Raw genomic sequence first — 72,089 nt, forward strand, 5'->3', positions numbered from 1 at the left:
TTGCACAAGCGATGGTCTATATTAGTGATTCGAGAGGCAAAGGTAGTACCTGTATTGGTAGCCGACAGCAATAGCAGTTCGAGAGGCAAAGACGCCAAAATAGTGGAAGCTGGCCAGTTAATGACTTCTGAAATGGTGATGTAATTGTTAAAACTAGTGGCAGCGCTGTGGGTTTCTTCGTGTAAATGGTTCCAAAATGTATTAACGTGGGACTTACAGGGTTGTAGTGAAAGAGCAGTGCTGGACACTCAAGTTCACACAAGACTCGAATGTCCAAGGTGAGATATATTGTTAAATAACCAAACTACCTGTTTGTTCTCAGCTCCAGAAAATACTATTCGAAGGAGAGCTACCGTGAAGATCCCACATGCATTAACAACGTACATACTCCCTTCAAGGTCTGCTCACGTTGATAACTTCCTGTTGTGTCACTGAAAACGATGTAATAACAACATTAATTAGAGAATAGCCTTAATATGAAAATAAGTGAGAGAGTGACTTGTCCTCTCTCAAAGTCAATACTAAAAAAGTGTCTTGATGTATTATTCTAAATAAATTATTATTGTAAATAAATTAAATTATACTACATCTCGCGAAATCAGCACAAAAAATATTCACGAATAATACTGCTGAGTAACACAATAGATACTAATGTGTATGAGATACATCGTTCTCATATCTCAGTATATATGTAAATAATGGTGGTGGTGGTGGTTAGTGTTAAACGTCCCGTCGACAACGAGGTCATTAGAGACGGAGCGCAAGCTCGGGTTAGGGAAGGATTGGGAAGGAAATCGGCCGTGCCCTTTCAAAGGAACCATCTCGGCATTCGCCTGAAACGATTTAGGGAAATCACGGAAAACCTAAATCAGGATGGCCGGAGACGGGATTGGACCGTCGTCCTCCCGAATGCGAGTCCAGTGTGCTAACCACTGCACCACCTCGCTCGGTGTAAATAATGCTTATCAATACTTGTGTCTGTACACAACACGAAAACGAAAGTGTATCAGTCGTATATCCTCCAGTAGAGGACTTGAAGATAAGTGGTGTGCGTATAACAATGGTATTATTAGATCTCAGTTACATGAAACTGTACGAATTGTCATCTATTCGTTATTTAAGAGTCCAGAAATGTACTTGTAACTGTTTAACGACACATGCTACTAATCATGAACACAGAATATTCGGAAGAGATATTTGTACTGATTAAAATTTGGAAAAATATCAGGTGTATTAGCTAGTATTAGCTGTCTACCAGTATATGAACTTTCTGATGACGTACAAGTGGACATACAGTTTGTTAGAAATTCCTATTATAAACTTCTGGATTTGTAGGGAGGACTGGATAGACAATTTTCTGAAGTGGAACCAATGTCCTGAAACGTGTCTTTAGCGTGCTACAGCCATTTGAAAACATATTTACCATGTAGGTATGCAGCAAGGTAGTCATGGCGGGGGGTGATTACATAGGACTAGCTGATGTTATTTTACGTCTCCCCTATCTCTCTGATCTGATTCGAGCCTCTTTCACATATCTGTGAGTTTTAGAGCAGCATGGTTGTGTTCACATTCATAGAATGCACCTACATATCCTTCCGTATGGTGAAGCTCACAGTATTGGAAGAACTACTTGTCGCCTTTATCGAGATTGTTATCCACAATGTATGACCCCATCGCATACCTTTTTCATCACAATAACGCAACGGCTTCGAGACAGGGTACATTCACCGTCAGCAGGCGTGAATCTGGTGCTCCAAGACGCCGCACACCCAAAGTCGAAGAGGCCGTACCGCATCATGTTGAAGATTGCCCGTCAACGAGTACACGAGCAAATATCTTTGGTTATTAATGAGTGGAATAGTGAAACAAGTGATGTAGTGGGTCACGCCTCATAAATCACTTGTAAAAGTTGTTGCATTACCAACATGTTTTCAAACCTCTGTAGCACAGAAACGGTACGTTTCCAGACGTGGGTTCCTACTCAAAATATTACGTTCTGACTCCTCTCTACGAGTCCTAGAACTCTGTAATGGGAATTTCTGGACTCCCTGTATTCTATCCATTATTACCTGAGGTGACGACGGTTGTAGACGTAATAACGTTACTTATTTACGTCACAATGCACACTCCAGTACTTCCATCCCTGTGGGGTATACTGATTACAATTTTATCATTACACGAACCTGTTTTCAGTATTTTCTGAGCAGAAGGAAGCAAGGTGATGACTCGTGTGAGTCCATGTTTGGTATTTGGTGTGTCTACAGTTATTGCCAATTTTCAGGTGGACATCGCAACACAGTAAGCCCGAACACGTGCCGTGTTCAGCTTACAGCTATTTTTCGGACTTTGAGAACGATCGAGTCATTGTCATGATGGACACGGAAGGACCGCCAGTGACGCATCAGACTCAGGATTACAGCGGGGGGAAAGAGGAGGTACGGATATAAACAGAAGGTTAACGTAAGAAGATCGTAGATTCGTTTCACAAGCAGATGGATGGCACTAGCTGAAACCCGGGCAGGGGTTGCGGGCAGAAATGTCCTGTCACCACGAACTGTCGGGAACAGATAGCCAGTAGCCAGTTGCTAGATTAAGATCTACGGCTGCCACACGTAGGGTCCACTGACATACCACAGACAATAGAGTCTTACATTTTATGGGGCCACTCTGTGTTGATCAGCGGTAAGTCTCGCTTCTGTCTGTGGCGGTCAGATGAAAGGCAACGTGCCCGTAGAGGACCTACAGATAATCTCACAGGAAAGAGCGGTTTTAGGGTCTCATACATCTGCTGCTTATGTATGAAGCTATTTAATACAATACTAGGAAGGAATTGGTATATATGAAACGGAGACTCAATACGAATTGCGAAGCCGTACTGTCGTATCCTTCAAAAATGGTTCAAATGGCTCTGAGCACTATGGGACTTAACAGCTGTGGTCATCAGTCCGCTAGAACTTAGAACTACTTAAACCTAACTAACCTAAGGACATCACACACATCCATGCCCGAGGCAGGATTCGAACCTGCGACCGTAGCAGTCGCGCGGTTCCTGACTGCGCGCCTAGAACCGCGAGACCACCGCGGCCGGCGGTGTCGTATCCTTCATAGACATTATACTGCATGATATTCCAGCAGGACACTACAAAATCTCACACTGCAGTTCGCAGTTCATATGCCTTAATGAATGTACGGAACTCTGGTGGCTTACACGATCCTCTGACTTGCTATGTCTGGGATGCTATGGAAGTACCTTCGTATAAGCTTGCAACCAGGAACTAACTCCACTTGTGTTTCGGGCATAACACGGAATTCCTCAAGATGACATTCGCAGGCTGCCTGCTTGCATGCCATCGAACACAAGAGCGTATTCGTGTCCTTACAACTCAGCCCTCATACTGATGCTGCTGATTGGCATGAGTTCCGAAAGTAATGAAATTTTAATGATCCCATATCTCCACAAAGGTAGCAAACAGTCAGAGCGATGCTTGGTAATGAAACACTCTTCATATCCACCAATTAATTTATACAGAGAAAAACTATTTTCCGGTATGTCTGTGGTAAATAAAAGGGAATTAATGAGGTGTAAAATGAATAACTCTTCAAATAGCGACAGTAAAGCTCAAGGCAGTTGAGGTGATGAGAAATTTTTCTTATATAAACTTAGTCAAATGTCAGATTAACGTTACATCTAACATAAAATTAATTCTTAAACCAAAGGAAAATGGAAACGTGTGCCTTAGGATAATATCACGTGGTGTTAATTAGTGCTCGACATGAACCGTGGCAGGTCTTTCGAAGTCAGCCGAATATCCCTTACACAGATACAGTAAATATCACAAAAGTAGTTGTGAAGTTGCAGTGCCATTCAACAGGGCTACCTTGTCATTTAACGTTTAAAGACGCGAAGATACGGCTCTGTCCTCTTTAGGTTTTGTAATTTATCCTCGATTTTAATAACACTCCTCGACTTTAATAAGAAATTTAGGATTCCCTTTTTATAACCTCTCTGTTCTGAAAGGCAAAATTTACGGTACCAAGGGCGTGCAAAAGAAAAGCGACTCACTACATTAGTTGTTAGCTGTTGCTCCGTATGTTTAATGTCGTACATATGCCCGATAGTTGACATCACTACAGTAGCAGTTTTATTGAACTGACAGTTCAGCTTTCTTCCACAGATAGACTAGGAGTCTAGTGTCCACAGATTCATCATCATAAGCCCTGTTCTCCTTTTCATGTATGCAAGTCACAAGATGGAGCTTCACCATTAATCGAGCAACTATCATTCTTCCATGACTATACTATGGTCGTATTATTATCGACTTCAAAATTCCATAAATCTTAGATGGTGTGGCGTGACATTGCTATCTTCTGTGGGAGTAACTGAGGATTATGTGACCTCCTGAGTGGAACGAACTGCCCACTGAGCATATATGTTGGCCTGAAAGTAAACCAAAGAAAGAGGATGGGATGGTACATTCACGCTGATTAATTGAGATTAACTACAAATTTGGTGTCAAAATTGGATACCACGTAATAAATGAAGAACTTCTGCTACCTTAGAAGCAATATAACGCTTGACAAATAAATAAAGAAGGACACACAAATCGGACTGATAAAGGGAAAGAGAGCATTGCTCATCGAAAATAGGTGTACTTTCATGAAATATTGACCTTAATATCAGGAAGAAACTTCTGAGAAAGCTTATCTTGAGGGCAGGATGCTACAGAACTGAATGGTCACCTCTGGTGATGTGATAAAAAGAGGGAACAAAGAAACTGGAGTCGTGAGGGTGCCTAAAAATTGCTTAAAATGAAGTCTTTCCACGCAGAATCGCTGAGGAAAGAAGCGTGTTGAAAATAGTAAATAAAAGGCGGTACAGGTTGATGGGACACGTAATCAGACACCAGAGAATAATTCGCGTGGTACTACAGAGATCATTGGTGAACAAAAAATTGTAGAAGACGACAGAGATGTATGTACACCAGATAATCGAGGACGTTGGAACTGGGTTTTTACAACTCGTTTCCAGGGTACTGGTTTCAAAATGTAAAATTGCAAAAGTGGAGGAAAATACCTCACGCTGTCAGGCCCGTACAGTCAACAGTGAGAGCTCTAATGTCCAAAGAACTTGAAACGTCCCCTTAGAAAATTTAATGAATTACTGTGCTGATAAATCTCTTACATTATTTGATTTTCAAACAGCTGAACAGAACTGAACGTACTCACACATTTTGCTGTTTAACTATTCCGATCAACACTAAACTCACACACAATATTTTTAGCGCAACGCAATCTGACTTTGAAAAATCCCTACAAAAGAATGGCCCTGACTTACAATAACCTATACCTTTCATGAATCACTTACCTCACAAAAATCTTCGTTACTCGAGCTACTGCAATACAGCGAGCGCCACTACTGCCAGCTAAATAAAAGATTCTAACTACTGAAGGGACTAACTACTGGTACGCATAGTTAGCAAATGAACGATTTTGATAAAGAACAAGTAATGTATTTACCTTAATAGAGTTCAAAAGTCATAATATATACATCAGTTCATGCCATCCAGTCTTACAAATGTACTGTCTCTGATGGACACACGTCCAGATCATCCGCTCTCAAAACTCCGCCATCTCTCTCCCCACATGCACCATTGCTGGCGGCTAACCTCCAACTGCGCAACGCTACGCGCTGTTAACAGCCAATTGCCGCTACAAGAGAGAATTTTTGAACAATGCCAACCAGCCACAGACTGCACACAGCACAGTCAGTGATTTTCATACAGAGCGCCACGTGGCGTTACCAATATATAAACCTAAACAGCCCACTAACAAACTAAACCAATCGATGCCGTACACAAGCCTAGAACGTTTACAGCACACATAGTGAGTGAAGAGACCAAACCGAGAGCGAGATACCCCTAAAGAAGCAACTATCTCTGTCTGGCAGAAGGTTAGCAGGTCTGGCTACAATAGAGAATTTTTGAACAATGCCAACCAGCCACAGACTGCACACAGCACAGCCAGTGACTTTCATACAGAGCGCTACGTGGCGTTACCAATATATAAACCTAAACAGCCCACTAACAAACTAAACCAATCGATGCCGTACACAAGCCTAGAACGTTTACAGCACACATAGTGAGTGAAGAGACCAAACGGAGAGCGAGATACCCCTAAAGAAGCAACTATCTCTGTCTGGCAGAAGGTTAGCAGGTCTGGCTACAATAGAGAATTTTTGAACAATGCCAACCAGCCACAGACTGCACACAGCACAGCCAGTGATTTTCATACAGAGCGCTACGTGGCGTTACCAATATATAAACCTAAACAGCCCACTAACAAACTAAACCAATCGATGCCGTACACAAGCCTAGAACGTTTACAGCACACATAGTGAGTGAAGAGACCAAACGGAGAGCGTGATACCCCAAAGAAGCAACTATCTCTGTCTGGCAGAAGGTTAGCAGGTCTGGCTACAATAGAGAATTTTTGAACAATGCCAACCAGCTACAGACTGCACACAGCACAGCCAGTGATTTTCATACAGAGCGCTACGTGGCGTTACCAATATATAAACCTAAACAGCCCACTAACAAACTAAACCAATCGATGCCGTACACAAGCCTAGAACGTTTACAGTACACATAGTGAGTGAAGAGACCAAACCGAGAGCGAGATACCCCTAAAGAAGCAACTGTCTCTGTCTGGCAGAAGGTTAGCAGGTCTGGCTACAATAGAGAATTTTTGAACAATGCCAACCAGCCACAGACTGCACACAGCACAGCCAGTGATTTTCATACAGAGCGCTACGTGGCGTTACCAATATATAAACCTAAACAGCCCACTAACAAACTAAACCAATCGATGCCGTACACAAGCCTAGAACGTTTACAGCACACATAGTGAGTGAAGACTAAAACTAAACCAATCGATGCCGTACACAAGCCTAGAACGTTTACAGCACACATAGTGAGTGAAGACCCGCCCATGAACCATGGACCTTGCCGTTGGTGGGGAGGCTTGCGTGCCTCAGCGATACAGATAGCCGTACCGTAGGTGCAACTACAACGGAGGGGTATCTGTTGAGAGGCCAGACAAACGTGTGGTTCCTGAAGAGGGGCAGCAGCCTTTTCAGTAGTTGCGAGGGCAACAGTCAGAATGATTGACTGATCTGGCCTTGTAACATTAACCAAAACGGCCTTGCTGTGCTGGTACTGCGAATGGCTGAAAGCAAGGGGAAACTACAGCCGTAATTTTTCCCGAGGGCATGCAGCTTTACTGTATGATTAAATGATGATGGCGTCCTCTTGGGTAAAATATTCCGGAGGTAAAATAGTCCCCCATTCGGATCTCCGGGCGGGGACTACTCAAGAGGATGTCGTTATCAGGAGAAAGAAAACTGGCGTTCTACGGATCGGAGCATGGAATGTCAGATCCCTTAATCGGGCAGGTAGGTTAGAAAATTTAAAAAGGGAAATGGATAGGTTGAAGTTAGATATAGTGGGAATTAGTGAAGTTCGGTGGCAGGAGGAACAAGACTTCTGGTCAGGTGACTACAGGGTTATATACACAAAATCAAATAGGGGTAATGCAGGAGTAGGTTTAATAATGAATAGGAAAATAGGAATGCGGGTAAGCTACTACAAACAGCATAGTGAACGCATTATTGTGGCCAAGATAGATACGAAGCCCACACCTACTACAGTAGTACAAGTTTATATGCCAACCAGCTCTGCAGATGACGAAGAAATTGAAGAAATGTATGATGAAATAAAAGAAATTATTCAGATTGTGAAGGGAGACGAAAATTTAATAGTCATGGGTGACTGGAATTCGAGTGTAGGAAAAGGGAGAGAAGGAAACATAGTAGGTGAATATGGATTGGGGGACAGAAATGAAAGAGGAAGCCGCCTGGTAGAATTTTGCACAGAGCACAACATAATCATAACTAACACTTGGTTTAAGAATCATGAAAGAAGGTTGTATACATGGAAGAACCCTGGAGACACTAAAAGGTATCAGATAGATTATATAATGGTAAGACAGAGATTTAGGAACCAGGTTTTAAATTGTAAGACATTTCCAGGGGCAGATGTGGACTCTGACCACAATCTATTGGTTATGACCTGTAGATTAAAACTGAAGAAACTGCAAAAAGGTGGGAATTTAAGGAGATGGGACCTGGATAAACTAAAAGAACCAGAGGTTGTACAGAGATTCAGGGAGAGCATAAGGGAGCAATTGACAGGAATGGGGGAAATAAATACAGTAGAAGAAGAATGGGTAGCTTTGAGGGATGAAGTAGTGAAGGCAGCAGTGGATCAAGTAGGTAAAAAGACGAGGGCTAGTAGAAATCCTTGGGTAACAGAAGAAATATTGAATTTAATTGATGAAAGGAGAAAATATAAAAATGCAGTAAGTGAAACAGGCAAAAAGGAATACAAACGTCTCAAAAATGAGATAGACAGGAATTGCAAAATGGCTAAGCAGGGATGGCTAGAGGACAAATGTAAGGATGTAGAGGCCTATCTCACTAGGGGTAAGATAGATACCGCCTACAGGAAAATTAAAGAGACCTTTGGAGATAAGAGAACGACTTGTATGAATATCAAGAGCTCAGATGGAAATCCAGTTCTAAGCAAAGAAAGGAAAGCAGAAAGGTGGAAGGAGTATATAGAGGGTCTATACAAGGGCGATGTACTTGAGGGCAATATTATGGAAATGGAAGAGGATGTAGATGAAGATGAAATGGGAGATATGATACTGCGTGAAGAGTTTGACAGAGCACTGAAAGACCTGAGTCGAAACAAAGCCCCCGGAGTAGACAATATTCCATTGGAACTACTGACGGCCGTGAGAGAGCCAGTCCTGACAAAACTCTACCATCTGGTGAGCAAGATGCATGAAACAGGCGAAATACCCACAGACTTCAAGAAGAATATAATAATTCCAATCCCAAAGAAAGCAGGTGTTGACAGATGTGAAAATTACCGAACTATCAGCTTAATAAGTCACAGCTGCAAAATACTAACACGAATTCTTTACAGACGAATGGAAAAACTAGTAGAAGCCAACCTCGGGGAAGATCAGTTTGGATTCCGTAGAAACACTGGAACACGTGAGGCAATACTGACCTTACGACTTATCTTAGAAGAAAGATTAAGGAAAGGCAAACCTACGTTTCTAGCATTTGTAGACTTAGAGAAAGCTTTTGACAATGTTGACTGGAATACTCTCTTTCAAATTCTAAAGGTGGCAGGGGTAAAATACAGGGAGCGAAAGGCTATTTACAATTTGTACAGAAACCAGATGGCAGTTATAAGAGTCGAGGGACATGAAAGGGAAGCAGTGGTTGGGAAGGGAGTAAGACAGGGTTGTAGCCTCTCCCCGATGTTGTTCAATCTGTATATTGAGCAAGCAGTAAAGGAAACAAAAGAAAAATTCGGAGTAGGTATTAAAATTCATGGAGTAGAAATAAAAACTTTGAGGTTCGCCGATGACATTGTAATTCTGTCAGAGACAGCAAAGGACTTGGAAGAGCAGTTGAATGAATGGACAGTGTCTTGAAAGGAGGATATAAGATGAACATCAACAAAAGCAAAACAAGGATAATGGAATGTAGTCTAATTAAGTCGGGTGATGCTGAGGGAATTAGATTAGGAAATGAGGCACTTAAAGTAGTAAAGGAGTTTTGCTATTTGCGGAGCAAAATAACTGATGATGGTCGAAGTAGAGAGGATATAAAATGTAGGCTGGCAATGGCAAGGAAAGCGTTTCTGAAGAAGAGAAATTTGTTAACATCCAGTATTGATTTAAGTGTCAGGAAGTCATTTCTGAAAGTATTCGTATGGAGTGTAGCCATGTATGGAAGTGAAACATGGACGATAAATAGTTTGGACAAGAAGAGAATAGAAGCTTTCGAAACGAGGTGCTACAGAAGAATGCTGAAGATTAGATGGGTAGATCACATAACTAATGAGGAAGTATTGAATAGGATTGGGGAGAAGAGAAGTTTGTGGCACAACTTGACCAGAAGAAGGTATCGGTTGGTAGGACATGTTCTGAGGCATCAAGGGATCACCAATTTAGTATTGGAGGGCAGCGTGGAGGGTAAAAATCGTAGAGGGAGACCAAGAGATGAATACACTAAGCAGATTTAGAAGGATGTAGGTTGCAGTAGGTACTGGGAGATGAAAAAGCTTGCACAGGATAGAGTAGCATGGAGAGCTGCATCAAACCAGTCTCAGGACTGAAGACCACAACAACAACAACAGTGAGTGAAGAGACCAAACCGAGAGCGAGATACCCCTAAAGAAGCAACTATCTCTGTCTGGCAGAAGGTTAGCAGGTCTGGCTACACTAGAGAATTTTTGAACAATGCCAACCAGCCACATACTGCACACAGCACAGCCAGTGATTTTCATACAGAGCGCTACGTGGCGTTACCAATATATAAACCTAAACAGCCCACTAACAAACTAAACCAATCGATGCCGTACACAAGCCTAGAACGTTTACAGCACACATAGTGAGTGAAGAGACCAAACCGAGAGCGAGATACCCCTAAAGAAGCAACTATCTCTGTCTGGCAGAAGGTTAGCGGGTCTGGCTACAATAGAGAATTTTTGAACAATGCCAACCAGCCACAGACTGCACACAGCACAGCCAGTGATTTTCATACAGAGCGCTACGTGGCGTTACCAATATAAAAACCTAAACAGCCCACTAACAAACTAAACCAATCGATACCGTACACAAGCCTAGAACGTTTACAGCACACATAGTGAGTCAAGAGACCAAACCGAAAGCGAGATACCCCTAAAGAAGCAACTATCTGTGTCTGGCAGAAGGTTAGCAGATCCGGCTTTTAATCTTGTGAACACACAGTTTAATAGAGCCGGCGATCGCCTTACCTAGTCACCTCAGACGCCAGAGGCTCTTTGCAATACACACGCCATGAGAGGTTACCGTGACCAGTCCGCTGGCTGTCAGCATCGTTGGTTCTGCGTTCTTCGTTGCCATGGCATTAGTGGCAGTCGCAGATACCTCATCCTTCACCTGTTCAACCGGAATCAGAAGGTGTATGTGCCTAGGTCTCTGTCTTAAAATTTTCGGGAGGGGAGAGAGAGACAGTGGAAGTCCAGCCAGTGGCTCCGTCTGGACGTCAGTATCCTCTGGTGTGGCTACAGAAGTCAAGGGAGATCCAAAATACAACAACCATTGTTCGCCGGTTTGTACGGGATGTTAAGGTGGGAGTGGCTCAAAGTCCATTGGTTGCACTATCAGCACTGTGTAAGGTGACCGCTGCCGCGACCTTAACTACGAGTAAGAATGACCGTACGGGGGTGGCGATTCGCATTGCCTGCCGCGCAGAAGGAAAATACTGGCGTTACCCGTAAAGTCGTAGGCCTCCTTAGATGACGACTGGCTAGGTTCACGTCGCTAGAATAATAAGTTCCTGTGCCTTGTACACTTATTGTCTCTGACTGCGACCTCAAAAAGTTGTGTTGGGCTTTCACAATGGTCGATGCCTAAATGTAAAGGCCAAAGCAACACACCCTTATGCGAACGTTGTGGGATATATGACTGCAGGGGCGGGAGGTAGGGCGCAAGAGATCCAACAATGAGTAGGACGGTCGTCCATGCAAGAGCTCCGATGGCTGATGCCCATCTAACGGCCGCATGTAGTATGTGGCTAAGACGTGAGAAGCAACATTTTATCCACTGGCGTATCTAACACTGCCTTCCTCATTTGTGTCAAATGTTCTGACCATCCGCTCTGCCTCTGAGTAGAACGCTACGTAGAAGGGAATGGCCCTCAGGTTCTGGATACCAATGTAGCGACAAAACGCCTGTAACTCCGGCGCTGTAAATGGGGTCGGGGAAAGGGGCCGGGGGTGGGAGCGGGGGGGAAGGAGGGGACCATTAAGACATTAGTGAGCACCCTGATGGTTGATTTCATTGTTGTGATGGACACTTGTGCCATATGCTGGAACTTGGACACAATGTCCACCAGTATCAAATATGGACATGAATCTTAAATTTCATACACTACAAATACTGGAAGACAATAATATTAAAATTGTCTTCTGAACGCTTCTCGTAGGTCAGGAATCGTCTCTTCATAATGTTGCAACCTTATGTATAGCTGTGCGTGAGAGATGCTATATGTTAAAGTACTGATGAGTGGGAAAAATTTAGTATGTACACAGGGTAAGGAAGGGAAAACAAGTAGTGGCAAAGACCAAAGATGGCAAAAACGCTTTCTATAAATGGAAAAAGATACCAACATTCAAGGAATATAACAATGAGACACTTAAAAGATTCATGGAAAGCTATGTTTTAGAGCACAGCCCTGTGTGGGTGTAAAACATATTCTGATGTTGAACTACGGAAAGCTATTCCGCAAGCCTTTTTCATTCTATATGAAGCTGATTAAGGAATGAGAAAGCGATAACGGTGTGGATTACAGGGGCAATGTTTGTTACAGTACATCGAAACCCAGCGCCCGGACATACTGTGCTCACTCTAGTCTCATTTCTTTCCATTTTAACTTGGTGCTGGAACATTCTGTATTCCGGATGACTTTCTTGAATGTGGCAAAGCACAGCGCCTCGGATTTGGTACAGTGCAGGCAGACTTCTGCAAAACGACAGCGGAGCTCTGTCGTGAGTGGTGGAGACTGCGGCCTCTTGTGCCTGTAGTCTCGGAAGCTGGGTCACCAGCACGCAGCCGGAAGACACAACGGCCCTCGTGCGTTATAAAACGTGGGCCTAACTACCTGTAGAACAGTGGCCGAGGCGTCCTGGAAACTGCGAGAGAGCGCCGCTTACCTGTGTTTCTATGCAACCTTTTGCAGATAACCATCGCTCGTTTTCCCAAAGAAACATGAAGGGCTCAAATAATGTGGATAACCTCGTGAGCAGCTCTGTACTATCAGAGGATCTCATATGCGAGGCTAGTGCTGGGCGTGAATACGTGTATATGGCGAATTAGTCAGTGACATCACGGATATGGTTCAGATGGCTCCAAGCAATATGGGACTTAACATCTGAGGCCATCAGTCCCGTAGACGTAGAGCTACTTAAACCTAACTAACCCAAGGACATCACACGCAGCCACGCCTGAGACAGGATTCGAACCAGCGACCGCAGCAGCAGCGCTGTTCCGGACTGAAGCGCCTAGAACCGCTCGGCCACAGCGGCCGACACGGACATGGAACAGAAGTGAGTGTTTCTTTTAGATGTGGGAAGGCTGTTTTACGAAATGATTGGACTGGTATCGTTGTTGTTGTCTTGGGAAGGAATCCACGCTATTGGACTGTAGGCTATCACATTTCAGCGTCGGCAAACATGTACGGCTTGCTGGCAAAATATTGCTGGATGCAGGGAGTTGCTAGTGAAATGAGAAGACGATGGCAAGAGCTCTCTATGGAAGGAGTTTGGAGAGCATGCTCGGGATGCTGAAGCCGCGGTCTGGAGAGCGCACTTAAGAGTTTGGACTTAGGTTTGGAGTTGCAGCGGCATCACCGTACTGTAGTAAAACTGGTTACGGTGAGATAAATGTACTAACCTGTCTTGGATAGCATGAAATGACCGATTCCCAATTGAACTCAAAACCCAAAAATCCACTACCATACGGCTACACGAAAATGTATAAACGTAAACATATACGAGGGGCGTTCAGAAAGTAAGCTCCGATCGGTCGCGAAATGGAAACGACTATGAAAATCCGATAAAGCTTTGCACAGATGTGTTGGGTAGTGTCTCTAGTATAAACCCAGTTAGCATCACGTCGCTCTTCTCATTTCTGAGCTCGCAGTGAGTGCGTAAAGATGTCTAGAAAATAGTGTCTGCCGCCAAGTACGAGGGCCTGGTGAGAAATTTCGCCTGAAGCTATGCAGCTAACATTACATAACTGTCGTGCTGTTTCTTCTTCAAGACAATTCTCAGCCGCATTCTGCAGGGGCAATGAAGATGCTCCTGCATCGTTTTCAAATGGAAATGTGAGATTACCCACAATACAGTCCGCAATTGTCTCCCCCTGAGTTTCATCTCTGGTCACATGAACCGCTGTCTTTGAAGACAACATTTTGACACAGACAACGAGGTGTAGGCCAGCGTGGAGAATTGGCGGAAAGCACTGGCGGCTGCCTTCTATGATGAGGCTATTGAAAAGTTGGTACAACGCTATGACAAAAGTCTAAGTCAGAACGGCGACTACGTAGAGAAGTAGCTGAAAGGTGTAGCTAATTGTTACAAGTAAAACATTTCTGATGTTCACTGTGGTTTCAATTTGGCAATCAATCGGAGCTTACTTTCTGAACAGGCCTCGTATAAACGCTTAATATAATTACGATTATAATTATGGACTTCTTAAGAAGATAAGCAATGATGAACAATTATTTGCATTTTATTTTTGTAATACACGTTTCAAAGATGATTTTGCACAAATAGATCGATATATGGCAGTATTTTCTTTGGTACATGTTGTTAGTAGTAAAACTCCACTCGTAATACGAGTTTGAAGTGCGAGAATGGAGTACAAGTTGTGTTACCATGGTGGTTGATATTGATTTGTATTGTGAAGTGAAATGGCTGAAAATGTATCTATTCGGCAACGAGTCCACCAGTGTTTATATTATTTTTTAAAAGAACAAAATGAATCTGAGCATTCTCTAGAACATTATACAAAGTTGCATTTCAGAATGAACTACGAACCTACAACTTACAACAAAGAAGAAGAATAAAAGATGAGAATTATGAAAACAGTTTATGCAAGTTCTACCGTTGCTTCCTCTACCTGCATTGAGTCACCTACTCACTGTGCCAAGTGTTCTGAAAACGTGAACAGGTGTCCAAATGATTAAGTTACTTCAAAACTAATAAATCGACTTTTGGCAACAGGAGAGTGGTGACAGTCAGAGTGGCAATGTCCTCTACAGCAGAGCCACCCGCGCGTCAGTGGTACCCAGAGCAGTTTAAGTAGCAGCATCAGCTACAGGGCGCTATCCGCAAGGCGCAGTCTTGGGCTGTAGCGCATGGTTTTCAGTTTTCGGCTGCCAAGACCCGCGTTATGCATTTCTGCCGGCGCCGAAGAGTCCATCCTGAACCGCGGCTTTATCTTGCCGACGACCTCCTTGCTGTGGTGGAGACCCACAGGTTTTTGGGTGTAGTTTTTGATGCCCGGCTGACTTGGCTGCCTCACATTCGGCAGCTTAAACAGGCGTGTTGTCGGCATCTAAATGCTCTGAGATGCTTGAGCCACACCCGCTGGGGCGCCGACCGATCTACCCTGTTACGGCTCTACCAGGCGTTAATCCAGTCTCGTCTGGATTATGGGAGCCTGACTTATGGCTCAGCATCCCCATCTGCGTTGCGGGTGCTGGACCCAATCCTCCATAGCGGGATACGCTTTGCCACTGGTGCTTTCCGGACCAGCCCAGTGGACAGCATACTTGTGGAGGCGGGTGTCCCTCCACTGCGATTCCGCCGCCAACGTTTGCTGGCTTCTTATGCTGCCCATGTTTTCAGCTTGCCCGGGCATCCTAACTATCGGCTACTATTCCCACAGTCGCACGTCCGTCTTCCAGAACGCAGGCCCAGGGCTGGTTATACGATCGCGGTCCGTGTCCGAGAGCTTCTCTCCGGGCTTGGGGCTTTACCTCTTCCGCCTCCTTTCCGCGCACCTCTGCATACACCCCCGTGGTGTGTGCCTCGCCCTCGCCTTCAGCTGGAATTGGCACAGGGCCCGAAGGACTCAGTCCCCCCGGAGGCTTTCCGCCGCCGCTTTCTTTCCATCCTCGCAACGTATCAGGGCTCTGGCATTGTTTACACTGACAGTTCGATGGTTGCTGGTCGTGTCGGTTATGCGCTAACTCTAGGGGACCATTGCGAACAACGTGCCTTGCCGGCTCGCTGCAGCGTTTACACTGCTGAGCTGGTCGCCATCTTTCGTGCTCTAGAGTATCTCCGTTCCTGCTCAGGTGAGTCCTTCGTTATCTGTAGCGATTCACTGAGGGGTTTACGATCTCTCGACCAGTGTTTTCCTCGTTCCCGTCTGGTGATGCCTATCCAGGAGTCCCTGCATACTCTTGCCTGTTGCGGCCGCTCTGTAGTCTTCGTGCGGACCCCAGGCCATGTTGGGATACCCGGCAATGAGAATGTTGACCGCCTGGCGAAAGAGGCCACCAGTACACCGTCTCTGGACATTGGCCTCCCGGAGACAGATTTGCGAGCGTTCCTATGCAGCAAAATTCTAGACCTTTGGGACACTGAATGGCGCGTCCTGCCTTCACGGAACAAACTTCGGGCCAATAATATGCTCTTTGCGGGACATCTACAACTGTTACTAACGTTTTTAATGTTGAATAAATCTACTCCAGTTGTACTCGACAAATTATTTATCTGGATAAAATCGTACACACGAACCGGGCTCCAGGATGTAAGCCCCAACTTCAGGCGCTACGAGAAAACAAGGAAAACTAAGAGGGAGTCTTTATAAAACATTAACTAACACAAAAGGTCGCATACAAATGTGAACGATTTCGTACGAAAAAGTCGTACCAGTCATGTAACAACTCCACAAGTTCATCAAGAAAAGGTTCTCTGAATCAACCAGTACCACTACGGGTAATCGGGGCCCAGCGGAAAAACGATAAATGTAACAACAAATGAGCACACACTGGCTGCGTAATCTAACCCATGACGCAACTGCACAGGACTAGACACGGAGCACGGGCTTAAGAAATAGCCGTAGAATACCGATTCGTGGAGATCAAAACTAGCTTAGCGTATAAGTGCCCTGTCCGCCACATTTCATGGAAATCAAGCAAGACTGGTCAACAGACTGCCACACGAACCGCATTGAGACTCCTGCGTTAGATGAATATGTGCCAAGCAAGATCGTAAGAGATGGAAAAGAGCCACCGTGGTACAACAACCGAGTTAGAAAACTGCTGCGGAAGCAAAGGGAACTTCATAGCAAACATAAACATAGCCAAAGCCTTGCAGACAAACAAAAATTACGCGAAGCGAAATGTAGTGTGAGGAGGGCTACGCGAGAGGCGTTCAATGAATTCGAAAGTAAAGTTCTATGTACTGACTTGGCAGAAAATCCTAAGAAATTTTGGTCTTATGTCACAGCGGTAGGTGAATCAAAACAAAATGTCCAGACAGTCTGTGACCAAAATGGTACTGAAACAGAGGATGACAGACTAAAGGCCGAAATACTAAATGTCTTTTTCCAAAGTTGTTTCACAGAGGAAGATTGCACTGTAGTTCCTTCCTAGATTGTCGCACAGATGACAAAATGGTAGATATCGAAATAGAGGACAGAGGGATAGAGAAACAATTAAAATCGCTCAAAAGAGGAAAGTCCTCTGGACCTGATGGGATACCAGTTCAATTTTACACAGGGTACGCGAAGGAACTTGCCACCCTTCTTGCAGTGGTGTACCGTAGGTCTCTAGAAGAGCGTAGCGTTCCAAAGGATTGGAAAAGGGCAAAGGTCATCCCCGTTTTCAAGAAGGGACGTCGAGCAGATGTGCAGAACTATAGACCTATATCTCTAACGTCGATTAGTTGTAGAATTTTAGAACACGTACACTCCTGGAAATTGAAATAAGAACACCGTGAATTCATTGTCCCAGGAAGGGGAAACTTTATTGACACATTCCTGGGGTCAGATACATCACATGATCACACTGACAGAACCACAGGCACATAGACACAGGCAACAGAGCATGCACAATGTCGGCACTAGTACAGTGTATATCCACCTTTCGCAGCAATGCAGGCTGCTATTCTCCCATGGAGACGATCGTAGAGATGCTGGATGTAGTCCTGTGGAACGGCTTGCCATGCCATTTCCACCTGGCGCCTCAGTTGGACCAGCGTTCGTGCTGGACGTGCAGACCGCGTGAGACGACGCTTCATCCAGTCCCAAACATGTTCAATGGGGGACAGATCCGGAGATCTTGCTGGCCAGGGTAGTTGACTTACACCTTCTAGAGCACGTTGGGTGGCACGGGATACATGCGGACGTGCATTGTCCTGTTGGAACAGCAAGTTCCCTTGCCGGTCTAGGAATGGTAGAACGATGGGTTCGATGACGGTTTGGATGTACTGTGCACTATTCAGTGTCCCCTCGACGATAACCAGTGTTGTACGGCCAGTGTAGGAGATCGCTCCCCACACCATGATGCCGGGTGTTGGCCCTGTGTGCCTCTGTCGTATGCAGTCCTGATTGTGGCGCTCACCTGCACGGCGCCAAACACGCATACGACCATCATTGGCACCAAGGCAGAAGCGACTCTCATCGCTGAAGACGACACATCTCCATTCGTCCCTCCATTCACGCCTGTCGCGACACCACTGGAGGCGGGCTGCACGATGTTGGGGCGTGAGCGGAAGACGGCCTAACGGTGTGCGGGACCGTAGCCCAGCTTCATGGAGACGGTTGCGAATGGTCCTCGCCGATACCCCAGGAGCAACAGTGTCCCTAATTTGCTGGGAAGTGGCGGTGCCGTCCCCTACGGCACTGCGTAGGATCCTACGGTCTTGGCGTGCATCCGTGCGTCACTGCGGTCCGGTCCCAGGTCAACGGGCACGTGCACCTTCCGCTGACCACTGGCGACAACATCGATGTACTGTGGAGACCTCACGCCCCACGTGTTGAGCAATTCGGCGGTACGTCCACCCGGTCTCCCGCATGCCCACTATACGCCCTCGCTCAAAGTCCGTCAACTGCACATACGGTTCACGTCCACGCTGTCGCGGCATGCTACCAGTGTTAAAGACTGCGATGGAGCTCCGTATGCCACGGCAAACTGGCTGACACTGACGGCGGCGGTGCACAAATGCTGCGCAGCTAGCGCCATTCGACGGCCAACACCGCGGTTCCTGGTGTGTCCGCTGTGCCGTGCGTGTGATCATTGCTTGTACAGCCCTCTCGCAGTGTCCGGAGCAAGTATGGTGGGTCTGACACACCGGTGTCAATGTGTTCTTTTTTCCATTTCCAGGAGTGTATTTTGTTCAAGTATAATGACTTTTCTGGAGACTAGAAATCTACTCTGTAGGAATCAGCATGGGTTTCGAAAAAGACGGTCATGTGAAACCCAGCTCGCGCTATTCGTCCACGAGACTCAGAGGGCCATAGATACAGGTTCACAGGTAGATGCCGTGTTTCTTGACTTCCGCAAGGCGTTCGATACAGTTCCCCACAGTCGTTTAATGAACAAAGTAAGAGCATATGAACTATCAGACCAATTGTGTGATTGGATTGAGGAGTTCCTAGATAACAGGACGCAGCATGTCATTCTCAATGGAGAGAAGTCTTCCGAAGTAAGAGTGATTTCAGGTGTGCCGCAGGGGAGTGTCATAGGACCGTTGCTATTCACAATATACATAAATGACCTTGTGGATGACATCGGAAGTTCACTGAGGCTTCTTGCGGATGATGCTGTGGTGTATCGAGAGGTTGTAACAATGGAAAATTGTACTGAAATGCAGGAGGATCTGCAGCGAATTGACGCATGGTGCAGGGAATGGCAATTGAATCTCAATGTAGACAAGTGTAATGTGCTGCGAATACACAGAAAGATAGATCCTTTATCATTTAGCTACAGAATAGCAGGTCAGCAACTGGAAGCAGTTAATACCTTAAATTATCTGGGATTTCGCATTAGGAGTGATTTAAAATGGAATGATCATATAATGTTGATCGTCGGTAAAGCAGATGCCAGACTGAGATTCATTGGAAGAATCCTAAGGAAATGCAATCCGAAAACAAAGGAAGTAGGTTACAGTACGCTTGTTCGCCCACTGCTTGAATACTGCTCAGCAGTGTGGGATCCGTATCAGATAGGGTTGATAGAAGATATAGAGAAGATCCAACGGAGAGCAGCGCGCTTCGTTACAGGATCATTTAGTAATCGCGAAAGCGTTACGGAGATGATAGATAAACTCCAGTGGAAGACTCTGCGGGAGAGACGCTCAGTAGCTCGGTACGGGCTTTTGTCAAAGTTTCGAGAACATACCTTCACCGAAGAGTCAAGCAGTATATTGCTCCCTCCTACGTATATCTCACGAAGAGACCATGAGGATAAAATCAGAGAGATTAGAGCCCACACAGAGGCATACCGACAATCCTTCTTTCCACGAACAATACGAGAATGGAATAGAAGGGAGAACCGATAGAGATACTCAAGGTTCCCTCCGCCACACACCGTCAGGTGGCTTGCGGAGTATGGATGTAGATGTAGACGTAATATGTCAGAGAGTGAACGCCATCTGGTCTATATTATGTTTCACTGGAGGAGGAATTTATGGCTCTCTGTCCATCAGGGATGATGAACTATATGGTTAGACACCTGTTTCATCATCATTGTCACTTGTTAAGTACGATCGTCATCATTTTACTCCCCGTGAACATTAATTGTCTGCACAATCGAGCGTATGCAACACCAAACATTCCGATGACTCGGCTTTCAGCACCGCTAGTTCTTCATCAGCTACATCTTTCTCACGCCGCCAAATTCCTTGGGTTCCTTTGCAACGAAATGGCAATTTCGACAGCTGTTGTTGTAGATACAATGCGATGTTTACTTTCTTTATCGATGTCAATGCTCTGCTTTGCATCAACACCAGTAGCACTGTTGTGAGTTACTTGTCGACTGAGAAATTCAACTATGCACCGTAGCTTCATTTTGTACTTACCACTGGATACCTTCAGTCCCGCCCCCTGTTACCATTCGCAGCCAATATTGTGGGACATCGAATGTCGTAGACGTCATTCACATTTTGTGAGCTTGCCCTCAAGGGATTCCTGGTTGCATCTTATACGTATGCCCGGCTCACAGTTAGTTTCTTGGAGCCTGATAGCTTTTTGCACGTAGGGGGTTTCACAGTTCAGTGAATTCTAATGCGTATGAGGGAACCTTCGATACTGATAGGTATCGATCAATCCGTTTACATAAAACCGCAGCTTTGTGTGAATCGATTTGCATTTATGTGCTACTTACATTCGATTTACATTGAATAATTTTGAAGTTAACTAACCAGAAACGTCTATATTTAAATTTTATGAACTCATTTACAACAATGTTTTCACCAAATTTTATTACACTTACGGAAAAATACGTGTAAAGTTAATTTAAATGCTTCTGTTACCAGCAATGTAGAAGGCTACATTATTTGCCTACGGCTCTAATCACTTATCTGTCTCCCTTAGCGAGAAGATAGGATATATAAGACAGGCATGTTTTTAAGTCGCAGGGACCAGTTGAAGTTTTGTAGCTGTTTTGCGTAGATGAAAATTATATTGCTGTGGAAGTACGACGATTATTGTGAACCAAACGTTTGAGTATTTAAAAATACAGAACCAAATTGAATTTCAGTAGTTTAAGGAAAACCATTGAGATATTTGAGCTATTACGATTTTGTAAAGTTTGAGATTTCTTTGTACAGGAAAAACTCAGAAGAACAATCGTTCACCGAAGATGACAACGAAAGCGAATTACAAGAACGTAGGTACTAGATTTATAATTTACCACTGTGGGCGTGATCTGCTTCAAGTTAAGCAAAATGACGATCATCAGTAAAAAACTGATGCATCTTTGGAGACGCGATCGTTTTTGAAAGTTATTATCACAATGTGCTGTGAGGAAAACAGAAGCGTAGCGGTTGAAAGTAAATATGTTGTAGGAAGCCTAGATTTGCTTCTAGAGGAGATCAAACGGGTAGTACAACACACACGAAATACACTGAAGCGCCAAAGAAACTGGTATAGGAATGCAAATTCAAACACAGAGATATGTAAACAGCAGAATACGGCGCTCCGATCTCCAACGCCTGTGGAAGACAAAAAGTGTCTGGAACAGTTGTTAGATCGGTTACTACTGCTACTGGTATTAAAGATTTAAGTGAGTTTGAACGTGGTGTTATAGTCGGAGCATGCTCCATGGGTCACAGCATCTCCGAGTAGCGATGGAGTGGGGATTTACTCTTAACGACCATTTAACGAGTGTACCGTGAATATCAGGAATTCGGTAAAAATTCAAATTCCCGACATCACGGCGGCCGGAAAGACGACTGAAGAAAATCGTTCAACGTGACACAAATGCAACACTTCTGCAAATTGCATCAGATTTCAATGCTGGGCCATCACCACGTGTCAGCGTACGAACCATTCAACGAAACATGAGCGATATGGGCTTTCGGAGCCGAAGGCCCGCTCATGTACCCTTGATGACCTCACGGCGCAAAGCTTTACGCCACGCCTGGTCCCATCAACACAGACATTGGACTGTTGATGAGTGGGAACATGTTGTCTGGTCGGATGAGTCTCGTTACTAATTGTATCGAGCGGATGGACGTGTACGGTTATGGAGACAACCTCGTGAATCCACGAACTCTGCATGTCAGTAGGGTACTGTTCAAGCTGATGGAGGCTCTGTAATAGTGTGGGGCGTGCGCAGTTGGAGTGATATGGGCCCCTGATACATCTAGATACGACTCTAACAGGTGAGACATACGTCAGCATCCTGTCTGATCACCTGTATCCATTCATGTCCATTGTGCATTCGACGGACTTGAGCAATTCCAGCAGGACAATGCGACAACCCACACTTCCAGAATTGCTACAGAGTGTCTCCAGGAACACTGTTCTGAGTTTAAACATTTCCGCTGGCCACCAAACATTATTGAACATATTTGGGATGCCTTCCAACGTGCTGTTCAGAAGAGATCTCCACCCCGTCCTACTCTTACGGATTTATGGAAGGCCTTGAAGGATTAATGGTGTCAGTTCCCTCCAGCACTACTTCAGTCATTAGTCGAGTCCGTGGCATGTCATGTTGCGGCACTTCTGCCTTCTCGCGGGGGCCCTACGCGGTATTAGGCAGGTGTACCAGGTTGCTTTGGCTCTTTAGTGTATTAGATCAATTTATTAAAATTTGAGCAGTCTAAAGTACTTCACTTTGAAACAATCCGTGTCCACAGGAATGCCACTACGTACTTGTTACTACCGCTCAACACTGTATCTGTCATTACTGGACACTACCACATTGTAACGTAACACTTGCGACACTCCTTTTTTTGTTACCCACCGCAGTAGCAGTGCCCTAAGCGGCTAGCAAGCTACAATATCGGATGAGTGAGAATAATAACGTTTACACTGATTCGCAACGCAGTTTTTACAATAGGGAGAGTATGTATTGCCATAAAAATAGACAATAACTAAAAAATGACACCACAATTGTCCTCCGTTACTATCACAATCGTCCTGGGATGTAGGAAATGGTGCATTAAAGAGCAGCTCACCTACGATTCTCTTGTAGTGTACAGATATTGATTGAATAATATCATTTTCATTTATTAACAATAAAGTGCTAGTAAACACCATAAAACCTGGCTTTTTGCAGAAATACGTCGTATGTCTATCCAAGAAAGCGGCATTTTATTTTCTACACTTTCAGCCAAATCAGTGAACGTGGATTGAAAAAATCTTATATGGAATGTAATACCAACGTTATTTAGCGTATCAAATGAACCACCACGCCTGTAGCTTAAGAGAAAACTACACAGACGTGATAATAAATCGTCAAAAGGAATAAAACTGCTTCCCAACACAGAAGAAACCAATGGTAGGACATCGTTGCTACATCTGAGCCACGGATGGTAAGAATCTTGAACACATTTGCTTCTGAAGAAAAAGTAATCACAATTCCAAAAATATTCGTTTATTAGAAAGGCAAGTGAAGTGTGAGAAAGGACGGATCGTTAGATTCCAAGATAATTTTTTAAGTGTCTTGAAAAGTGCCTATGATTTTAAGAATAGAAACATAAGTTTCTTATGAATAAGATATATGTTTACAATCTCTTTCAGCCGAGTAAGCAGCAATTGCACGTATTCGAAAGAATTTCTTCTTGAATAAGTTGTAGCTTATGTCATTGAATCAATGTGGTTCGACTGTTTTCACGTGTGTTTAACGACACTTCTTGTCTCATGATGACTTACTGACACATGGAACGCAAAAATATGACAACTATTTCGTTAGTGAAGTAGAAAATAATTAAAAAGTTACATTATAGTTACGATGCATGCGAATGTCTGCTTTCTCACCGCTAGGAGCGCTAGTGTCGCTCCAACGTTAACAACTATCGTTACTGTATGTCTTAGACTGTGATACAACAAAGCATGATAGTCGCATCTCAGTGTACAATTGATTATGAACTTTGACATACAGCTGTGACTGATAGTTCTGTTAGGTCGCAGCTGGATCTGAGATAAGGCGACGTTGCCATCGCAGGCGATGATTAACGAGTGTGGCTGTGCGGCGCTGCCTTCTGACGTAAGTAAGTGTCTGTCAGCGGCGGCGTGTGGAACCTGTTGAGGGCGGGTTTATGTCGGCGTATCTCATTCATTGTTGTGCCTGGCAGCGACTATCTTTAGCTTGTGGTGCCGTTGAGAAGGACCATCTGTAAGCTGGGAACTCGCTCTGCGGACGACGACACAGGGAGCCTTTGGAACACAGTGTTAATGCAGAATGTTGAAGACCATGTTGAGTGATCAAGTAAGGAACAAAGGGCAAGTAAGTTTAATTTACGTCTATGCTCACAAACTTTTAGTTAACAGATTACCGGTTTCGGTCTTTAATGACCATCATCACATCTGTTCCGTAAAAACAAAGTCCTAATGTGCTGCAGCTATAGTGTATCGTGTTAAATGCGGAATCAGCACCAACATCATCACATACATATAAATAACGTCACATGCACGAGTCATTTAGTCAGTAGTACTACATTTGACGATGCCACTAGGGCTGCAGTACATTAGGACTTCGTTTTTATGGAACAGATCTGATGATGGTCATTAAAGACCGAAACCGGTAATCTGTTAACTAAAAGTTTGTGATCATAAACGTATATTAAAGGAAACTTATTACATATACGGGTCACTGTTCTTTCGCGATGATATCGCAGCTTGCAAGGGGCATGTGATAAAGAATGCCCAATACGAAGAATATTATGACAGGAAGAGACAGAATGTTAGGGTGCATATGACGTGTTCGTGTTGGAAACAAGTTGATGGGATGGTAGAGGGGTTGAATCGTAGGGGCAGGCTTATAAAAGAGTTTGTAAGACACGTCATCGAAGATTTGGGATAAGGGAGGTAAAGCAAAATGAAGAGAATAGCTGGAAATTTACAGGAGTTGGGAACTGGATGAAACGACGACAACACCTTACGTCGTAAGATGATAACGATATTGACTTGAAAGTCTCTTCGGGTTTGCTGCCGGATCCTAAAATCAACTTGACTCGATAATTCGGCGATCCAACTGGTCGCCATCTTCAGGAAAATGCTGCTTCTGCTGATGAATCCCGCTGAGAACTGACGCCAGGTTGCAAATCGACGTGCTATATAGGCCACCGTTCTGTACACGGCGCATGCTCCGCCCATCACGGTTTCTGCCTCCCAAGACAGGGAGGTGACGCCGCCCTCAGTGAAACACTGCTGGCAACGATATATCGCAAACAAGGCCGCACCGAAGAACGTTCAGTTTTGATGCGAGATAATACAGGATTCCACGTCATTGCTAAGAGGAAATCCATTGTCTCTGTTGATTAAATTATCAGCCAACCTAATTTCAACCGCCTCTTTATAGACACTGTTCCAAAAACCGGAAATGTTGGGCAAGTACCACAGTGTCATCAAATTTCACACTGTGTCCCTCATTTAGGCAGTGTTCTGCTACTGCCGATTTTTCCGGCTGTTGTAGCCTCGTATGACGGCGATGTTCCACACGCCTGTCATGCACTGTGCGAATCGAACGGCCAATGTAAGCTTTCCCACACTGACACGGAATTTTGTACACACCGGGTTTCCTAAGCCCCAAATCATCTTTCACAGAGCCGAGCAGAGCTCTCACTTTAGAAGGTGGACGGAACACTGTCTTAATGTCAAAATTCCTTAAAAATCGTCCAGTCTTAAACGGTAAGCCTCCAGCATAAGGAAGAAAGGCCACAGATCTATGTTCCTCTTCATACACCTCCGGAGGTGGTCCGAACTCCGTAGCCCGACGAATCTGCTTCTCGGTGTATCCATTTTCCTTAAAAACAGCCACCAAATGCCCAAGTTCTTGGGTTAAGCTGTCTGCGTCAGAAATGTCGTATGCTCTCCGTACCAAAGTCCTAAGGACACCACTGTATGCTCACTATATTAACGACTCCGCTTTGAATCACCCGGCACGTTTTGCCAGAGTTCGTCGAGAGTGTGAAAGTGCTGTGGAGCGATATTCCGGAAGGACAGAAACAATCGAGCTGCGGCGGGAGGAAGAGCGGGCCGTGGCGCGCCGTCCACGCACCGCGTAGCGCTGCGTGAGTGATGGCCGGCGGTGAGTGATGTGTGACCGGCGGTCCGGCAGCGGCGATAACTCAGCGCGCACAGTGGTGTCCCCACTGCTGTGGCGGGGGCGGCGAGGGACATACAGCCCGGACACCGCTTGTGGCCGCTCTGGTAGGTTATGCGAACACCCAAAACTACACCCAAAGAAAAAAAAATCGCAACACCAAAAACTAATTGATGTACAGTAATGAAATTTGAAGAATAAATTTTTCTGGGTAACATATTTAAGTGATTCACATTGCAAGATCACTGATTACTGTAACTGCGAGATAAGTTATTGCAAGTGAGAAATGGTAGCACGTTAATAACCGATGTAACAGCTATAATTTTGAACGCAAGCATGCAAACGTTGTGGCGCAGCGGGAGCAGGACTAAATCAATTACTTATTACACTACTGGCCATTAAAATTGCTACACGACGAAGATGACGTACTGCAGACGCGAAAATTAACGGAGAGGAAGAAGATGCTGTGATATGCAAATGATCAGCTTTTAAGAGCATTCACACAAGGTTGGCGCAACCTACAACCTACAACGTGCTGACATTAGGAAAGTTTCCAACCGATTTCTCATACACAAACAGCAGTTGACCGGCGTTGCCGTGTGAAACGTTGTTGTGATGCCTCGTGTAAGTAGGACAAATGCGTACCATCACCTTTCAGCCTTTAATAAAAGTCGGATCGTAGCCTATCGCGATTGCGGTTTATCGTATCGCGACATTGCTGCTCGCGTTCGTAGAGATCCAATTACTGTTAGCAGAATATGGAATCGGTGGGTTCAGGAGGGTAATACGGAACGCCGTGCTGGATCCCTCGTATTACTAGCAGTCCAGATGACAGGCATCTTACCCGCATGGCTGTCACGCATCATACAGCCACGTCTCAATCCCTGAGTCAACAGATGGGGACGTTTCCAAGACAACAACCATCTGCACGAACAGTTCGCCGACGTTTGCAGCAGTAAGGAGTATCAGCTCGAAGACCACGGATGCGGTCACCCTTGACGCTGCATCACAGACAGGAGCGCCTGCGATGGTGTACTCAACGACGAACTTGGGTGCACCAATGGCAAAACGTCATTTCTTCGGATGAATCCAGGTTCTGTTTACAGCATCATGATGGTAGCATCCGTGTTTGGCTACATCGCGGTGGACGCACATTGGAAGCGTGTATTCGTCATCGCCATACTGGCGTATCACTCGGCGTGATGGTATGGGGTGCCATTGGTTACACGTCTCGGTCACCTCTTGATCGCATTGACGGCACTTTGAAAAGTGGACGTTGCATTTCAGATGTGTTACGACCCGTGGCTCTACCCTTCATTCGATCCCTGCGAAACTCTACATTTCAGCAGGATAATGCACGACCGCATGTTGCAGGTCCTGTACGGGCCTTTCTGGACACAGAAAATGCTCGACTGCTGCCCTGGCCAGCGCATTCGCCAGATTTCTCACCAATTGCAAACGTGTGGTCAATGGTGGCCGAGCAACTGGCTCGTCACAATACGCCAGTCGCTGCTCTAGATGAACTGTGGCATCGTGTTGAAGCTGCGTGGGCAGCTGTACCTGTGCACGTCATCCAAGCTCTGTTTGACTCAATGTCCAGGGGTATGGAGGCCGTTATTACGGCCAGTGGTGGTTGTTCTGGGTAGTGATTTTTCAGAATGTATGCACCAAAAGTGCGTGAAAATATAACCACATGTCAGATGTAGTATAATATATTTACCCAATGAATACCCGTTTATCATCTTCATTTCTTATTGGTGTAGCAATTTTAATGGCCAGTAGTGCATTAACGAAATATGAGGTTTCATTTAATTGCTGCCCCTCCCGGCTAAAGATAGTAATTGTGTTAAAGAAATTTCCATGTGGGATCGTGTAGCAATGTTGTCTGTCAAGCAGTGTAATGGCACTAAGTTAATGCACAAGAGTGATCTCATACAATTTACCGAACTGTTATTCAAGGTGGCAACACTTTTCCTTAAGCACAATGAACAGTTCTTAGGCATAATACCACGCACGCATAACACTAATGTATTCTATCCTGCCAAAAATATTTTGTAACAGTACTTACGACATAATCAGGGTCCATACATTAGCAGAAAACAATTTTATCACGTAAGGTGCTGTTTGCACTAATTTTAAAGATTATTCAGAACCTAAGTCGAATTTACTATTTATGAGTGGGTTCTGGGCCACCAATACACAATTAATATCGTGAAAATTGACCATCAATATTTATTTTTGTTTAAAATTTGATTTAAAATTGCCGCTGCAGTATTTCACTAAAGTGGTGGCTAACATAAGACAATCACTTATCGAATCTGAATCAGGCATTGTTTTACTATCAACAAATAATATATACCAAATCTTTTATCTACCTTTACTATAAGCATTGAAATTTAAAAGTATTCCTCAATGTTAATCACTTATTATTCAGCATTTAGCAATAACATGCGCTGTAAATCAATAGCGCTAATGGCTGCGCTCCTTTGTAACTGGTCAGAAAAACTTAACATTTATATCTACATCTACATCCATACTCCGAAAGCCACGTGACGGTGTGTGGCGGAGGGTACCTTGAGTACCTCTATCGGTTCTCCCTTCTATTCCAGTCTCGTATTGTTCGTGGAAAGAAAGATTGTCGGTATGCCTCTGTGTGGGCTCTAATCTATCTGATTTTATCCTCGTAGTCTTTTCGCGGGATATACATAGGAAGGAACAATATACTGCTTGACTCTTCGGTGAAGATATGTTCTCGAAATTTCAACAAAAGCCCGTTCCGAGCTACTGAGCGTCTCTCTTGCAGAGTCTTCCACTGGAGTTCATCTATCATCTCCGTAACGCTTTCGCGATTACTAAATGATGCTGCAACGAAGCGCGTAGCTCTCCGTTGGATCTTCTCTATCTCCTCTATCAACCCTATCTGGTACGGATCCCACACCGGTGAGCAGTATTCAGACAGGGGGCGAACAAGTGTACTGTTACCTACTTCCTTTGTTTACGGGCTGCATTTCCTGAGGATACTTCCAATGAATCTCAGACTGGCATCTGCTTTACCGACGATTAATTTTATATGGTCTTTCCATTTTAAATCACTCCCAATGCCTATTCCCAGACAATTTATGGAATTAACTGCTTCCAGTTGCTGACCTACTATATTGCAGCTGGATGATAAAGAATCTTTCTTTCTATGTATTCGCAGCACATTACACTTGTCTACATTGAGATTCAACTGCCATTCCCTGCACCATGCGTCAATTCGTTGCAGATCCTCCTGCATTTCAGTACAATTTTTCACTGTTACAACAATGTTGTTGTTATATGATGAGAATCACAATGAAATAAAACTCCACCAAGGTGTTTCCTATCAGTGACAAATAAACTCAATTTTTAAAATATTAAATTAGCACAAAACACAGTTTTTTACCGACCTCAGTGCTACAAGCCATCAATCACGTCCGATCATTACAACAATTCAGACATGAAAAAGGAATTATTCTAGACGAATCATAGATAACAAAAGATGGAGATTTCATTATCTTTTTACATAGGTATTGTCTGATACACAGTTTTTCACAGAATATTAAATTATGTCACTGACAGTAATTATTTTAGTAGCGATGGAGTCCTTTTTTATTAATATCACGAGAATGATCAGATTCCACACACAACGATGTCGTATTTTCTGAATAAATATATGTGTTATATTATATTGTACAGGTGCCGGATGTCAGTTTTTGGAATGGAATTCCGTGCCTGCTACACTTGGTCGGTCAATACAGAGATGGTTACTGCTGTTTGTGGATGACGCTGGAGTTGTTGTTCGATGATGCCCCATACGTGCTCCACTGGAGACATATCTGGCGATCTAGCACGTCAAAGCCAACATGTCGACGTTCTGTAGAGCATGAAGGCTTACAACAGCGGTTATGGGCGACTGTTATCTTGTTGGAAGACACATACACCGGAATGATACTCATGAATGGCAGCACAACAGGTCGTATCACCATACTGCCGTACAAATTTTCAGTCGGGGTGCAAGGGGTAGCCACGAGAATACTCCTGGTGTCATGCGAAATTGCACCCTAGACCAGGGGTCGGCAACCTTTTGAGTCGGAAGAGTCAGAAATTACAATTTATAAAATTTCAAAGTTTTTAAAGAGCCACAAAAATTTTTCTTACCACCAATAAATAGTACTTGCACAAACAAAGTTTTTTGACGAATAAACTAAACTATTCATTGACAAGAAAAATATATATTTATTCATATACTATAAGTAGTGTTTTTTCACAACAAATTAGATAATATATATGTGGTATTATTACATAATAACATATTATTCAAGTAAAATATTAAAACAATTAAACATTCACCTACAAAACTAACTTGTACTTCAATAACAAACAACTGAGCTAAGAAATTCAATAGGAGCGATTGCTTTGCATGGTTATTCAAGTAGAAAATTGGAACTTTACTAAACAATGTAGCATGTACTTAAAAATGAAAAAAAACGATAACATACATTCGAGCGAACAAATTCAATGGGAACGTTAGCTTTGCATGGGTTTAGAAAGTTTGGATAAATTTGACTCACAACTTGTTGTTTTAAGTTTCAAATACGACTCTAAATTTTCATTCGTTAGTTGGCTCCTTACTTTACTTTTAGTTATATTCATGCTAGAGAACACTGGCTCGCACGAATATGTCGATCCGAAGGTAGTCAGCACTCCACATGCCAACTTCTTCAGCTCACTGTAGCAATCTGGAAGACTATTCCATGCGTCGAATATAGGTGCCTCAACTCGCGGCATTTCTTTAAAGCTGTCCACTTTTGTTGCGTTACGTAGATACATTTCTGGACTTCCAACTCTTCCAGTTTGCTTTTCAACTCTGTGAATTTTCCACTCCACAAAGCTTTACTTTTTAAATCCATCAGTTGCATTTCTGGAGATCCACTATCAACTCCAAATGGCTGAATGTGGATTTCGTTACTATTTGTGTTGAGAGGATTTACTGTGAATACTGGAGTGGATTTGTTGGCTTTAAATTGTTGAAATTTGAAAGCAAATTCATCTTTAGTTTTTTTAATAGCTGTGCTGAAGTAGCTCGAGTCAACAGTTGCACTGGTTTTATCGCGACATCGCTTTAGAAATTGAAAGTGAAGTAATTTACTGCTCTGAATATCTTCTGCAAAAATAATTAATTTTTCTTCGAAACAAACCAATTCTTCTACCAAAACATTGGTTGGGTTTCCCTTGCCTTGCAGTTTTAGATTCAGCTCATTTAATTTCGCCGTCATATCCACCATAAACTAAAATTTTTGAAGCCATTCGCTGTTCTCTAATTCAGGGCGATTAGTGCCTTTTTCATTGAGGAATGAATTTACTTCATTCAAGCACAAAGCAAGACGTTTCAACACCTTACCCTTGGAAACCCATCGCAGTTTATTGTGAAGGAGGAGGTCGGAATAGTGAGTCTCCTTTTAGTTTTTAGAATTCTTTAAACTGACGATGGTAGAGTGCTTTTGACAAGATGCTGTTAACAATTTTTATTACCAAATTCATGACCTCAACTATTTCTGCCGGAAATGTTTGCGCACAAAGCGCTTCTTGGTGTATTATGCAGTGAAACGTAAGAATTTCGTGGTTCATTTATTCACAACCGATAAAAAAGAGTTACATGTTTGCACTAGCTACTGTCCTTCAGAGTAGTCACCAGCGTTGTGTAGAACCAGTTGCCAGCGATATGGAAGGCGTAGTACACCGTTAGCAAAGCCTGTACCGATGATGGTGCTAATGGAACGGTCTACTGCTTTTAAAATCTCTGAAACAGTTGTGAAGCGAACGCCACGAAGTGGTTCCTTCATCTTCGGAATCAGATCAAAGTCACAAGGACGTAAGTCGGGGGAGTATTGTGGATGGTACCGTACTTCCCAGTCGCGTCGACCGAACAGAGCAGCCACAGCTTGCGCTGTATGCGCCCTCGCACTGGCGTGCAAAATGATGGGTGGGTTGCGCAGGTAGTGTCACCACTTCTTTCGCAAAGCTGGTCGCAGGTGATGCTACAAAAACGAACAGTAATTCTGTGCATTGACGGTCTGCCGTGGAGGAACGTAATGCGTTATGATAACACCATCACAGTCGATAACATAGTGACACCGTTACGATAGTCCACTTGCTCACAAGTGACTGTGTTTCCCTAGACTGTGCGCACGCCGGTGACGTGGGACGGGAGTGTACATCTTCTTGGAGGTAAGGTAGGTATGTCAACAACGTGTGCTGTTAGCGACAGTAGTAGATTCCATTGCATAGTGTCTCCACAGCAGTGTTGACACTATTTAAGTTTCAACCTACGTATATGCGCAAAGCGCTATTCTAAGACTTTTGTCGCCTACGTATGCATATATCAGAAGACTAAAATTTAGGTTTTTAATTTTTTTTTTTGTTTGTCATCATTCTCCCATAAGTCCAACCCCTCGTCCAAGTCGTGGGAGATGGGCAATGGCACAAAGTAGGGGACTACCTATAGGGGCGTTGTACAGCGGGGACTTCGTGTGCCCCAGGACCGCTACGGTAGCTGGGAAGGCCCTATGGGAACCCTGAAACGTGACGGCTAACGGGGCTCTGGTGAAGCTGCGATAGGCCTAGCAAGCCAGTAGTGAATAAATCAACTGCTTTTAAAAAGGGAACATGCCTCGGATCACGGAACGGATTTAAAGGAAGCCGACCAAGCAATGGAAAAGGATTACGAGATGGTTTACGACTGGGCACCTTAAACGTAATGACTCTAACTGGGAAGTTAGAGGAAATTGTAGAAATGATGGAAAGGAGGAAATTGGACATCTTGGGACTTGCTGAGACTAGGTGGAGAGGAGTTGGTGAAAAACCACTAAGTAAAGGATGTAAACTGTACTGGATAGGGAATGAGAGGGGAAGAAATGGAGTGGCAATAGTGGTCAGAGAGGGTCTGCAGGAGGAGGTGGAAGGTATCAATGATCGAATGATAAAAGCCAGAGTACGAATGAAAGGAAAAAGCATTGAAATCATCCAAGCATATGCCCCACAGGTGGGGTGTACAAAAAAGGAGAAGGAGGAATTTGAAGATGAGATGCAAAAGCAACTAATCAGATTATAATAGGGGACCTCAATGCACATGTTGGCACAGACAGGAAAGGATTCGAGGAGATAATGGGACCAGAGGGCTGGGGGAACCGAAATAGAGAAGGAAAATTGTTGCTGGAATTCTGCAAGAGGAATGGGCTGGCGATCGCAAATTCCTGGTACAAGAAGAGAAGTAGCCACAAAATAACTTCGTACAGTGGAGACTGGTCCCAAACTTCAGTAGTAGACTATGTACTAGTAGATAGGCAGATGATGAGCAGCCTCACAGATGTTAAGGTCATTCCATCTGAGGCCCTAGACAGTGACCATCGGCTGTTGGTAGCCACCCTGAGAGAGAAAAAAGATAGGAGGGCAACAGATATACAGGAGAAAAGGTTGAAGACATGGATGCTGAAAGAGGATGAACGGAGGACCCAGTACCAGACACTGATCAGGAAGAAGCTGCCAAAGGAAGATCAGAGAACAGTGGAAGAAGAATGGGGAGATTTTAGGAGGGCCCTAGTTGAGGCAGCTGAGACTGTGTGCGGAAGAACTAGCACAAAGAGGAGAAGTAGGGAAACCCCATGGTGGAACAACATATGTAAAGAGGCAGTACTTCGAAAGAACAAAGCCTTCAGAGAATGGTTCCAGACCCGAACAGAGGAAGCTAGGGTAAAATATAAGGAAAGCAAGAAAGCGGCACAGACCATAGTAAGGGCAGAGAAGAAGAAGTGGATGGAAAAATGGACAAGAATGTTAGAAGAGGACAGTGAAGGGAACAAAAAAGTACTTTACACCATGGTAAGAAATAAGAGGAACGACAGAAACGAGTGCCTGAGGATCATGGATAATAATGGAAGAGTTGTGGAGGAAATGCATGAGCTCAAAAAGATTTGGAAGGAGTACTTTGAAGATCTGTTGAATGCCGCCAAGCGGGTAACTAACAGCGATGGAGAGCCTAAGGCAGCAGACGATTATAATAGTGGGGAAATTGATGATCTAACTTGGAATGAAGTGGAAGAAGCCATAAAGAGGATGAAAGGGGGCAAGGCACCAGGTTGGGACGAAGTAACAGTGGATATGATACGAGCAGCAGGAGAAGTAGGAACCCATGGCTATACAGAGAGCTGAGGGTGGTGTGGAAGGAGAACAGAATTCCTGAGGATTGGAAGAAAGGAATTATAGTCCCGATCTTCAAGAAAGGGGATAAAAGGAGATGTGAGAACTACAGAGGAATCACCCTGCTATGCCACTGTGGAAAAATCTATGAAAAGATCCTGGAGAAGAGAATAAGAAGCAGTATTGAAAGTAGACTACAAGAGGAGCAGTATGGTTTCAGACCGGGAAGATCAACAACGGACCTCATATTTGCGGTAAGGCAACTGCAGGAAAGGCACTATGAGTACGGGAAGGACTTAATAATGGCCTTTTTAGATATTGAGAAGGCGCATGACAGTATCTGTAGGGACAAGCTCTGGGATGTGCTGAACGCAAAAGGGATAGATGAAGAGATAACACGAAAAGTCAGAAAAATGTATGAGGGAAGTGAGAGTTGTGTGAAAGTGGGGAGGGAACGTACTGCATGGTTCAAGCTGGAAAATGGGCTGCGACAGGGAAGTGCACTTTCGCCTTTATTGTTTATTATTGTTATGGATGAAATCCTACAGCAAGTATCAGATGCAATTGGAGATCATAAAATGAAAGCAGTGCTTTTTGCCGATGACCTGATGTTATGGGGAAATTGCGAGAAGGAGGTGCAAGAGCAGTTAGATGTATGGGAGGCAACGGCAGCACAATATGGAATGCATTTTTCTGCAAAGAAAAGTGAAATAATTGTCACAACAAGGAAGAAGAATAGGCCAAATGTGGATATAACTTGTGGAGGGGAAAAACTACAAGTGGTAGAGAACTTTAAGTACCTGAGAAACATGATTGAAAGTAAGGGGGGAAATGCAATGGAAATAAATGAAAGGTGCAGAAAAGCAGGGCAGTTCTACAAATGCATTAGGGGGCTTATTTGGAGCAAGGAGGTGCCACAGAAATCCAAGGGAATTATATACCGAACCTACTTTGTCCCCATATTGGCATACGGAAGTGAGACATGGGTAATGCACAAAAGCGACAAAAGTAGAATACAGGCTAGTGAAATGAAGTTCCAGAGGAGCAGGTTGAGTGTAACAAGACGAGACAGATTGCGAAATGTGTATGTGAGGGAAAGACTAAAGGAGGAACCAGTACAGGACAGGATAGAAAAATCATGACTGCAGTGGTATGGACACATGAAGAGAATGGATGAGGGAAGAATTCCAAAGAGGATGTTTGATCTGCCACTGGAGGGGAAGAGGCCCAGAGGAAGACCAAGAGATAGATGGGTGAAGGGAGTGAAGGAATGTGTGCCGAGAAGAGAACTGGACGAAGGTGGAAGAGGGGGAATGGTGGAAAGACAGAACACGATGGAGAGGCTTGTGTTGCCGACAGACCCAGCCAGTGGCTGGAAACTGTCCAAGATGATGATGATTCTTCTGAAGACTGCCAAACTCCTCATCTCAGAGTACCACTCGTAACTTACGTCCTCATTTATTTGCGGAATGTATTCCAGTCTCTGTCATCCTCTACATATTGTGCCCTCTACAGCTCCCTCCAGTACCATGGAAATCATTCCTTGATATCTTAACAGATGTCCCGTCATCCTGTCCCTTCTCTTTGTCAGTGTTTTCCACATTTTCCTTTCCTCTCCGATTCTGCAGAGAACCTTCTCATCCCTTACCTCATCAGTCCACCTCATTTACAACATTCGCCTGTAGCACCACATCTCAAGCATTTCGATTCTCTTCTGTTCGGGTTTTCCCATAGTCCATGTTTCTCTACCATACAATACTGCGCTCGAATGTACATTCTCAGAAATTTCATCTTCAAATTAAGGCCTATGTTTGTGACTGGTAGACTTCTCTTGACCAGCAATCCCTTTTTTGTCAGTGATAGTATGCTTTTGATGTCCTCCTTCCTCCGTCCGTCATTCGTTATTTTGCTGCCTAGATAGAGGAATTCCTTAAATTCATCTACTTTGTGAACATTAATCCTGATGTCAAGTTGCTGCTGTTCTCATTCCTGCTACTTCTAATTACTTTCGTCCTTCTTCGATTTACTCTCAATCCGTATTCTGAACTCATTAGAGTGTTCATTACATTCAGCAGATCATGTAATTCTTCTTCGCTTTTACTAAGTATAGCAGTATCATTAGTGAATCCTATCATTAATAGCGGCGCGGAGTGGCCGCGCGGTCAAGGGCGCCATGTGAGGGATTGCGCGGCCCCTCCCGCCGAAGGTTCGAGTCCTCCCTCGTGCATAGGTGTGACTGTTGTTCTTAGCATAGGTTAGTTTAAGTTAGTTTAAGTAATGTTCAGGCCTAGGGACCGATGACCTCTGCAGTTTGGTTCCTTAAGAACTCACACACACTTCTTCATTGTTATCCTTTCACCTTGAATTATAATTCGACTCTTGAGCCTTTCTTTTGTTTCCATCAGCGCATCTTCGGTGAACAGACTGAGCATTAGGGGCGAAAGACCACACCCGTTTCAATGGGAGTACTTCGTTCTTGGTCGTCCACTCTCATTATTCCCCTTGGCTCTTGTACATATTGTTCATTGCCTGTCACTGCCTATAGCGTACCCCCATTTTTCTCAGAATTTCGAACATTTTGCACCATTTTACACGGTCTAACGCTTCTTCTAGTTCGACAAATCCTAAGAAAGTGTTTTGATTTTTCTTTAGTCACGCTTCCATAATCAACCGCAACGTCAGAACTGCCTACATGGCGCAATTTTAGTAATGGAACACAAGTCTGGACTAGAATTATTACAGGACAAAGCACCTTCGAAATTATCGATGCATCTGTATCAGTGTATTAATTAATTATAACACCATTGTTCAGATAAAACAAATTATCTGTTTCGAAGTATTTCGACCGTTGTACATCGGTTGTGATACATTAGTTACGTGAGAATCCTTTTCAAGTAACCTGCCAATGGGTAAGTTGAGCAGTGCTGCTTGGTATGATTATTTCACGGAAGCTAGACCTTGCAAAGCCTATTATGTCGCTGTACATAGGAGGTGGTTGCAATTTACAAGCCAAATATAGTATTTCTGGGGATATTTTTTAAAAGGGAAACCATATACATGAAGGAAGCTCATGAAGGAAATACAAATAAAAATAGTGAAGTGGAAAGTGACGAACAATGTCAAGAAATTTTACGTTGTAGCTGAGAGTCAATGTCACGTTCCGTCAGAACAAATTTTTACGACACCAAAAACTAGGTTATCGTAAGGCAAGGGTTCCCCTTGAAGCAATCGAGTAGGAGCAGACTAGATGGTCAGATGGTTTGCCTTACGAAAGGGTTAAAAATTCAACAGGATCAAAGCACAGAAAATGCGGAATGACAATATATAAGCTTCTGTTTAGAATAGAGTTTTTCTGATTTGACCATCATGTTTGCAACTGTACCGAAAGAAGAGATTTGATGTTTGATCCGTACTGTAATGTGCACTTTTCAACAGTTATTTGCAAATGATAACGGTAGTAAAACACCTAGCAGCTACCACTGACAATGATCTAAGCAGGAATGACCATATGAAGCTAGCTGTGAGAATAGCAAATGACAGACCGACATCCATTGGGAGGGTCCTAACGAAATGTAATTCGTGCATCGAACTATTTCTCTACAAAACACTCGCCATATTGATTACTATTGATCGTCGTTGTGGGCCCATTATTAGGCGAGATAGAGATGAGTTAAAGAAGACCATAATGTCTGGCGAATTCAGTATGTGAATTTAATCAGTGTGAGAGCGTAAGGATTCCCATCCTACTACAGTGAGATCTGACCGCGATATTGTGCTTCGTGGAGAAATTTGGTGTTAACCCTGCGAGACATAAAGTTTGAAGAAAACTGAGGCAGCGTATTTCTGGCTATGAGGCCTCGCGAAATATACAACACTTAGACTTAAACCACACATGACGCACTAAGAATAACGTCTAGGGTCACTATGTCAAAAGACGTCTAGGGTCACTATGTCAAAAGAACCTGTGTCTTAAGAGGCAGGTTGGGGAATACAATGTTTGTCAAGGGCTGGTGGAGGCATAATGAACAGCATACTGGTACGTGTTACGCTAGGTTTCTTCGTGTAGAACAATTTGATGGTGTCGTCACGCATTCCAGCGATTTTTCAATCTTAATGAAATTTCTGTATCAGCATGTATTTGGTCTGCAGGTGATAAAGATTCAATGACCGTTGTATTTAGTTGGAAAGATGACAATGAAAACTCAGTACCATAATAAAAACCGTGGACTATTACTTCTAGACAAATCAACAGTGTCAGACGCCAAAAAGACGATCATACGCACGAAAACTTTTGATTTGCTGATCTACATATTCACACTTATGGCATGCTCATAAATAAAATCTAAATCTACATTGTCAAAGCACCAGAGATATCAAAGGTAGTTTAAGTAATTCGAGCATGGCCACAGTGTCCAAATGAATGAAGTACTTGTGATTTGGTACGATTATCCCCCGATTTTCAAAAAATAATGGAAGTTGTCTTTCTTTGAGACTGTCGAAATGGAGGTGGATGTCATCTGTGGACTTCACCATCAGCCATTATTTATCTATGATCCGGTGCTTCATAGGGAACTACGTATAACGGTCAGAAATAATCGTTTATGAGAATAGTTTGAATTTTTATGGGGTTTGCGTTACCCTTCTCATAGACCGGTAATCAAGAACAATTCAGAGGAGGAATTAATAAGACACAGTCGTTTGGAAGGATACCATGGAGCAAATTTAATGACCAAACGTAACCATATTTGAACTATTCCTCCGTAGCTTCGTTACAGTGATTCTGCCCTTACCCCATAAAAGCACATCATTTGTCCTACTTTGATATGAAAATTGAACCGAAGCTGTTTCCTAAACCTTTGTTGTTTCTAATACATCTACATGTTGTAAATCAATCAGTTACTATGTAATATAGTTACACAAGCTAAGTGACTGGATATAACTCGTTATCTCATTTCTCAAAGAAGACAAATTCTTGTAGAATCAGTGCAAATTGTGCCACTGATGACATGTTGCAAAAGAAAGGACCTCATTCTTCTAATGAAATGTAAAGTTTGTGTCTATTTTGGATCACAAAAAGGGCAAGACATCACCATTACCGATGGATGACTTGAACACCACAGTGTTTTACTAAGTTTGGTCCTATTTGAATTCACGCCCTCATTAACAGAGGGGCCTGTTGTTTGACGTGGAATGCGAACCAATGCGAACCATGGTGCTATTAGACATATGTCATGATGGGAGCAGAGATGAAACGTTTTATAAGTGACAGATGAAAATTCGCAAGTCTGACCAGCGATCGAGTTACAGAACTTTGGTCTATAGTCTGTAAATTCCGATCCATATCAGTCATATGAACACAGCAAAGGTGTGATCTCTGCTTGTAAATTCAATCCGAAGTTGTATCGATGAAAAGAAACACACGTCAAATGCACTCTCTGCGATCTACATTGTATTTCAAAAAGAAGAAATAAAATCGCTAAGAAGACCAGTTCCTAGTCAGTAGCTTTTCTTATTCCGCTTTCTTTTTTGTTAATGTTCTATGGCTCGGAGATATTTTCCTGTTGAATTATTATCTTTACGAATGAAGAGAAGCAATTAAAACTCTAGGGAGACCTGTTTAAATGAAAAAGTGAAAAATGTCGCTAGAGGTGGACTTTGAAAAATAGTAGGAATGTTTTTCCTGGTTTATATAAGTGCAGGTTATGTGTCATCCGAGACACACTCGTTATTTGAGTACTTATGTTTCCGTTTCCATGTTTCCGACTTGATATTCAAACGTACATCAATAATGAGAATTTGTAATAAATTATAAATCAGTTAAAAATGAAATAAGCTTCTTTCCTGCCGCTAAACTGCAGCTAAAAATGCATAATGAGCTTTTAAAAACAGAGCTGAACGAGTGCTGAAGGGATATGCCAGTCATTTGGCGCCATTTTAGATATGCGTAGTAATCCGATTCAGCTGTGACGTTTATTTTGACATTCAGCTCATATTTGGGAATGAGCAGTTAAACGTCGGAAATCCTTTATGTGTAGCAGTGGATACTGCCTCGCGAAATCAGCATCAGCCAATGAAACTCTCTGATCGTGTATTAAACGAATAGTTTAACATGCATCGAAAGAAGTACAGTTCTTTTCAAAGCCAATGCTGTTACTACATTATGCTCCACTTAAACTTCACGCAACACTTCAAACGCGACAATAAACCAACATAATACTGGCTCGTTACTGACTTCGAAATTTTTCATAAATTTATGCATATACAGGGTATAAATTTAAAGTTGACAAACGAGAATAACTCGAAAAATAAGCTTCACACCAGAAATTGTGTGGAATCCGATGTTGCTTATTTTCGAGGATGACATCTACTGGTGCTACAATTAGCCCACCACCCCAGCCCCCTGCGGGTGGGGTGGGAGGCCTCTTTATAATTTCAAATGGGAACCCCCATTTTTATTACAGAATCAGATTCTACATAAAAAAACTACGAACATTTGGTGTTAAAAATTTCACTTTATTCTTGGTAGTTGGCGCTGTAATCCGGGAAAATCCATGTTCCCATGGAAAAAATTAATAGGTGAGTCAATATTTGTAAAACTCTAATTCCACCCTCTCATACCCCATCCTATGGGAGAGAGAGGGAAAATTTTAGTTTTGCGAATCAAAATTCACGAAGTAAATAAGTATTTTTTATTTATCCGTAACCATTTTCCATGAAAAATTGTATACATGTGTGTGTGCCTTATTCTATATATATATACAGGGCGTTTCAAAAAGAAAGAGCAGATTTCAAACATTTATTTCTCAAAAACTACAAATGATAGAAACACAATTCAAACGTTTCTTGTCAGAGAAAGGTTCAAAGTTTTTTAATGGTCCGCGCAGAAGTTCCATGCAAATCCGCAGTGGCGCTGGCGTTTGTTTGTAGGAAAATGGCGACGACACCACAGGAACGATCATTTTGTGTGCTGCAATTTGCAAAGTTAGAGTCCATTGTTGGTGTGCAACGTGCATTCCGCCGTCAATTCAACAAACAGCCGCCTCGTCATAAGCAAATTTATGAGTGGCATCACAGATTCGTAGAAGATGGTTGCATCTGCAAGCGAAAAAGCACGGGTCGTCCACGCACATCGGATGAAAATGTCGAGCGTGTCCGTGCAGCTTACGAAAGGAGCCCTAGAAAATCCACGACACGGGCAAGTCACGAACTAAACATGTCTAAAACAACGGTATGGCGCGTTCTGAGTAAGCGTCTGCACATGAAGCCGTACAAACTGCAGTTATTGCAAGCATTGCGTCCTGACGACCACAACAAAAGGTTCGAATTTTCAACTGCAATTCTACAGGACATGGAAGAGGACAATTTTGCCGAACGATTAATTTTTTCAGATGAATCAACGTTTCACATTTCTGGTAAAGTTAATCGGCATAACGTACGAATTTGGGCGAGTGAAACTCCGAGGGACGTTATTCAACATGAAAGAGACTCACCAAAGGTTAACGTCTTTTGTGCAATTTCGGTAAACAAAGTTTATGGACCTTTCTTTTTCATGGAGAAAACTATCACAGGAACCATTTACCTGGACATGTTAGAAAACTGGCTATTTCCTCAACTTCAGGAAGATTCAAATCACTTCATCTTCATGCAAGATGGCGCCCCACCACACTTCTCTGAACCTGTACGACGGTACCTAAATAACACCATTCCAGGACGGTGGATTGGAAGAGCAGGAGCACAAGATCAATGTCATCGTCTGTGGCCTCCCAGGTCACCAGACCTTACTCCCTGCGATTTTTATTTGTGGGGGTACATAAAGGACTGTGTTTATGTCCCACCTATGCCCGCTACTCTTCAAGAGGTACGACATCGAATTGTTGCGGCCGTGAATTCGGTAACTAAAGACCAGTTGCGTCGTGTGTGGCAAGAAATGAGATACCGGTTTGATATTTGTCGTGTAACAAATGGCGCTCATATTGAGGTACAGTTTTGATATTTGTTGTGTAACATTTGGTACTCATATTGAGTGAAGGACCGTTGGAATTGTGTTTCTATCATTTGTAGTTTTTGAGAAATAAATGTTTGAAATCTGCTCTTTCTTTTTGAAACGCCCTGTATATATATATATATATATATATATATATATATATATATATATATATATATATATATATACACACTCCTGGAAATGGAAAAAAGAACACATTGACACCGGTGTGTCAGACCCACCATACTTGCTCCGGACACTGCGAGAGGGCTGTACAAGCAATGATCACACGCACGGCACAGCGGACACAAACGGAACCGCGGTGTTGGCCGTCGAATGGCGCTAGCTGCGCAGCATTTGTGCACCGCCGCCGTCAGTGTTAGGCAGTTTGCCGTGGCATACGGAGCTCCATCGCAGTCTTTAACACTGGTAGCATGCCGCGACAGCGTGGACGTGAACCGTATGTGCAGTTGACGGACTTTGAGCGAGGGCGTATAGTGGGCATGTGGGAGGCCGGGTGGACGTACCGCCGAATTGTTCAACACATGGGGCGTGAGATCTCCACAGTACATCGATGTTGTCGCCAGTGGTCGGCGGAAGGTGCACGTGCCCGTCGACCTGGGACCGGACCGCAGCGACGCACGGATGCACGGCAAGACCGTAGGATCCTACGCAGTGCCGTAGGGGACGGCACCGCCACTTCCCAGCAAATTAGGGACACTGTTGCTCCTGGGGTATCGGCGAGGACCATTCGCAACCGTCTCCATGAAGCTGGGCTACGGTCCCGCACACCGTTAGGCCGTCTTCCGCTCACGCCCCAACATCGTGCAGCCCGCCTCCAGTGGTGTCGCGACAGGCGTGAATGGAGGGACGAATGGAGACGTGTCGTCTTCAGCGATGAGAGTCGCTTCTGCCTTGGTGCCAATGATGGTCGTATGCGTGTTTGGCGCCGTGCAGATGAGCGCCACAATCAGGACTGCATACGACTGAGGCACACAGGGCCAACACCCGGCATCATGGTGTGGGGAGCGATCTCCTACACTGGCCGTACACCACTGGTGATCGTCGAGGGGACACTGAATAGTGCACGGTACATCCAAACCGTCATCGAACCCATCGTTCTACCATTCTTAGACCGGCAAGGGAACTTGCTGTTCCAACAGGACAATGCACGTCCGCATGTATCCCGTGCCACCCAACGTGCTCTAGAGGGTGTAAGTCAACTACCCTGGCCAGCAAGATCTCCGTATCTGTCCCCCATTGAGCACGTTTGGGACTGGATGAAGCGTCGTCTCACGCGGTCTGCACGTCCAGCACGAACGCTGGTCCAACTGAGGCGCCAGGTGGAAATGGCATGGCAAGCCGTTCCACAGGACTACATCCAGCATCTCTACGATCGTCTCCATGGGAGAATAGCAGCCTGCATTGCTGCGAAAGGTGGATATACACTGTACTAGTGCCGACATTGTGCATGCTCTGTTGTCTGTGTCTATGTGCCTGTGGTTCTGTCAGTGTGATCATGTGTTGTATCTGACCCCAGGAATGTGTCAATAAAGTTTCCCCTTCCTGGGACAATGAATTCACGGTGTTCTTATTTCAATTTCCAGGAGTGTATATATATGACTTATACGTTATGATCTATTAAGAAATATATATATTTCTTAATAGATCATAAAGAATGAGACAATATAACATAGAGCCAAAGTAGAGGAAGCGAAAGATTATTTACAGCTTGTAAAGTAACTAGAAGGAAGTTATAAAAGTCGAAGGGCAAGAAAGGAAGGAGTAGTTAAGAAGGAAGTGAGACAGGGTTTTTATCCCAAATGTTATTCACTACGTACATTGAGCAAAATGTAAAGGAAACCAAAAAATAATTTCAAAGAGAAATCAAAGTTCAGAGAGAAAAAATAAAAATTTTGAGGTTCGCCGATGACGTCGTAATTTTGTCAGAAACTGCAAAGGACTGGGAAAAGCAATTCAATGGAATTAGTAGTATGTTGAAATAAGAATATAAAACGTACATCAACAAAAGGAAGTCGAGGCTAATGGAATGTGGTCGAATTAAATCAGGTGGTGCTGAGAGAATTAGATTAGGGAACGAGACACTAAAAGCAGTAGACAAGCGTAGCTGTCTGGACATAAAAATAACGTGATTATAGAAGTAGGGAGGATATAGACGCAGAATGGAATTTGTTAACATGTAATATAAATGTAAGAGCAAGGATATCCTTTAAGAAGGTATTTCTCTGGAGCGTAGCCTTGTACTGAAGTGAAACGTGACCCATAAGCAGTTCAAACAAAAAGAAAATTAAAACGTTTGAAATGTGCCGCTACAAAAGGGCAAAAGATTCCATGGGTAAAGGGCGTAACTAATGAGGATGTAACACCGAAAATGCGGATAAAATACCTTCTGCACCATCCAAAATTTTCGCCGTTTAATATCCGTTGATAACTTGCACTATACTTCTGATTCTGAAGCTGTAAGCTGTACTGCAGAAACTTATTTGATACGTAACCGAAGTATTAGTGCATTTATTTGTGAATGTATATAACTGATTGTAATTATAATGCAACTGTTGTAAATTGCTGGGTAATAGCCAAAGGATCTGAATTGAAATGTATTGATAGCAACCACGAAACGGCAGTAGTTGTGCCATTGTTTATCTTTGCGTATGGAGAGTCTCTGTCACGTTGGGAGCAGAGAGGAGGTAGAGCAGCTTGAGTCACGGAAGGGTGTGGACGTGTTTGTTGGGCGCTCCGGCCGACGCGGTGTGCGGTTATGCTTGCACCAGTGCAGGCATGCCTGATTCGTTAACATTCTAGTATTGAGAGCACGGCAGAAGTGGACTGGTGGAGGAAGCTGCAGTTCCAACCGTTGCCTGTCCCATAATTATCCGTGGCTCTGGAAACAAATCGGGGACTCTTCTCATCGTACAGCAGCAGCAGCGACAACGGCACCTCAGCAATGTCGTCGGCTACATTCTTCGTCGTCCGCAGAGCTACAACACCGTAAGACAGTTAACTGACAAACATAGTAGTGTAGAGGCTTTCCCCAGCAACATTTCTCTCACAAAGTATCAATAACTTGAACAATAACTTGAAGCAGTTAAAATTCGTAGGGCACCTGTGTTGTCATTGTCCTCAGACATCGTTACAAAGCAAGGTCCCTTTTATATCCGTACAATCACCGAGTGTCGTAATAATGTGAAAATTGATTAATTATTTACTGCCAGTTTCTTGTATATGGTACTGACTAGTTTCAGTCTACATTTGTTGCCTCACTAACTGTTCATTCTTGTACTGCATGATAGAGCCTACTTAACGTAAAGAAAAATTTAACTGACAAAACTAGTATGTAAAGATGCAGCACAAATGAAGAGTGCGCACTTTCACTTATCCTGTATTTAGCTTAGCGAGTGACTTCTGCTGTCTTCGTATGTATTTTATTGCTGTTATTTTAAAAGTAAACGTAATGATCATTTGCTTAAAGTAAATTCAGTCCAATCTTTCAATAATCAAAAGTAAATTGCTTGCCTTTTTCTAAATTTTGTGTTACATTACACTGAGGTTACGGAAAGTAACTTTTTTTACATAACAAAGTTCAAGTTAAGCCAGTCATTTATTTAACCAGTAATTTCATTTAACGTTACTTTCAAAAATTTAGTATTTCAGAATAAGTGACTGCAACTGTTGTGCTGTGGAAATGAGCGAAAACCTTCTGTTGCAACCCCATTGATTATTTGCTTAAATTTCTTTGCCATTACCTCTCTCAAGATTCTGGAGATTCGTTGCCCTAACGGACTGGCGACCGTTTAATTATCCATTTTCAGTTAATCAGTGTTTTCTTTGTGTTAGCAGTGATTTTTGTAGTAAATATTACGTGGTACCCTTTCTCGCCCATGTGTGATTCGTGAGCGGTTTCACTATATTCCACCCATTTCAAAGTTATCGTCTAAATTTAGCTTAAGTTTAGAATAGTTTCTTCCTTCAGAAGAGTCTGTTGTACACTTTCCCCTAACTAACCAGTGTTATTTTCTTTCAGTAACGATAGCCTTATCCACTGTAAAATTTCATTAGGGATATGCGATCACGGTCAGTTATACCGCAATCCCGTGGGCCTGTTAGGAAGGTGTAGGTTAGAAGGAGGAAAGAAATTTGCGCACAACTTGACTAAAAGAAGGAATTACCTAACAGGACACATTTTGAGCCATCAATGAATCACCAGTTTAGTCCTGGAGGGAAGTGGGGGTGGGGGGGATAATTATAAAGGGAGATCAAGAGATGAATACAGTAAGACGGATAAAATGGATGTGCGTTGCAGTAGTTATTCGTAGATGAAGAGTCTTGCACGAGATAGGGTAGCACGGAGAGCTGCATCAGACCAGTCTTAGAAATAAAGACAACAACAACAATATTTTAATATGAGGCGTATTGTAAATTTTGAAAGGAAGCGTTTTAATGGACAACAAGGAGACCATGCGTATATTAATTGACCAACATTTACTGTCCAACGTATCAGGGTAGATCGAATGAACAAATAGCAAGGACGGCTATTTGAATGCCTGTTTATCGTACAATGTGGGGGGGGGGGGAGATATAGAGTAGGTTTTCTACCAGGGAACCGATGGGAAAGACTAGAACATCTTCCGTTCAAAATATTTCTGCCTCTTTATTTTTACTGACACAAGATCGAGTGGAAAAAGGAAATATTGTTAGCCCTAACTATGAGCCGATACTGGACTCGTCATTATCAGTAAAACGTTTGATGGAGGAGGGACAGTAAAATTGTCAAAGTCTGGAAGAGGGTACGAACCTACGCACCAAAGAGGAAGCACCGGAGCCAACTGTCTATGAAGCCATCGGTACTCCACTCTACTGAACTGTAGCCGTCCTGCCTTCCACCTCCTGATGAGGCGGCAGCTGAATAAGGCTGGCGTCTGTAGCAGCTGATGAAATTCTTACCAATGTTCCACCAAAGCTCTTTTGAGTTCGTGTTCATTGCGGATAATTCTTTCCAAAGTAGTTTCAGCGGCTACAGCATATAGTAGTATATTTAATGTGTGAGTGTGAGCCTCTAGACAAAGTTGATATTTCTTATCCTTTGAATGATGCGATTTGCCACCGATTCAGTGAGATGTTAGGCTACCGCAGGTATTGCAGCTCTATCGTTTACGCCCTTTGCAGCTTCATCCCCTCCTTCAACAGCATTTGTAGTGGCAACTGACGGTCTACAGTCCACCACAGTCATGTCTGGTACAAATGAACTATAGCAGCATAGGAAGGAGAGCAATGTACATGGATTCGCAAGCACAACCGACCACTTGCATCATCACCACTACGTATGTAATCGTTGGCGGCCTCGCAAACGGATATACGGTCGGGAGAGCGGTGTGCTAACCACATGACCCTTGGTATTTGCATGCAGTGACGCCTGTGGGCTGAGGACGACAAGGCTGTCGGTCGGTACCGTTGGGAGTTCATGGCCTGTTCGGCCGGATTTTGGTTTTATGTAAGCGTTGGTCATGACGATTATTATATGGTTCAAATGGCTCTGAGCACTATGGGACTTAACATCTGTTGACATCAGTCCCCTAGAACTTAGAACTACTTAAACCTAACTAACCTAAGGACATCACACACATCCATGCCCGAGGCAGGATTCGAAACTGCGACCGTAGCGGTCGCGCGGTTCCAGACTGTAGCGCCTAGAACCGCTCGGCCACACCGGCCGGCGATTATTATATGCCTGTGATTGATTACCAGGGAATATTGTTCTGTTTACATACACGCACACACACACACACACACACACACACACACACACACACACACACACACACACTGACACATATCGAATGCACCACTGAAAGGACGCACATGGGGAAGAAGTACAGTGAGACAATACGTTGACGGGTGAGCATACCGTGTTCAAAGGTGTTAAGGCCCATGCAGGATAATGAGCTAACACAGCATAACATCTAAACCACCAAAACGATCATGTTAAACATTATGTAAACAGTCTTCACGAATTTGCCACTGGATGATGTGCAAATTTGCACAAAGTCATCCGGCGGCAAACACATGAGGATTATTTACAACATATCCGCCGGGAAAGCTTGAAGAGTCACATATTCAACACGAGTCTCGACGCACCTTCATATGACGAGGGCTGGGAACACGTAACGCACACAGCAATTGTCGACTAATTAATAACTGTTAATTACAAGTGGACGAAGTACAGAATGTAGAAGAGCTAAGAAGCAACTGTTTATTTGTTAATGCCTCAATAGACGACGTTTTTGAAATCGAAATAGTGAAGTCATACCACGAGATTTTAATAACACCTTGAGATCTGAAACGAGACATTTTCAGACGACATTCTCCAAGGCGCGTTAACGTTAAACGTTATTGAAGCACGCAGTCACTCTCAGATGTAATAATATTGTGGTCTACTAATAGCTCTCTGACTCCCTTGGCCATTACATTACCAAAAAAAAATGGTTCAAATGGCTCTGAGCACTATGGGACTCAACTGCTGAGGTCATTAGTCCCCTAGAACTTAGAACTAGTTAAACCTAACTAACCTAAGGACATCACAAACATCCATGCCCGCGGCAGGATTCGAACCTGCGACCGTAGCGGTCTTGCGGTTCCAGACTGCAGCGCCTTTAACCGCACGGCCACTTCGGCCTTACATTACCAAGTTTGCGTTGAATAGAGCTAGCTATGATATTGAAAATGAAGCGTTTAGCGTTTTCTGTTTGAAGTAGTTGAAACCCAGTACCAAGCACACAGCGTTTTCCTCTTCGAAAGTAAAACAATGCACCCCCTGCGTAAGCGGTGTGCGGATTTCACTTAGCAGTACTGGGCTTCAAACACTCCTGTTTAAATTTAGATTGTTCCCACAGAATAATCTTGCCGCCTAAACTCTCATCTATGTGAAACTGACCTAATGGTTGCTTTTATCTGCTACGGGAGATGTTTCAAGGGATTTTGGCTGCTCAGTAACATGGAACAAATGGGATATAGGTATTCTCAACAATCAAGGTTACTGTTAAGTTCTCGCTACATAATGCATTACCATGAAACACAATAGGAGAGAGTCACTAACTTCACGTGAGGAGACAAGGTACCGGCAGAAGTAAGGCCGTAAGGATGAATGATCCTTGGGTAGCTCAGTTGGTATCTAACTTGTGTGAACTGGTTCTGATCTATCTTCCTACCACAGTTGCACAAGGACGCTCTGTGAGTGTTTTAGGAATTTGGTGTTGAACCTACGGCCTGCAAGGTAAGAAGTTACCATCTCACACATGCACAATTCAGAAGACTGTTGCAGTACGGACAGTGATGTAATGAGACAATGATCTCAATGTCGGTTCCACTACACTCGCTGTAAAGGAAACGTTTTCGATAACAGAAATTAGGTATGGGTTCCGACGTAACAATATCTTGGCAAAAATGAAAATATTAGATTATCGTTATTAAGGTTTACTTTTACTCTAAGTATGACTTCGTGACACAGCAATGTTAGCAAAATTAAGTACAGGATGGTAAAATACTGATATTGGGGGTTCACAACTGTGGAGCTAAATTCCTAACATTTCTAAGGTTCTGTAATAGTAAGATGAAATACAGTTGGGGCCACAGAAATCAGTTAAGTTAAAAATGCGCAATGATAATAACCAAATTTGAACTGGGGCCATTAAAGATCCATAAAAAAAAGATCACATTTAAAACACTGTAATAACTTAAGTGTATAAAGCACTCTACGGTGGCTGATCAGTTCGTTAAATTGGATGTATTGCATGTCTGCTTCAATTCCTCGCTGTGTAGCAGTGCGGTCTCAGGCGTCTTGTCACCACGGTCCGCGCGGCTACCCCCGTCGGAGGTTCGAGTCCTCCTTCGGGCAGGGGTGTGTGTGTCGCCATTACCGTAGGATAGTTTAAGGTAGATTAAGTAGCGTGTAAGCTTAGGGACCCGTGACCTGAGTAGTTTGGTTCCATAAGACCTTACCACAAATTTACAATTTTTTGCTGCTTCATTTAAGTCAAACAATCGAAAATTTGTTTAACTGCAGATCATGGTTGAATGTGCAAAAATTAGGAGAGATGGAGACGACCGCAATTCTGACGGTTAATTGAATATTACTTGCTGGCGCGGTGTCAGTGCGTGCGTTAACCTCTGGTCAGTGGCGGCAGTGGTGGCTGTCAGCGAGAGCTGTGAACCTGAGAATCTGTTCTAACTCTCTCTCCAGTGTTACAGAACAGTCTGATACATTTCCTCCGTCTTTGGTAAAGCCGAGATTCCTAGTTATTCCGTAGCTAAGTTAGATTCCAATATTTAGAGGGAATAGTACGTGTGTTGTTGCCCTCAAATTGCTCGCAAGCGTTAACTGTTAGTGGAAAATTTGCAAATTTGTGGTAAGTTCCATTAGGACCAAACTGCTAAAGTCATCGATCCCTAGGCTTACACACTACTTAATCTAACTGAAACTAATTTAGGCTAAGTACAACACACACACACCTATGCCCGAGGGGGGGGGGGGGGGGGAGTGAAACCTCCGACGGGGGGAGCCGAGCGAACCGTTGCAAGGCGCCCTAGACAACTGTTAGTGCTCGATGGGATTATCTGTACTAGCCGACTTTGCAGTTTAAGTCCTTACGAGTTAAGACGAGCCTGTGAACAAGTGTTGACGTAATGACTCTCGCAACCGTGTCAGCACGTCACGACTAGCCTTGCTCAAACACTCAACGATTTTCTGCAAGAGAAGAAGCGAATTACTGTGTCTGCAATTTGACAATATCGAAGCTGGTGGCCACGTGTTTTCTTTCTGGCCAATCAGAGCGTTTGTACTTCTTATAACTTCACCCACTAACGTTTTTGTAGCTTGTCACAAGCACAGTTTCTTTCGATGGGCAGAGTTTAACTTCTGCTACGTAATACTGAGATAAACAACTTTCTCTTTCATGCAAGTTTTTAACACAGTTGGCTACAGTGAGTCACCAATGGTTTCAGTTGAGTTTCTCCCGACGTTTATCTTCCATCACCAGTCGTGTGCGTGTAGAAAGGCTTTCCTAAGGGTCGTTGTTAAAAGCAGGGACAAGAGGCGGCTTTTTTCGACAGCGTACGCAGTGGCTCCAGCGTCTCATTGTGTCCACTATACTGCACGTCCGGGTTCCCGGGTTCGATTCCCGGCGGGGTCAGGGATTTTCTCTGCCTCGTGATGAGTGGGTGTTGTGTGATGTCCTTAGGTTAGTTAGGTTTAAGTAGTTCTAAGTTCTAAGGGACTGATGACCGTAGATGTTAAGTCCCATAGTGCTCAGATCCATTTGAACCATTTTTTTACTGTACGTCCCGCTGTGAAGGTATGGGCCTACATGGGAATGGGATGGGCATTGCCATTGTTAAATTCTCCTTCCTTCAGAGCTACATCTCGTAGCTCAGGTCGGAGAAATTACTTCCATGCAATTACTAGTGTGAGTGTTAGTGGTTTATACTCACTAATTATTAGACCTGAGTACGAATAAAATTCGTACAATTGCACATAATCATGTACCTTACAGGTAGAGCAACTGCCCGCAAAAAACATTGGTCCCGAGCTCGAATCTGCGGCCAACACTCAGTTTTAATTCGCCAGGCAGTTTAGTCGTTACGTTTGTCATACACATCTGTCCAGGCCTAAACTCAACACAGATCCATCACATCGAAATACCTCAGCATACTTTTATAGTAAGTAATCTGTACACATCATCCTCACTTCAAATCATCGGCAGTCGCAGTAGACATGAAGCAAATATTTATTTATCGATAATACCAGTTAGTGTTTTTCACTAGTCAGTACATTTAACTATATAGTGGGGATCGATTCACGGAGTTGGGGAAACACTTAGCTAATAGGGAACTTCAGTCCACAACAGCCCGTCATGACATCACAACCACAACTACATACAACTACTGACAATATTCTTCACTCACTTGCCAGTCCCGACACTTTGTAATCGATTCTTTACCTACCCTCGACCTGTGCAAACGAAATATAATCTCTGAACCAGGGACCATTGATCCTGTTCAGCCTCTGAGGTCGTCTAATCTTTCAGTACATATTCTAGTAAAACACATCTATTGAGTGATATCGACAGGTGAGGTCCAAATGATTCCATATTATCTGATTTCCCACAGGTTTTTGACGACATTCCTCACAGGCGACTTCTGATCTAACTGCTTGCTTGCAGTTTATCACTGAGTTGTGCAACTGCTCTCGTGACTTCATGTCGGAAAGGTTACAGTCCGTAGTAATTGACGGGAAATCCTCGAAGGAAACTGAAGTATTATTGTCGATCCACAAGGAAGTGTTATAGGCTCTCTGCTGTTCCTTATCTATATAAACAATTCAGAAGACAACACGAGCAGCCCTCTTAGATTGTTTACGGCTGATGCTGACATTTACCATTTGGTAAAGCCATCTGATTAAAACCAACCGCAAAATGATTTAGACAAGAAATCTATATGGTGCATAAAGCGGCAATTGGCTCTGAAGTCATCCACACCAGTACTAAAAGGAATGAACTAAATTTCGGTTACACGACAAACCATACAAATCTAAAGTCCATAAATTCAACGAAATGGAGATTACAGTTACGAATTACTTGAATTTGAACGATCACATATATAATGTTGTAGACAATGCGAATCAAAGACTGCTGTTTATTGCCAGAACACTTAGAAAATACAACAGGTCTTGACTCATTACATTGCGGTTTTCCAAATTGTTCTGGAGTACTGCCGTGTGGTGTGTGATCCGCATCAAATGGGATGGACGGAGGTCATCGAAAAGGTTCAAAGAAGGGCAGCCCGTTTTTTTAATCGCGAAATAAGGGAAAGAGTGCCAGGAATACGATACGCGAATTGGGGTGGCAATAGTTAAACTGAAAAGGCTTTTTTTATTGCGGCTGGATCTTCTCGTGAAATTTCAATCGCTATCTTTCTCTTCCGAATGGGAAACTAATGTTTTGCGCCCACGAACATAACAAGAAATGATCATCATAATAAAACAAGAGAAATCACTGCTCACATGCAAAGATCTAAGTATTCGTTTCTTCCCCTCACTGTTTGAGAATTGAATGGTAGGCAAATAGCAAAAAGGAGGTTCGATTAGCACTCTACCGACCACTTCATTGTGAATTGTAGATTTATCACGTAGACGCATATGTAGCTGTGACTTTCTGAAAGACTTCCTCTATGTGACACCTCTTGTAACACCATTGGGCGAACAGCGTCGCCACATAGGATCAACGGTGACTGTAATAACAACCGACTTGTTGGCTGCGGTTTAGTGCGAATCTGATTGTCGTCTGGATTATGTCGTGAGTCAGTTAGTGGACACATTGAATGTATCTGGTAGGCAAAAGAAAACTTTTGTCCTAAAAGTAATTACGTAAAGGACACCAAGGTTGAATCTGCATGGAGGTAAGAGATATTCCCTTTTAAAATCGAATGCTTCCTAAGAGAATAAAATCTTTGTAGTGTGACGCTTAAGCGCTGGTCAGTGGAGGCTGGCCCACCATTTCCAGTTAAGATGCAGACGTGCTCGCGTCTTTACAGCATTTAATGCAATCCACATAGTATATCGTTGAGCTTAGTATGAAAAGTTGACACACGCAGTTGCGTATCGGGGCAGTGAAGTAGTTCTGTCGTCGAAGAGAGAGCCACTTGCTTATTCCAGACGAAAGGGCAATATCCAGGTGGATAAAACGATGTCGTGAATTCCAAAGACAGTAAGTCGCAGATGGAACACTGGTAAACATCAGAAAAAGTCTCGCAACTTAGCAACGACGCTCACAAGAGTAGTCCCTTGCCATTCCAGAACATTGCAAATCCTTCGCAAGTCTTTTTAGTGGAGCGTGAAACACAAGTTAAGGTTCTAACCTGACAAGCTGGAAGTGGCCCAATAGCTTAAACCGGAAGTTAAAGCGAGTATGCGAAGTTTCTGTGTAACAAAGTTTATCCACGGCGACTCCACAGTACCGATGTGTTGAAAGCAGCAATCTGGAACTCAATAAATGATTGAGAACGTAATGATAGGCTTCGGAAACGTCTTCAACAATTCATCCTCTACATCGGTGGCCATTTGTGTTTGGTGTAGCATTTAAGAAAGTAATATGGAATCGACTTTTCAAGGCCGGCCGCTGTGGCCAAGCTGTTCTAGGCGCTTCAGTCCGGAGCCGCGCTGCTGCAACGGTCACAGGTTCGAGTCCTGCCTCGGGCATGGATCTGTGTTATGTCCTTAGGTTAGTTAGGTTTAAGTAGTTCTAAGTCTAGGGGACTGATGACCTCAGATGTTAAGTCCCATACTGCTTAGAGCCATTTGAGTCATTTTTTTCGACTTTCCAGTAATGGCACTATCGGTAGAACTTCACTGAAGCGCCGAGAAAACTGGTACAGGTATACTTAGTCAAAACCAGGCAAAATTGACGCTGCGGTCGGCAACACCTGTATAAGACAACAAGCGTCTGGCGCAGTTGCTAGCTCGTTTACTGCAGCTACAATGACATGTTATCAAGATTTTAGTGAGTTTAAACGTGGCATTATAGTCAGCGCACGAGCGATGGGACACAGCGTCTCCGAGGTAGCGATGAAAGGGGTACGTTCCTGTACGACCATTCCACTAGTGTACTATGAACAACAGGAATCCTATAAAATATCACATCTTCGACATCTCTGGACTGTTGAAGACTGGAAACATGTGGCCCGGTAGGACGAGTGTCGATTAAAATTGTATCGAGCGGATGAACATGTACGGGTATGGAGACACTCTCATGTATCCATGGATCATGAACGTCAGCAAGGGACTGTTCAAGCTGTTGGAGGCTCTGCAATGGTGTGGGGCGTGTGCGGTTGGAGTGGTATGGGGCCCTTGATACATCTAGATACGCATCTGACAGTTGACACGTACCTAAAAATCCTGTCTGATCACTTGAATCCATTCACGTCCATTGTGCATTCCGACGGACGTGGGTAATTCCAGCAGGACAATATCACACCCCAAAAGTCTAGAATTGCTATAGAGTGGCTCCAGGACCACTCTTCTGAATTTACACACTTCCGCTGGCCACCAAACTCCGAGACATGAACATTGTCGAGCGTATGTGGGATGCCTTGCAACGTGCTGTTCAGATCTCCACCTCCTTGTACTCCTATGGATTTATGGACAGCCCTGCAAGATTCATATCTATATCTACATTTATACTCCGCAAGCCACCCAACGGTGTGTGGCGGAGGGCACATTAAGTGCCACTGTCTTCACCTCCCTTTCCTGTTCCAGTCGCGTATGGTTCGCGGGAAGAACGACTGCCGGAAAGCTCCACTGCGCGCTCGAATTTCTCTAATTTTACATTCGTGATCTCCTCGGGAGTTATAAGAAGGGGGAAGCATTATATTCGATACCTCATCCAGAAACACACCCTCTCGAAACCTGGACAGCAAGCTGCTACACCGCGATGCAGACCGCCTCTCTTGCAGAGTCTGCCACTTGAGTTTGCTAAACATCTCCGTAACGCTATCACGCTTACCAAATAACCCTGTGACGAAAGGCGCCGCTCTTCTTTAGATCTCCTCCTTCAACCCTACATGGTACGGATCCCACACTGATGAGCAATACTCAAGTATAGGTCGAACGAGTGTTTTGTAAGCCACCTCCTTTGTTGATGGGCTACATTTTCTAAGGACTCTCCCAATGAATCTCAACCTGGTACCCGCCTTACCAACAATGAATTTTATATGATCATTCCACTTGAAAACGTTCCGTACGCATACTCCCAGATATTTTACAGAAGTAACTGCTACCAGTGTTTGTTCCGCTATCATGTAATCATACAATATAGGATGCTTCTTTCTATGTATTCGCAATACATTACATTTGTCTATGTTAAGGGTCAGTTGCCATTTCCTGCACCAAGTGCCTATCTGCTGCAGATCTTCCTGCAATTTTCTAATACTGCAACTTGTCTGTATACTACAGCATCATCCGCGAAAAGCCGCATGCCACTTCTGACACTATCTACTAGTTCAGTTCATAGTGTCACTTCCCTCCATCTCTACTGCAGACATTAGTCGAGTCAATTCCACTTCGTGTTACGGTACTTATGCGTGCTCACGGAGGACCTACGCGATATTATGCAGGTACACGAGTTTCTTTGGGTCGTCAGTCTGTTATCTGTCAATTATTTTGGTGTAAATATACGCTAAACCATATAATAATCAAAAGAAGTGCTAATTCCCGTGGGCCACTTTGTATCATCATGCGTGTAGGAGATATAGTCTCGTGAAGGTGGATGAAATCAGAGTGGATCCAGACAGAAAAACAAATTCGCCAGTTCGGGTATGACTGTTGCAGAAATTCTCCCATAGCCCTGCGGTCTATCGCTAGTGGTTCGATCCCGGAAAAATGTTTTACGGCCAGTCACGCAGAAAACAACTCAATTTGCGAATAAACGCGCTCTATCGCCCACGAAACAAGGCGCCAACTCTATCAGAGGCAAAGCGCCGGCCAGCCAGCCAGCCAGTACCTCGCTGAGGAAATCCGCGGACCCCGACTCCCGGCGGACGGGCGTCATAAGTTGAAATTGAAAAACTTGCCGCTAGCCAGCAGCAGGGGCGGCCCCCAGCAGCGCCGTTAGTCTGCGTTCGGCTGCTGTTTTCCCGCAGACGTCACATTAGCGAGCGCGCAGACAGGCGGCCGCCATATTAAACTGTCAGACCCCAAAGTCTGCTGTGAGGGCAGGTTTCTCAGGGTCGCCGTTCCCGAATGCGGGATAAAAATACGGTAGGTGCTGCGAGAACCTGAGGGCGCTAACCACACAGGTACACTCCACTGCGCGTGAACAAGGTCGCAGAGGGTAGCCCAGGAAGAGAGGTTTATCGTTGTGGGACCTCCGCAGCGCTCAATCTCCGGTCTTGTATTATTGATGTCTTAAATAACTGTTTTACCAAATTTAGTTTAGACAAGAAATGTAGTGCTGCAGAAGAATGCTGAGGGTTAGATGGGTACATCACAAAACTAATGAAGAGGTATTGAATAGAATTGGGGAAAAGAGGAGTTTGTAGCGCGACTAGAAGAAGGGATCAGTTGGTAGGGCATATTCTGAGGCATCAAGGGATCACCAGTTTAGTATTGGAGGACAGTGTGGAGGGTAAAAATCGTAGAGGGAGACCTAGAGAGGAATACACTAAACAGATTCAGAAGGATGTAGGTTGCAGTAGGTAGTAGATGAAGAACCCTGCCCAGGATAGAGTAGCATGGAGAGCTGTAGCAAACCAGTCTGTGGACTGAAGACCACAACAACAACAACCAAATTTAATTGGATCAGGAATCCTTTTCTGCAGATAAGCATCTATCACTGTCAAGCTGCATGAAGAAGCATCTATAGGAAAAATAGGGAACATTATTGATTTTATTGAAGTAATTTACTGGTTTTTCACTAATTAACTAGTTTTACATTCGGAAAAAATCGTTTCATACAATTTTGTTACGTCAAAATTAGATTGCTTTCTAGGACTAGTGTGCAAATAAAAACTAATAAATAAGATAGAAAGTTCCAAGTTACTGAGAGTACATAGTGATGGAAACTTTAAATATCGTAGATCTACTAAAACATATATTTTCAGCTTCCTCTGGGTTAAGAGTAGTATCAGACATGTGAATGAAACTGAACTCTAGCACGTTAAGAGGTCTGACACATTTTTATGCACCGACGGTATAAGGGAAAACATTGTCGTCCATCTCCTCAGACGGGAAAAAGTTTTTCTCTCCACAAAAGAAGATCGTTAAATCAATGTAAAGAATCCACTCATGTAAATAATGCGGCTATTTGTTTAATTCATGCGGAATATTAAACACAACCTCATACTCCATATATGGGTTTGCAACTAATATTCTGGTTTTGTTTAAATGTATATAAACGTCTCCCTCTACTTCTTTCTTATTCCGCATAAATACACGATGCATTCTGCCTAATTTACGACAAGAACATAATTGTGATGAATTGGTAAATCACTATGCTTAGTCAGGAAATCCACGCTTGCACTGAAATTTGTTCATAATGATTCAGATAATGATGTAGGTTGTAATTGAAAACACAGTTTATGATCAGTAGCTGATAAACTTTTACAGTAAATCACCAGTTATCACAGGATACAAAACTACCAGAAAATTGATATTTCACTTCAAGAATGAAATGTAGCAGAAATTCATAAAATGTTAGCAGTAAATCACCAGTTATCACAGGACGCAAAAGTACCAGAAAATTAACATCGCTTCACTTCAAGAATGAAATGTAGCAGAAGCTCATAAAATGTTTGCTCTAGTTAAAACATCCACCATCGTGAACATCCGAAATTCATTAGTGCTGACGAACAGCTTTTACAGCATGGAACGGATCGCTTAAGAAAATGTTCTGAGAGGCACACATAAGTCCACTTATCCAAATTATTTGAAGTCCCTACTCGATGTTAATGCAAAAAAGACAAAAGAATCAAAGCCCAGTACACTCATAAAAGCCTAATCTTAACTGCTTAGTTCGCACAACAGAGTTACTGGAATCTACGCAGTCCAACTCTCCACACGCAAAGTATAAAATGCGCTGTTAAAATTTTAAAGTACTTTTTCCCACACTTCGGTACTTGGCTGAACCTCAAAACTCGCAATTATGCTACCCGGATTCAGCGTAGCTTTCCTGCCGACTAACCCTGCTGCTGTGGATCCTGCGCCGTATACAAGTGGCAGTCAGATGAAAATGGGGCAGATGGACAAACAAGTTGTAAGTAGGCTGTTTAGTTTTTTTTATTGGTAACGCCACCTCTGTATGAAAATCACTGGCTGTGCTGTGTGCAGTCTGTGGCTGCTTTGCATTGTTGTGATACTCGCCATTGTAGTGTTGGGCAGCGGCAGCTGGATGTGAACAGCGCGTAGCGTTGCGCAGTTGGAGGTGAGCCGCCAGCAGTGGCGGATGTGGGGAGAGAGATGGCGGAGTTTTGAAATTTGTCATGAACTGCTATATTTATATATGATGATATCAAGGTAAATACATTGTTTGCTCTCTATTAATATCTTTCATTTGCTAACTATCCCTATCAGTAGTTAGTGCCTTCCATAGTTTGAAACGTTTATTTAGCTGGCAGTAGTGGCGCTCGCTGTATTGCAGTAGCTTGAGCAGCGAAGATTTTTGTGAGGTAAGTGATTTGTGAAAGGTATAGGTTAATGTTAGTCAGGGCCATTCTTTTGCAGGGATTTTTGAAAGTCAGATTGCGTTGCGCTAAAAACATTGTGTGTCAGTTTAAGCACAGTCTTATATAATTCATCAAAGGGGACGTTTCATATATCGACCCTTAGCCGAGGATACCTCACTGGAATCTTCTGATTTTTTCCTTGTAGTTTGTGCAATTAGCGTAGATTTTGTTTATTGCTAGCGCGTAATTGTAGAGAGAATTTCCTTTGTAGTTGTATTTTTTCATTGTTGTACACAGTTGTGGCATGCATTTAGATTTGCTCCAAGTATTTCGCAGCTGCGCTTGCAATTAACTAGATATTATTTTCAGTGCTATGTTAATGTGTTCTCTTATTTTTGCTCTTCAAATTGTGCTTTTCTGTGTTATCGTGTGAAATATTGTGGCAATAATGGCGTGTGAAAAACATAACACTAGGCTCCAAAGTAAACTGAGAAATAATAGTGACGACGAGCGTAGCTTAATTGCGCCGCCGAGTAATGAATTTACTAATGTTCAAAGTAGTAATTTGGTAACTGTGCATAGGGAAATGGAGCGGGCGTCAAATAATGGTGTAGACAGTGAAACAGGTAGTGAACAGGGAAGCATTATCGATCGATCGGTCGGTCGGCAACAGCTCGCCTCGGGAATCGGGAATGACAGAACACAATATTGCAAATACTGTAGACTCAGGTTTTGGGTTCTCACCGTTTTCTCAAATGAGTCAAGACACATTTTCCGCTTGTCAAAATGTGAATGTTGTCGGCGCAAATTCACTGCCGAAAAGCACTGAGGAACATGTTTCAGACACCAATGCATTGTTATTACAATTAATACAACAAATGGGACAAACACAGCAAAAGCTTCAGAAGTTAGACACAATGGAACAAAATCAGAGACAAACACAGCAAAAGCTTCAAAAGTTAGACACAATGGAACAACACCAGAGACAAACACAGCAACAGTAAGACGCAATGGAACAAAATCTTCACACCACGCTTGAACAAACACGTGAAGATTTAACTACTGAGTTACATAACATCGAATCGAAATGTCAAAAAGTCTGTAATGACGTAAAAACACAAATTTGTGAGCATTTCCAACCTATTTTTTCGCGTCATGAAAATGCATTACAGAATCATGAAGCAGCCATAAAAGAACTGCAAACTATTGTTCATGAAAATCACAACACCTTGCAAGCTAAAATTGACTCAGTTGCATCTACCGATCCGGTTACGCAACTTGCAAAAACTCAAGAAAACTTAAAGGACACAGTAGATACGATTTCAACACAAATGGACACTCTGAAACTTGGTTCAGAAAAACACACTGAGGAAATGTGTTCACTATCGGAGAAAGTAGCCGAACTTTCGGATCGGGTCACTAACTTATCTACAAAGGTAGATGATGATCTGAATGACACAAGACCTGTAGCCTTCACTGACACAGAAGAGTATGAACAAATTAGAAAATTCAAACAGAATCAAAATCAAATCAATACACAGTACAAAAGAGAAATCCGGGAAGTACAAGATCAGCTGACACAGGTAATACAAGAATTACGTATTTCAGAGCATACTCGCGCCCCAATACGGGAAGAGGGACACAGAAATACGGAACAGCCACAAAATAATAACACAGGGCATTTCGGAAGTTATGAAAGAAATTGGCAATGTGCACCGAATGTTGAGATGGAACGGCCGACACGACCTAACAATGACCGATATGCGACTCGCCGACATGATGATTTTGACTATAAGCTGTTCATTACTACACGTAAATTCAAAACATTTAAGAATTCTGGCAACGACATTCATCCACAAGCATGGCTCCATCAATTCTCACATTGTTTTCCTCCCAACTGGTCGTTAGAACACAGATTAGAATTTATGTGTGGCTACTTGGAGAATGAACCAGCTGTAAGAATGCGATCGGTAATTCACGATTGCCACAGTGAAGGAGAGTTTTACCATGCCTTCCTCTCAGCATACTGGTCTCAAGCGACACAAGACCGAGTAAAACATAGCATCATAATGATGAAACGTTTCGAACAATCTGAATTTTCCAGTCTTATGAAATATTTTGAAGACATGTTGCATAAGAATCAGTATCTTTCAAACCCATACAGCCCCTCAGAACTCATCCGCATTTGCTTAATCGAACTGCCTGAACATTTACGACATATTATTTTGGCAGGACGTTGCAAAGACGACATTGAAGCATTTCAGGGACTCTTACAAGAATTAGAAATTGACACTGACAATCACGGAACGCTAAACCAGGAACACAACAATTGCAGGTCACATCCGTCGCAATTCCGCAATGAAAGAAGTAATAACTTGACACGACAAGGCTATTCTCACAACAAAAATCGTGACCAAAACAGACACCACCCGTATGACAACCGTTGGCAGAGTAGTAATAATTACAGGGAAAGATCACCTCTCCGCGGTAGTGACTATCACAGAGACAATCAGAGAAACAGACAATTTGGGAACCAAAATAATTATTATCAAGGGAGACAGAATAACTTTAGACGCAACGGTCAAGCGCGCAGTTACGATTCAGGGAGAAATTCTCCACCACTTAACCGACAAGAAAGAAACTACAGGAACTACGGACATGACGACAGACGAGATAATCATAACGACAGACCTGAATTTCATCAGAACTGGCGGGATTCAATCAGAGCGGGGCACTTTCGACAACGTGAATTTGTAGAAGCTAGGTTTCCTAATCCCAATAACTACGCGCACCAACAAAGGAACAGACAATGACTCGCACCGCAGGCAGCCCCGTGCGCCGGCTGACTCAGAGAAAAATAACATTGACGCTAACCTTGAGAAAAATTTTAGCACTCCTCACCGACATATACCACATGATAACTGCGTTAAAGTTGAAACTCTGCGTACTAGGAAGAGTAAAGGTTTACACCACATTTCACATGTAAAACCGTTTATTGAGAGATAATCTGCTTTTTAACTTTGTCATTGCCATAAAACTTTTCACTTTACATTACTAGTATGCTTGTCAGACTTAAAATCTGTTAACATGCAACAATGTTTGAAGTTAAATATCCAGTCAAGAACCAAGAGAACTTATTGAAACAGAAATGACGAATGCATTGTTATAGTGAACAGACGTCACAGTGTTATTGTGTGTGTACATTCTTGCTTGTTAGTTGCACGATTACGTAACGACTATAAGGCTCACATACTTAGAATATTTACCAGTACTGCTAATGAGATTTTAATGCAACATTTTGGTTTACTTGAAAATACATTCTGGATTTAAAGTACTTTCTGTGGAATTAATGATGACTTAGCATTTGGTTTCTTTGACAGATACACGATTATATCACGACGCTACTAATGAGTGACAATTTACAATGTTGCTTTTGCGGTGTATCTGTTTTATATCCACACAGTTTTTCTGAATTCTTCTGGAAAGCAAAACATGTTTTAGTAGTAAGCTACAATGTGAGGGCCTTTTTCATAGCACAACAATATTTTACAGTATAGTATTTTCTTGATCACAGTAATGTACATAATAATTACGATATCTATACACAAAGCATTTCACTTTCGTTTATGATGGGGTAAGTACATTGACTTCTGCAGAACTTAGCTTTCGGAGGACGATAATTACGACACTGCCACAGAATTATCTTACAGCAAGACGCACATTTAGCGCTACAGGACACGCATTTGAGTGATTAATTTTGTACTTAAAACATTTATTTTTAAAGATATTTGAAGTACAATGATACGAAGTTTTTCCATGATACATTTCATTCCATTGCTGTAATCTGTAACACCTGAGGGTATAATTACATTAATCCTCAGGGGGGTACACGCTTACTTTGTGTACCATGTGTGTGGCAACCACAAGGAACCCTAGCTAATATGGTATTTGCTTATACAACTTTACACATCGGTACCATATTTCTCTAACACACAAATTACACAGCTATCTGATCATTTAACTGAGAGATAAACATTTTTTTACTACATCAGTGTCACATGTTTACGCAATACACAGTTGGGTAACTTCACACTTATGAAACTGTATTTTGTCTGTACTTTGTAAACTGTTCATATTTTTTCGGAACCATTGTGATACTATGAGAGCTTTGAATGATATATTTGGTAAGGGAGCATGATTTTAAAGTACGTTTGAGGTAGATGACACTATTGAAATGAGCAGAGAATTTTTTTTAGGTTTTGAAATTATTACAGAAAGCTACGACGTTTTTGAGATTTGACTGAGGTGTTATGATGTTATTATTACGACGACGATGTGTACTATGCTGTTGAGATATGTTTATGATCAATAAGATGATGCTACCGTATATGAGGAATAAGAAGTATGTTGGAAACCAAGAATCGTACTTTAAGAGTTATGAAATGTGCGTAAATGCGTGACTGTATCACAATGCTGACGAATATTTTATTTGGACACTTATATTTATAGGATTTTCTTGACCTGTGAAATATTTTTATGTGAGACTGTCACTGTAGCGGAAACTGCTGTCGTAAATATTTCCGTAAGAAAGTTAAGTGACCACGTGCACGTAATGCGTCACAGGCACCCACCTGGGCGACAGCCGCCCAAAAAAAAGCCATTAGCCTTTCAGCGGCACAGATAGAAAAAAAGAAAGGGGAGGCCATTGTCCTCGCTATTGACATTTCCTTGTTGAAAGCATACTGTGGAGCTCGTAATTTATGATATTTACTAAAATGCCTAATGAAATGATTAGAAACATTTTACATCTATTGTCTTTGTGGTTAAGAGATTGCCAATTTTGTTTAATATCTGGTTTCCAGCTGTGTTGCAGCATTGGTTTTATAAAATAAACTTAAATGCATCTGCTAATGTGAACACTTTCTGTCAACAGATTTATTAAATAATTATTTTCTGATCCACATTCTTCGAAAAAGGAGCTCTTGGAATGGAGAGAACAATAAGAAGGGACTAATAACAGTAACTGCATCTATAATTTTCTTTTCAAGTACTTGGTAATTTCTTTTGTAGAATAATTTGTGGTGCACCACTTTAATTACTTAGACATTAAGATGTGATTATACATTTCCCTTATCTGCATTGTTATCTTTAGTGTACTGTTTTTTTTGCTTGAGCTTTGTCATGCTTAGGTATACATTATAGCATTTACTGCTGCTGTTTGCCAGGCATAGTGCTACTGAATTTTAATTTGTGTTACTCTGCTAAGCCAGATTTATTTTTTTGTTTGCTGCGTATTGCCTCATATTAGTTGTAATGTTGAATTGCTTGGTAATTTAGATTTACTGTAGCTTGCTTTGCGATTTTCCATTTTTTTATTGCTGTTTATTTTAATTGTTTTATGTGCTGCTGCATTGCCTCGTCCCTTAGTTTAGCATCTGAGCTCAGTAGATTTAAGTTAGCTTAAGAGGGGGTAGACTATATAAGAGAATGAGTTGCGATGAATTGGAAGAAATGCATTGAGAAGTTACACGAAAAAAAGTACAGAAAACAGGTTTAGGTAGGATTTTCTTGGAAATAAATGTTGAGGTAAGAAATGCGTGAACATATAAATACAGAAAGCATGCTTAGATAGAATTTTTTTTGGTGGAAACATAGGATGAAATAAGAGGAAAGATATATGAAGTTTTGGGTTGGACTGCAGTACCACATGTTACACTGAAAACGAACCCTGTCCTTTCCTATTGGTGTTATCCCACTATGTGTTTGTGTACCCTTGTGTATTTGTTTTCTTCCTGTCTCTGTGTAGTTTCATAGAATTTTTTCTTCTTTTAATATTAAGCTACATTCACTATGATGAGGAATACTGTTATCCTCGAATATAATTGGCATTAATAATATGTTATTTACTTTGTAAATATGTTAGACATTATTAATTCTGTTCTGTTTAATGCTCATGTGTGAAGTTGATGTTTCAAAAGTTATTGTGATCTTTTATGTATTTACTTATGTCATAATTCCTGTAACACTGTTGTATATGTTAGTTCGATTCTTTTGTAAAGCCTGTACCACGAATGTTATCTGTATTGTTATGTTCTTTAATGATGTATTTTGTACCTTTGTAATTGTATTCTTATGTTATAAAATTGTAATTGACACCAGTTCATCAAATTAAGTAACTTGTAAGTTACATTTCACTGCACACGTTTCAGTTGGTCATAGTATATGGACAATATGTGAGAAGTAGGGACTGTTAGTGTTTGCATGTGTGTTAATAACTCAGCAAGGGACTGGATAACAGCATTTCTGGTTCTAAGGACAATTTCAAAAACTTTGTGAGTGCACAAGTGGTGGTTTATGGACTTGCTATATTATCCACAAGACTCTTCAATGGTGATTGTGCACCTGCACAGTCACAACAGATGGCTGCTGGCCATCTCTACAAGGACTACAGTGGGTCTGCATCTTTGATGACCCACCAGTACCATTATCTCTACAAGGACTACAGTGGGTCTACATCTTTGATGATCCATCAATATCATTATTTCTACAAGGACTGCAATGGGTCTGCACCTCTGGTGGCCCACCAATACCGTAATCTCTACCAGGACTACAGTGGGTCTGCTCTGTGATGACCTACCTACCAATACTCTTCAAAATTTCGACTGACTCTGCAGTGGGTTTGCTCTGTTGTGGCCCATTACCTGTATGCATGTCAAGAGTCAGCACTGTCTTTCCGTTGGAAGGACAACACTACTTCTTCAAGACTGCATGGAAATCCACTACTTCTGTGTGCATTTTCTTTTACCGCTCAGACTTTGAGAAAAACTCTGCATTTTTACTGTGATGAACAATCTGGACTGTCTTTATGGACTGTGAGAAATTTTTAGCTTTTGACCAACATTGTATCAATAAGTGTGTGCATTTGATTTCTTTGTTATTGTAATTATGAAAAATTTTTTTCAAATCTGTATTGGCCACTGCCCAATCTAATTTGTAAAATTTTTTGTGGGGAGCATGGGGGCTATGTAAGTAGGCTGTTTAGGTTTTTTTATTGGTAACGCCACCTCTGTATGAAAATCACTGGCTGTGCTGTGTGCAGTCTGTGGCTGCTTTGCATTGTTGTAATACTCGCCATTGTAGTGTTGGGCAGCGGCAGCTGGATGTGAACAGCGCGTAGCGTTGCGCAGTTGGAGGTGAGCCGCCAGCAGTGGTGGATGTGGGGAGAGAGATGGCGGAGTTTTGAAATTTGTCATGAACTGCTATATTTATATATGATGATATCAAGGTAAATACATTGTTTGTTCTCTATTAATATCTTTCATTTGCTAACTATCCGTATCAGTAGTTAGTGCCTTCCATAGTTTGAATCTTTTATTTAGCTGGCAGTAGTGGCGCTCGCTGTATTGCAGTAGCTTGAGCAGAGAAGATTTTTGTGAGGTAAGTGATTTGTGAAAGGTATAGGTTAATGTTAGTCAGGGCCATTCTTTTGCAGGGATTTTTGAAAGTCAGATTGCGTTGCGCTAAAAACATTGTGTGTCAGTTTAAGCACAGTCTTGTATAATTCATCAAAGGGGACGTTTCAAAGTAAGCAAACTGTTTGTTATTTAGAAATTAAACGCCACAATTGTTAGTACATTTATCATAGTATGGTGATGATGAAGGTGATATTTGCATAGTGGTGCTCTCAACAGCATGAGTACGAGCGCCTGTACAAATTCTCAGTCTTTTCGCTGTCCAGTCCCACCACTTTCCAAAATGATAATGAAATGTGGGGACAACACCAACACCCAGTACCCGGTCGGAGAAAATCCCCGAGCCTGCCGGGATTCGAAGCTGGGACACTGTCATCTTGAGGCAACAATGCTAGCCACTAGACCACGATCTATGTCTCCCTAATACGAGACGAGACGGTCTATGCTTTCATGGAAAAATCTACATCTACATCTACATCTACATTGATACTCCGCAAGCCACCCAACGGTGTGTGGCGGAGGGCACTTTACGTGCCACTGTCATTACCTCCCTTTCCTGTTCCAGTCGCGTATGGTTCGCGGGAAGAACGACTGTCTGAAAGCCTCCGTGCGCGCTCTAATCTCTCTAATTTTACATTCGTGATCTCCTCGGGAAGTATAAGTAGGGGGAAGCAATATATTCGATACCTCATCCAGAAACGCACCCTCTCGAAACCTGGCGAGCAAGCTACACCGCGATACAGAGCGCCTCTCTTGCAGAGTCTGCCACTTGAGTTTATTAAACATCTCCGTAACGCTATCACAGTTACCAAATAACCCAGTGACGAAACGCGCCGCTCTTCTTTGGATCTTCTCTATCTCCTCCGTCAACCCGACCTGGTACGGATCCCACACTGATGAGCAATACTCAAGTATAGGTCGAACGAGTGTTTTGTAAGCCACCTCCTTTGTTGATGGACTACCTTTTCTAAGCACTCTCCCAATGAATCTCAACCTGGTACCCGCCTTACCAACAATTAGTTTTATATGATCATTCCACTTCAAATCGTTCCGTACGCATACTCCCAGATATTTTACAGAAGTAACTGCTACCAGTGTTTGTTCCGCTATCATATAATCATACAATAAAGGATCCTTCTTTCTATGTATTCGCAATACATTACATTTGTCTATGTTAAGGGTCAGTTGCCACTCCCTGCACCAAGTGCCTATCCGCTGCAGATCTTCCTGTATTTCGCTACAATTTTCTAATGCAGCAACTTCTCTGTATACTACAGCATCATCCGCGAAAAGCCGCATGGAACTTCCGACACTATCTACTAAGTCATTTATATATATTGTGAAAAGCAATGGTCCCATAACACTCCCCTGTGGCACGCCAGAGGTTACTTTAACGTCTGTAGACGTCTCTCCATTGATAACAACATGCTGTGTTCTGTTTGCTAAAAACTCTTCAATCCAGCCACACAGCTGGTTCATTAGAGAAAAATTAAATCTCGCGCCACAAAACAAGGTAGGCCCATTTAAAAGTAGAAATTGAGCAGTTTTACCTACTCCTCTAACAACATTTTTGCCCTTACCTGTAGATGCAGCAGCACCAAGTGTGCCGTCCACATTTACAAGATCAATGTGTAGTATTGTGGCCCTTAAAAGGGCCTCTTTTTGAGGACTGCTTCAATGGTTATATAGAGTACAGTCACCCACAATGCGACAATCTTCCAAAGAGGAAGAGCCATGAGCCTTAACCCATAAGTGAATATTAGAATCAGAATTTATCTTAAGACGTCTACGACAACTCAAAGATAAACTCCCATGTGGCATAAAATAAGACCCCTCACCAGAGATAATAATCTCAGATACAGGTATAGTACGGTAAGCCAAAATTTCACGAGTTTCAAAGGATTCCAAACCAGCTCTCCCTGCATTGTTACATGCAACAAAAGCAACAGTAATCCAACCATTACCAAGACTGGAAGAAGTGGTACTTTTCATTAGAGAAAAATTAAATCTCGCGCCACAAAACAAGGTAGGCCCATTTAAAAGTAGAAATTGAGCAGTTTTACCTACTCCTCTAACAACATTTTTGCCCTTACCTGTAGATGCAGCAGCACCAAGTGTGCCGTCCACATTTACAAGTGTTTTGTACACGAGCAATCGTCAAAGATAAACTCCCATGTGGCATAAAATAAGACCCCTCACCAGAGATAATAATCTCAGATACAGGTATAGTACGGTAAGCCAAAATTTCACGAGTTTCAAAGGATTCCAAACCAGCTCTCCCTGCATTGTTACATGCAACAAAAGCAACAGTAATCCAACCATTACCAAGACTGGAAGAAGTGGTACTTTTCATTAGAGAAAAATTAAATCTCGCGCCACAAAACAAGGTAGGCCCATTTAAAAGTAGAAATTGAGCAGTTTTACCTACTCCTCTAACAACATTTTTGCCCTTACCTGTAGATGCAGCAGCACCAAGTGTGCCGTCCACATTTACAAGTGGACAAAACACTTGTAAATGTGGACGGCACATTTGGTGCTGCTGCATCTACAGGTAAGGGCAAAAATGTTGTTAGAGGAGTAGGTAAAACTGCTCAATTTCTACTTTTAAATGGGCCTACCTTGTTTTGTTTACGCTTACCAACGTAAGCGTGATTGTACCTAGCTGTTCACCTTTTCGTCCGAAGGAAATCGACGGCGACGAATGCCTTTCTTGAGGGCTCAAAAATAGGGAAATGTTGCCAAAGTTGTTTCGAGTACGCTGCAGAAGTTTCGTTGGGGAACCCTTTCGCGACTTTCATACAGTCCCGGTCCCTCGCCATTGGATTGCCTTAGTTTTATAGTCCCCAAGAAAGACATTAGTGGCCGTTGATTTGCTTCGGAAGGAGAGATGCACACCTGCAAACAACATAGTTTCGAGTAAAAGCCGTGAGAGGATTTGGCCGTATGTAAAATGAGTTGGGTTGGGTTGTTTTGGGGAAGGAGACCAGACAGCGAGGTCAGCGGTCTCATCGGATTAGGGAAGGACGGTGAAGGAAGTCGGCCATGTCCTTCCAAACGAACCATCCTGGCATTAGCCTGGAGCGATTTAGGTAAATCACGGAAAACCTAATCAGGATGGCGGGACGCGAGATTGAACCGTCGTCCTCTCGAATACGAGTCCAGTGAGCCAGCCACTGCGCTACCTCGCTCGGTGTGTAAAATGAGTTCTTGTTGTGGTCTTCAGTCCTGAGACTGGTTTGATGCAACTCTCCATGCTACTCTATCCTGTGCAAGCTTCTTCATCTCCCAGTACCTACTGCAACCTACATCCTTCTGAATCTGCTTAGTGTATTCATCTCTTGGTCTCCCTCTACGATTTTTACCCTCCACGCTGCCCTCCAATGCTTAATTTGAGATCCCTTGATGCCTCAAAACATGTCCTACCAACCAATCCCTTCTTCTAGTCAAGTTGTGCCACAAACTTCTCTTCTCCCCAATCCTATTCAGTACCTCCTCATTAGTTACATGATCTACCCACCTTATCTTCAGCATTCTTCTGTAGCACCACATTTCGAAAGCTTCTATTCTCTTCTTGTCCAAACTGGTTATCGTCCATGTTTCACTTCCATACATGGCTACACTCCATACAAATACTTTCAGAAACGACTTCCTGACACTTAAATCTATACTCGATGTTAACAAATTTCTCTTCTTCAGAAACGATTTCCTTGCCATTGCCAGTCTACGTTTTATATCCTCTCTACTTCGACCATCATCAGTTATTTTACTCCCTAAATAGCAAAACTCCTTTACCACTTTAAGTGTCTCATTTCCTAATCTAATCCCCTCAGAATCACCCGATGTAGTTTGACTACATTCCATTATCCTCGTTTTGCTTTTGTTGATGTTCATCTTATATCCTCCTATCAAGACACTGTCCATTCCGTTCAACTGCTCTTCCAAGTCCTTTGCTGTCTCTGACAGAATTACAATGTCATCGGCGAACCTCAAAGTTTTTACTTCTTCTCCATGAATTTTAATACCTACTTCGAATTTTTCTTTTGTTTCCTTTACTGCTTGCTCAATATACAGATTGAATAACATCGGGGAGAGGCTACAACCCTGTCTCACTCCTTTCACAACCACTGATTCCCTTTCATGCCCCTCGACTCTTATAACTGCCATCTGGTTTCTGTACAAATTGTAAATAGCCTTTCGCTCGCTGTATTTTACCCCTGCCACCTTCAGAATTTGAAAGAGAGTATTCCAGTTAACGTTGTCAAAAGCTTTCTCTGAGTCTACAAATGCTAGAAACGTAGGTTTGCCTTTTCTTAATCTTTCTTCTAAGATAAGCCGTAAGGTTAGTATTGCCTCACGTGTTCCAACATTTCTACGGAATCCAAACTGATCTACCCCGAGGTCGGCTTCTACGAGTTTTTCCATTCGTCTGTAAAGAATTCGCGTTAGTACTTTGCAGCTGTGACTTATTAAACTGATAGTTCGGTAAAATGAGTAAGTGGCTCAAAATCATCTATTAATTCTCTCAGCGACCATACCGGCACCGAAATCGAAGGTAACAGAGAGAAGACCGAAATGCTGAATTCGGTCTTTCGAAGTTGTTTCACGTAGGAAGATAGTAACACTGTACCTCCTTTGAATCGTCGTACGACCGTCGTAATGACGGATATTTAGCTAATCGACCACGGAACTGAAACGCAGAAAAGCAACTACAATCCCTTAGCAGTGGAAAGGCGTCAGGAGCAGATAAGATACCTATAAGATTCTCTCTCCTTCTAACAGTAAC

This window comes from Schistocerca serialis, chromosome 7, assembly GCF_023864345.2.
Source record: "Schistocerca serialis cubense isolate TAMUIC-IGC-003099 chromosome 7, iqSchSeri2.2, whole genome shotgun sequence".
NCBI classification, from domain to species: Eukaryota; Metazoa; Arthropoda; class Insecta; order Orthoptera; family Acrididae; genus Schistocerca; species Schistocerca serialis.